Here is a 72089-nt window from a genome sequence, read left to right as displayed (position 1 = left end):
TCCTTAGAGGCTTGCTATATGACTGCCCAGACCATGGTGGGGTTACTGCTCATGGCCCAGGAGAGTGCAGGGGTCAAAGTCCACAGAGCTGGCCGGCTTCCCCAGCCTTTCAAACAGTCTCTCCTGGTATGTGATCCCTGACACCACTTAACTCTTTGGAGATGGAGCAATTCCAGGGTGTGTTTGACTGAGGTGCAGTCTTGGCACCCTTTTCCTGAAGCCCAGGCCCACCTGGCAAGGTGTTCTCCCCTATAAATGAATTCTCTGATACCTGAAGCATGAAAGACTCTTTTTTTTTTTTTTAAAGATTTTATTTATTTATTTGTCAGAGAGAGAGAGAGAGAGAGCGCACAGGCTGACAGAGTGGCAGAGGGAGAAGCAGGCTCCCTGCAGAGCAAGGAACCCGATGTGGGACTCGATCCCAGGACACTGGGATCATGACCTGAACTGAAGGCAGCTGCTTAACCAACTGAGCCACCCAGGCGTCCCAGCATGAAAGACTCTTAAAAGATTTATTTATGGGGCACCTGGGTGGCTCAGTCGGTTAAGCAGCTGCCTTCGGCTCAGGTCATGATACCAGGGTCCTGGGATCGAGTTCCGCATCAGGCTCCTTACTCAGTAGGAGGCCTGCTTTTCCCTCTCCCTCTGCCTGCGGCTCCCCGTTTGTGCTTGCGCTTGCGCGCTCTCTCTCTCTGTCAAATAAATAAATAAAATCTTTAAAAAAGATTTATTTACATTTTAATCTTTGAAAGTAGGAATGTTTCTAGGTTGCATTATAAACTTCCCTTCTCTTTCAAGACAGACAATGAATCTGAAAACTGGTAAGGGATCCCATTCAGTGTAAGGCTTTGCAAACATGTAACATGGACCTCTAACCCCCAACCAACCCCAGACAAAGCAGTGAGAAGAATTAGTAATGACAGAAAGCTACCTACTTGCTTTTTCTATTTTTTAAAAAAATATTTTATTTATTTATTTCAAGAGAGAAAGAAAGAGTGCAAACGTGAGTGAGCATGAGCAGGGGGAAGGGCAAAGGTAGAGGGAGAGAGAGAATTTTTTTTTTTTTTTAGATTTTATTTATTTATTTGACTGAGAGAGAGAGAGAGAGATCACAAGTAGGCAGAGAGGCAGGCAGAGACAAAGAGGGAAGCAGGCTCCCTGCTGAACAGAGAGCCTGATGTGGGGCGCAATCCCAGGATGCTGAGATCATGACCTGAGTGGAAGGCAGAGGCTTTAACCCAGTGAGCCACCCCGGCACCCCGAGAGAGGATATCCTTTTTTAAAAATTTTTAAATTTTTTAATAATCTTTCATTTTTTAATTAACATATAATGTATTATTAGCCCCAGGGGTACAGGTCTGTGAATCGCCAGGTTTACACACTTCACAGCACTCACCATAGCACATACCTTCCCCAGTGTCCATAACCCCCACACCCTCTCCCCCACCCCGCCCCCGCAACCCTCAGTTTGTTTTGTGAGATTAAGGGTCTATTATGGTTTGTCTCCCTCCCGATGCCATCTTGTTTCATTTCTTCTTTTTCTACCCCCAAGACCCCCATGTTGCCTCTCAACTTCAAATATCAGGGAGATCATATGATAATTGTCTTTCTCTGATTGACTTATTTCGCTTAGCATAATACCCTCTAGTTCCATCCATGTCATCGCAAATGGCAAGATTTCATTTCTTTTGATGGCTGCATAGAATTCCATTGTATACATATACCTCCTCTTCTTTATCCATTCATCTGTTGATGGACATCTAGATTCTTTCCATAGTTTGGCTATTGTGGACATTGCTGCTATAAACATTCGGGTGCATGTGCCCCTTTGGATCACTACATTTGTATCTTTAGGGTAAATACCCAGTAGTGCAATTGCTGAGTCGTAGGGTAGCTATATTTTCAACTTTTTGAGGAACTTCCATGCTGTTTTCCAGAGTGGTTGCACCAGCTTGCATTCCCACCAGAACTGTAGGAGGGTTCCCCTTCCAAGGGAGGGAGTCTTAAACAGAACCCATGCTGAGCAGGGCGCCTGAAGTGGGGCTTGATCTCAAGACCCCAAGATCATGACCTGAGACAAAATCAAGAGTTGGATGCCCAACCAACTGAGCCACCTGGGAGCTGCTATTTTTTTTTTAACTCATTAAATATTGATTATCATTGTCAGTGAAATTAATTTGTTTGGTGCATATCTGTATTTCCAGCTTAGAATCACAGCACTTAATCCAGCTGTTTTATGTATAGTTAAGGAAATACAACACCAAGCAGAGAGAGGGAGTTGTTCGAGGCCATTCAGCTACCGGTGAAAAAGTTGAGACTAAAACTGAGGTCTTTTGGCTCCCAGACCAGTGTCTTTTTCATGGTGACATACTACGTTCTTTGGGCAATGTTAAGTCCTCTGTGAATCTCTGAAGTTTTTCAGTAGTAGAAGGCCAGGGAAGGAAGGAAAGTGTAGCACGCCAGCATTGCAAGGGGAGGAGCCGGAGGAGAGCCCTGCAGGAGGGATAGGGGAGAGTTCTCTGATAAGATGATTTACAGTGTCTCCCAGACTGCACTGTAGTTCCACTTGTTGGTAGAACTTGCAAACACTAATTTTTTGAGCTTCCTTTTCCTCATCTCTAAAGTGAGCATATTGTAATAGTTACCTTAAAGGTTGTGGTGACCATGAACTGGGAGAAGCTGTGAAGCTCATGGACCGAGTCTGGCCTCCAGCAGCTCTGCAATGGTGATGGGGACATGATAGCAGGAGGGGGGATCCCTTACACTCTCCATCATCCTGATTCATATCCTCACCAACTACGAGGTCCAAGGGTATGTTGATGGTTTAAGGATGGCATGAGGGTATGAGAGAGGAGTAATTTAGTAAGTATGTAAGTAAATAAGATACGTATGAGAGAGAAGGAAACAAGGACAGAAATGGGTATAAACTTGGGCAAATTACTTAATCTCTCTAAGCCTCACTTTCCTTATTTGTAAAATGGGGCTAAGAATGGTAAATACATAAGAATGTTTTGAGGATGAAATAACATAAGCCATATATTATTTTATTATTGTATAATGCAAATCATGAAAGTGAAGCACAGATGATGATGAAGATTTTCCCTGGGAAAATCTAGGTCAGAATAGAATCTCTTGAATGGAAGGAAAGGGAGGATAAGTCATGTTGTGGAGAAGCATGTTGTTTGCTCTTTAAACTTGGAGGGATTGGTTTTAAGAATCAGTGGCTGAGCACCTTACCTTGTCCATTAGGTATCCCTAGTTTTATGATTCTTTGTATTTGATATTTAATAAAAAAAGTTTTGAAATAAATGGAAATTGGCAAGAACCTTGGAAATAAATCCTATGGCATTGCCCTTGTAAACCAGTCCTCTACCAGAGTCTGACCAGCGGCCTTTGAGATCTAGTAATGCTTGATATATAGTGAGCACCTGTTAAGTGCCGGGCACTGTGCTATTTCTACCTTATCTCACAGTATTTACCCTAGGTGATCTGTATTACTATCTGCACCTGACATATGAGGGAATTATCTTTCTGAGAGGTCAGGTGACTTGCCCAATGTCATTTGCCTATGCATTCACTTACTTATTCACGTATTTCTTTGCTCAACATGCTTTCATGATTTTTCCAGGTCTGCCTCTGGTCTATCCCAGCTGGGGTAGACATTTACATGGAACCTCACAGTTTCTATATAACTAAATGCTTTCTATAGACAGTATTTTAACTATGGCAGAAAGAGGGTGTTATGGGTATTGGTTATGACAATGCATGACCTTGAGAAAATAACTGTATTTTAGATCCTGCCTATGTAAAATGAAGGAATAAATAAAGTGCATTTTTTTAAAGGTAATTGTGTTGATTTAAAATAATATATGCAAGGAACCAAGTCTGTCTGGAACGTTAGTATCAGTTAACATGAGCTCAATGAAATAAGATTACTAGCAGTGTGAAATCCTGTATATGTATAGGTTGTTACCCTTATTTTCTACTTCTATAGCTATTATTTATTCATTCATTTAATGAAAAAATATGAATTTAGAACTATTATGTGCCAGGCATATTCTAAACACTTGAGATATATTAGATAACCAAACAGACAGTAAGCCCTGCTTCATGCAACTCATGTTCTAGTAGAGGATGAAGACAATAAAATAAATATAATAAGTAAATTGATTATATAATATGTGCAATGGAAGCAATATGTGCAATGGAAGGAAGAAAAAGTGGAGCAGAATAAGGAACATTGGGAGTGCTGAGATGTTGCAGTTTTGAACAGGGTGATCAAATAGGTGTCTTGAGAAAGTGTGATTTGCACAAAGACTTCAGGGATGTAAGAGAGTTAGCCAATGAATATTTTTTTTAAAGATTTTATTTATTTATTTGACAGCCAGAGATCACAAGTAGGCAGAGAGGCAGGCAGAGAGAGGAGGAAGCAGGCTCCTGCTGAGCAGAGAGCCCGATGCGGGGCTCGATCCCAGGATCCTGGGATCATGACCTGAGCCGAAGGCAGAGGCTTTAACCCACTGAGCCACCCAGGCGCCCCGCCAATGAATATTTAAGGGAAGAATGTCCTGGGTAGAAGGAACAACCAGAGCAAAGATTCCAAGGTGACAGCATGCCTGGTGTGTTTAATGAATATTATGGAGGCCAGTGTGCTTGAAACGAGGGAACGGAAGGGAGAGCCGGAGGAGATGAGATCAGAGAGGCAGTGGGGATGGGCCCATGTAGGGCACTGTGCATCGTGGTGGAGGTCCTGGATTTTACTCTGAATGGAAGGGCACCCATGGAGGGGCTTGGAGGGAGTGCTCCAGCTGTCATGAGGAGAGCAGACTTGGGGAGCAGAATGTGGTAGAGGACAATTAAGGGAACCAACTAGGAAGGAAGGGAGAGGTGGTTGTGGCTCAGAGCAGGGAGGAAGCTGTGGACATGGTAGAAGGAGATTCTCATTACATTGTGAAGGCAAAGACAAAATGAGTCTTAACTGAATAGATGTGAGATGTGAGAAAAGAGGAAACAAGGATGACTCCCAGATTTTTAGGCTGACCATTCAGAAAGGCATGGTCACATCAATGGAGATAGAAGTCTGTCAGAAGAATATGTTTTCTGGGAGAGTGCAGATGTTCCTTTTGGACATGTTGAGGTACACAGGGCAGGTATTTATTCATTAGTTTATTTTACAAACACACCTGAACTCACTATGTGAGTGCATATTGTGTGCAGACATTGAACATTATCTATACACAAGTGGTCAGAAGCCTTGTTATCAAGCAACTGAGAGTCTGGTGGGGGCACATAAATCAACAATTAGAGCAAAACATCATCATGACAGTGTGCCCCAGAAGCAGTGGAACACAGAGGAATTGACGGGTATCTTTATCTTTTTAAACCTTTTTTTTTTTCTTTTTGGAAATTTCACCACTTTTATTTCTTTAAATTTGAACCATCTTTCATGCATTCTGTTCTTCCTTCTGGGACTTCTTTTGTATTGAAGAATAGTGGACAGACATACAGTGTTACATTAGTTTTAGGTGTACAACTCAGTAAATCAAGAATTCTGTGTATTACATAATGCACACCATAATCATAGTCACCAGGTGGAAACATACAACCTTGTTACACTATCAACTAATTAATTAATTTTTATTTGAGTATAGTTGACACATGATGTTACATTAGTTTCTGGTGTACAACTTAGTGATTTGACAAGTTTATACATTAAGCTATGTTTGCTACAAATACAGCTAACCATTTATCCCATTATATCACTACTACAATATCATTTGCTGTTTTCTTTATTCTCTGCTTTTTATTCCTGTGACTTACTCATTCCATAACTGAGGCCTGTGTCTCCTCTCCTCTTCACCCATTTTACCGAAATCTCTATCACCTTCCTCTTTGACAACGATTAGTTTGTTCTCTGTATTTATATTTCTGATTCTGCTTTTTGTTCAATTATTTTGTTTTAGATTCCATATATGAGCACAGTCTTATGGTTTTTGTCATTCTCAGTCTAATTTCACTTAGCATAATATCCTCTAGGTCCATCCATGTTGTCTCAAATGGCATGATCTCATCCTTTTTTATGGCTGTGTAACAGTACGTGTGTGTGTGTGTGTGTGTGTGTGTTTCACATTTTTCTTATCCATTCATCTTCTGATGGGCACTTAAGTATCCTCTGTGTTTTGGGTTTTGTAAATAAACTGAAATAAACATAGGGGTGCATGTATCTTTTTGAGTTAGAGTTTTCATTTTCCCTGGGTAAATACCCAATAGTGGAATTTTTGGATCAAATGGTATTTCTATTTTTAATTTTTGGAGGAAACTCTATACTGTTTTTCACAGTGGTTGTACTATTTTACATTTCCACCAAAAGTGCAGGAAGGTTCCTTTTTCTCCACATCCTTGCCAAAACTTGCTGTTTCTTATCTTTCTTGATTTTAGCCATTCTAACAGATGTGAGGTGATATCTCATGGTTGTGATTTGCATTTCCCTGATGATTAGTGATATTGAGCATCTTTTCATGTGTTTATTGGCCATCTTGCATATCTTCTTTGGAAAAATGTCTGTTCAGGTTCTCTGCCCACTTTATTTATTTATTTATTTATTTATTATTTATTTTTGGTGTTGAGTTGTAGAAGTTCTTTATATATTTTGCACATTAACCCTTTATGGATATATCACTTGCAAATACCTTATCCTATTCAGTAGGTTGTCTTTTTGTTTTGTTGATGGTTTCTTTCACTGTTCAAATGCCTTTTATTTTCATTGTAGTCCCACTAGGTTACTTTTACTTCATTCTCCCTTCCCTTAGGAGATGTAGCTAGAAAAATGTCACTCTGGTCAATGTCAGAGAAATTATTGCCTGTGTTCTCTTGTAGGATTTATATGGTTTTGGGTCTCATGTTTAGGTCTTTAATCCGTTTAGACTTTATTTTTTGTGTATGGTGTTAGAAAGTAGTCCAATTTTATTCTTTTATGTGTAGCTGTCCAGTTTTCCCAGCACCATTTTTTGAAAAGTCTGTCTTTATTGTGTATATTTGTCTCTCCTTTGTCATAGATTAATTGACCACATTAATGTGGGTTTACTTCTGAACTCTCTGCTCTGTTCCATTGATCTATGTGTCTGTATTTGTATCAGTACCATACTGTTTTGATTACTACAGCTTTGCAGTACTTATTGAAATCTGGAAGTGTGATGCCTCCAGCTTCTTTCTCAGGATTGCTTTGGCTATTTGAGCTCTTTTGTGGTTCCATACAAATTTTAGTTTTATTTGTTCTAGCTTTGTGAAAAATGCTGTTGGTATTTTGATAAGGGTTGCATTGAATCTGTAGATTGCTTTGTGTACTTCGGGCATTTTACCAATATTAATTCTTCCAACCCATGAGTATGGAATATCTTTCCATCTGTTTGTGTCATCTTCAATTTCTTTCATCGGTGTTTTATAGTTTTTGGAATACAGGTCTTTCTCCTCTTTAAGTTTATTTCCAGTATTTTATTCTTTTTGGTGTATAATTGTAAATGGTATTTTTAAAATTTCTCTTTCTGCAACTTCGTTGTTAGTGTACAGAAATGCTACTGGTTTCTGGGTATTAATTTTTTATCTTGCCACCTTGCTGACTTTATTTATTATTTAGAGTAGTTTTTTGGTGGTGTCTTTACAATTTTCTATGTATAGTATCATGTTATCTACAGATAGTGACAGTTTAACTTTTTTTTTTACTGATATGGATGCCCCTTCCCCCCTCACTCCCTCCCTCCATTCCTTTCCTTCCTTCTTCTTCCTTCCCTCTCTTTCCTTCTTCCTCCCTCCCACCCTCTCTCCCTTCCTCCCTCCCTCCCTTCCTCTCTTTCCCCCTTCCTTCCTTCCTTCTTCCCTTTTCCCTCCCTTCCTCCTCCACCTCCCTCCCTCCTTCCTCCCTTCCTCCCTTCCTTCCTTCTTTCCTTCCTTCATCTGATTGCTGTGGCTAGGACTTCTAGTACTGTAGTCAATAAATGTGGCAAGAGTGGACGTCCTTGTTCTTGTTCCTGACCTTAGAGGGAAAACACTCAGTTTTTCACCATTGAGTATGATGTTAATTGTGAGTTTTTCATATTTGCCCTTTATTATGTTGAGGTGTGTGGTATGTTCTCTCTCTTCCTATTTTGTTTTGAGGTTTTCTTTTTTATTTTGTTTTGTTTTTTTTGGTTATTGTCATGAATGGATGTTGAATCTTGTCAAATGCGTTTTCTGTGTCTTTTGGGATGATCATCTGATTTTTATCCTTTGTTTTATTGATGCAGTGTATGATGTTGACAGTTTTGTGAATATTAAACCATCTTTGCATCCTTGGAATAAATCCCACCTGACTGTGGCAAATGATCTTTCTTTTTACTGTATTGTCAGATTTGGTTTGCTAATATTTTCCATCTATATTCATCAGGGATATTGGCCTATAGTTTTCTTTTTGGATGGTGTCTTTGGTTTTGTTATCAGGGTAATGCTGGCCTCATAGCATGTATTTGGAAGCTTTCTTTCCTCTTCTATTTTTTGAAATAGTTTGAGGAGAATAGAGATTAACTCCTCCTTATTTATTTATTTTTCGAGAGAGAGAGAGAGAAAATGAGTGGTGGGGAGGGGAAGAGGGAGAGAGAAAATCCAAAGCAGGCTCCATGCCCAGTGTGGAACTCCATGCAGGGCTTGATCTCACGACCCTGAGATCATGACACGAGTCAAAATCAAGAGTAAGACACTTTAACTGAGCCACCCAGGTGCCCCTAAATCTCCTTTAAATGTTTGGTAGAAATTCACTGTGAACCCATATTACCCCACACTTTTATTTTTTGTTTTTGTTTTTGTTTTTTTTTTTAGTAGTTTTTTGATTACCAATTCAATTTTGTTACTTGTAATTGGTCTATTCAGATTTTCTATTTCTTCCTGGTTCAGTTTTGGAAGATTGTGTATTTCTAGGAATTTATCCATTTCTTCTAGGTTGTCCAGTTTTTTTGGCATATAATTTTTTACAGTATTCTCTTATAATCATTTGTATTTCTGTGGTGTCATTTTTACTTCTCTCTCATTTCTGGTTTTACTTATTTGGGTCCTTTCCCTTTTTTCTTGATAAGTCTGGCTAGGGGTTGGCAATTGTGGTTATCTTTTCAAAGAACCAGCTCTTGGTTTCATTGTTTGTTTTTTGTTTTTGTCTCTATGTCATTTATTTCTGCTCTTCTCTTTATTATTTCCTTTGTTCTGCTCACTTTGGGTTTTGTTTGTTCTTTTTCTAGTTCCTTTAGGTATAAGATTAGATTGTTCATTTGTTTTTTTTTCTTGTTTCTTGAGGTAGACCTGTATTGCTATATATTTCCCTCTTAGAACTGCTTTCACTGTGTCCTAGAGATTTTGGACTGTTGTGTTTTCTTCTTCATTTCTCTCCATTTTTTAAAAAATTTCTCCTTTGACACCTTCAGTGACCCATTGGTTGTTTAGTATCATTTTGTTTAGTCTCTAGGTTTTTTTTGTGTGTGTGTGTATATTTTTCCAGTTTTTCTTTTCCTTGTGATTTATTCTAGTTTCATAGTGTTATGGTCATAAAAGATGCATGCTATTATTTAATCTTCTTAAATTTATTGAGGCTTGTTTTGTGGCTGAATATGTGATCTATTCTGAAGAATGTTCCCTGTGCACTTCAACATAGTGTGTATGCTGTGCACCCGAATGTTTATAGCAGCAATATCCACAATAGCCAAACTATGGAAAGAACTGAGATGTCCATCAACAGATGAATGGATAAAGAAGAGGTGGTATATATATACAATGGAATACTATGCAGCCATCAAAAGAAATGAAATCTTGCCATTTGCGATGACGTGGATGGAACTAGAGGGTATTATGCTTAGTGAAATAAGTCAATCAGAGAAAGACAACTATCATATGATCTCCCTGATATGAGGAAGTTGAGAGGCAATGTGGGGGGTTTAGGGGGTAGGAAAGGAATAAATGAAACAAGATGGGATTGGGAGGGAGACAAACCATAAGAGACTCTTGATTCACAAAACAAACAGGGTTGCCAGGGGGAGGGGAGTAGGGAGAGGATGGTGGAATTATGGACATTGGGGAGGGTATGTGCTATGGTGAGTGCTGTGAAGTGTGTTAACCTGGCGATGCGCAGACCTGTACCCCTGGGGCTAATAATACATTATATGTTAGTAAAAAAATAAAAAATTAAAAAAAATAGTGTGTATGCTATTGTTTTTGGATGAAATGTTCTGTATATATCTGTTAAGTACATCTGGTCCAGTGTATCATTCAAAGACATTGTTTCCTTATTGATTGTCTGTGTGGATGATCGTCTATTGATGTAAGTGGAGTATTGAGGTCCCCTACTATTATTGTATTACCATCATTTTCTCTCCTTACATCCATTAATATTTGCTTCATGTGCTTAGCTGCTTCAGTGATGGGTGTGTATATATTTACAATTGTATCCTCCTGTTGGATTGATCCCTTTATCATGATGTAATGCCTTTCTTTGTCTCTTGTTACCACCTTTGTTTTGATGTATTTTGTCTGATATAAGTATTGCCTCATGGCTTTTTTTTTTCACTTCCATTTGCATGATGAATATTTTCCCATCCCTTCATTTTCAGTTTGTATGTGTCTTTAGGTCTGAGGGGAGTTTCTTGTTGGCAGCATATAGATGTATCTTGTTTTTTTAATCCATCCCACCACTCTATGTCTTTTGATCGGTGCATTTAGCCATTTACATTCAAAGTAATTATTGATAGCTATGTAATTATTGCTATTTTTAAAATTTGTTTTCATAGTTCTTTGTTGCTTTCATTTTCTCTTGCTTTTTCTTTGTGATTGATGAATAGCTATAGTGTTTTGTTTGGCTTTCTTTTTATTTTTTGTGTCTGTGTCATCGGTTTTGGGTTTGTGGTTATCATGAAATTCATATATCACATCCTATATATCATAGTAAATAGCAGTGCATATTAATTTGAAAGTCATTTAAATTCAAACACATTTTATATTTATTTAATTTATTTCACTTTATTTTATTTTTTAACTTAAATTCAATTAGCCAACAGAGAGTACATCATTAATTTCAGATGTAGAGTTCAGTAATTCATCAGTTCACATTCTATATTAAAAAAAAACCCAGAAAAAGGATAAATCTTTTTCTTTTTCACATTTCTTCCCTTTTCACTTCCTTCTCCACATTTTTTTAAAAAGGGATTTTATTTATTTATTTGACAGCGAGAGACACAGCAACGAGGGAACACAAGCAGGGGGAGTGGGAGAGGAAGAAGCAGGCTTCCCTCTGAGCAGGGAGCCTGATGCAGGGTTCCATCCCAGGAACCTGGGATCATAACCTGAGCAGAAAGCAGACATTTAATGACTGAGCCACGCAGCCTCCCCCTTCTCCACATTTTATACAGAGCTGTCATATGTTACATCTTTTTATTCATAGTCTTTAAATATCTAATATGGCCATTTTTTTCCCCTTAAAAAAAAAGAAAAAGAAGCCGCTTTAACATTTCTTGAAAGGCTACTTTAGTGATGATAAACTCCTTTATCTTTTGTTCCTTGAGAAAGTTTTGGGTCAATCTGGTTTGATCTGGCTTATTGTGGCTTTGTTTTGGAATGATGCCAGGACTGGCCTCTGACTTTCCCAGTACCTGATGTACTTTACTGGCGATGATTTCTTTACCAGCCTCCAGGTGTTTTTTCTAACCTAATTAACTGCCTCTAACACTAACTGTTCTTTTATTTATTTATTTTACTTATTATTATTATCTTTTATGATGTTATGTTAGTCACCATACAGTACATCATTAGTTTTTTAAACCATGGAATTTTTTTCTGTGCCCAAGGACAGAAGGATCTGTTCTCAGGCCTTTAGAACTATTCCTCTCCTCTCCTGCTTAGAGCATCAGGGGTGGGGTTCTCTTTGTAACCACATCTCCATCTCTCTTGCTGTCCTCTTGCCAATCTACCTTTGGTTGTTTAGTAGCTGTTCAGTCAGCCCCCAGCTCTTCTGGAATAGTTCTATTAATAGGTATAATTTGGTGCAATTGGTGGAGGATGTGGGTTCCGTCTTCCTAGGTCACCATGGAAGTCTGCTTTTTTTTTAAACTTTGAAACAGAGGTCCTGAAAAGTTAATTGATTTGCCAAAGTTCACAGTTAGTATATAGCACAGCTGGGACCTTGTGATAGTGTGGTTTGTAATTAGAACTGTGTCTTTGGTCTTTGTCTCCATTTGTATAGCACACAGCTTCTAAAACTCTTGAATTTCCTGACTGGTGAGAGGTAAGGGTGTCTTTCATTATGCTAATGAGGTGACCTTTGGAATGCCCTTAGGTCATCTAAGGATCAGGGCTGGTTGCCTGGGGAACCAACTCTGTGACAGCAAGGTTGGTACTTTCAATTCCCTCCCTGGAAGGGGGGGGTGGCGGGAAGGAAGGGGGACTAATGTTTGAATGATGGCTGATGGCCAATGAATCACTCATGCCTAAGTAAGGAAGCCTTCATAAAAAAACCCAAAGGATGGGGTTTGGAGAGCTTCCAGGTTGGTGAACAGGTGGAGATTTGGGGACAGTGAACTCAGAGAGCATGGAAGCTCCATGCCCTTACCACAAACCTTGCCTTATGGATCTCTCATCTGGCAATTCCTGAGTTATATCCTTTTATAATACATCTTTTTCTGAATTCTGTGAGCTTCTCTAGCAAATTAACCTAACCCAAGGAATGTGGTCATTGGAGTCTTTGATCTAGAGCCATTAGGTCAGAAGCCCAGGTGATAACTTAGGTTGCAACTGGCATTTGCAGTGCGGGGCAGGGTCGGATCTTTTCGGCCTGAATTCTTAACCTGTGGGATTTGAAGCTATCTCCAGATACATAGTGTCAGAATTGAATTGAATTGTAGGACAGCCAGATGGTTTCTGAGAATTGCTTGTAGGTGTGGGAACTCTTCTCCCTGCATTGCAGTTTGGTATCAGAGTCATTATTAGACCTGAATACAGTTTTCTGATTCTCTAGATTTGGGAAACTTTCTTATGTCACACAATTTGTGTCTTTGCAGAGCTAAGTACTTTGTCGGCGCTCAGGGCAGAGAAGCCATGGGAATCAAGAACAACGTGACTGAATTTGTGTTGTTCGGCCTTTTCCAGAGTAGGGAAATGCAGCACGTGTGCTTTGTGGTCTTCTCCCTCTTCCACGTGCTCACTGTCCTGGGGAACATTCTGGTCATCATCACCATCAATGCCAGCAAGACCCTCAACGCTCCCATGTATTTCTTCCTCACCCACCTGTCTTTTGCCGACATGTGCTATCCATCTGCTACCACACCCAAGATGATTGCTGACACTTTCGTGGTGCGCAAGACCATCTCCTTCAATGGCTGCATGACCCAGCTCTTTTCTGCTCACTTCTTTGGTGGCACTGAGATCTTCCTCCTCACAGCTATGGCCTATGACCGCTACGTGGCCATCTGTAGGCCCCTGCACTACACGACCATCATGGATCGGTGGAAGTGTGGCCTGCTGGCTGGGGCCTCCTGGGTGGCTGGCTTTGGGCATTCCATTTTACAGACCCTTCTCACAGTCCAGCTGCCCTTTTGTGGGCCCAATGAGATCGACAACTTCTTCTGTGATGTTCATCCCTTGCTGAAGCTGGCCTGTGCAGACACTTACGTGGTGGGGCTCATTGTGGTGGCCAACAGTGGCATGATCTCCTTGGTGTCCTTTATCATCCTTATTATCTCCTATGTGGTCATCTTATTGAACCTGAGAAGCCGGTCATCTGAGGGCCGGCGCAAGGCTCTGTCCACATGTGGCTCACACATCATCACTGTCCTTTTGGTCCTTGTGCCCCCCATGTTCATGTACATTCGTCCCTCCACCACCCTGGCTGCTGACAAGCTTGTCATCCTCTTTAACATTGTCATGCCACCTTTGCTGAACCCTCTGATCTACACGTTGAGGAACAATGAAGTGAAAAATGCCATGAGGAAGCTGTTTAGAGTAGAGGGGAGCATGGGGGAGAATTGATAGTCCAAGGAATCTAATCCATCCTGGAACCTGGGAAACTTCCCATTTTGTAGTGTTAGGGTATGGAGTCGACCACCCCTCAATTAGACAGAGAACACTCTAGATAATGCAAGTCACACAGCGAGGTTTATTTCCAGCTAGCTGGGGTCCAGGTATCTGCCCGGCACAGTGGGTTTCAACAAGGACCCTGAGCACTCAAAGCCAAGGGTTTATGTAGCATTTTCAAGGCACTTTTTCATAGCTACATACATATCTTGTGCCCCACTTTGACAGTTTAACTTTGTTTAACTTTTTGCCACCCCAGCGTCACCCTGGGCGGTTAAGTGAGATTTAGGTTTAGAAGAAATTTAACTTTATTTACATTTCCTTCTGCCTTAGCCTCCTTCAGTTTTATGGTGGGGAGGGCGCCCTTAGGCCTCAAGGAACTGAGCTATTTGTCTCTGGAAATTGGGCTATTGAGAAGATAGCTTCTTTGCTGTAAATCACTAGGACATTTGTAAACCAAGGGAGACTCTTGTCTTGCAGGATTGTGATCTCTGCAAGTTAACTATTTGTTTTTTTATTAACATCTGGTCCCTGTGGCACCACCGCCTAACCGCCCTGGTGGTATATGATTTTTTCAGGTTTTAACTAGGTCCTCTTGTCTAAAGTCACATACACAGTGTCGCGGGTTAGGGACGCTCAGTAAAATGGCTTCCCGGCCTTCAGGACGGCCATTCTTATGCTAACCCACTCTTTACAGTGCAAGGTGCCAGCTTTTGCTTTGCCAAGATGGCTGTACTTATGTCAGGGCTAGACTCAGGTGGGAACAGCCTTGTTTTTCTTGGCCTCCACACCTGGAGCTGGTTTCCAGGACTTGTTTTTAAGTCCCCTGGGGGAAGGGGAGTAGGGACAGTTTAAAGGTTAAACAACAAAGTTATTGTTTAACCTCAATGGAAGCCTCTGGCTAAAATAGAAATATAAAATAGGTCCTTACAGTAGCATCTCCAATGTAATGCTTGTAATGACAACTGTATAATAATAATGATAATCCCACATACTCCTTTAATCATTCATTAAATATTAATTGATTGTCTGCAATGAGTTAGGCACTGGGGATACAAATAAGAGCAACATGTAATCTTTACCCTCAAGGGGGTCACAGTCCAGGATGTTCTTAGGGTGATACTTAAGGGCTCATGCAGGAAGCCCGTGAGGTTTACCAGTGAGGGAATGTCTAGGAAGGGTGAGTATCTCATCTACGCCATGGACAACAGTACTAGATAATTCCTTTATTGTGGCTAACATAGTGCTCAATGACATTTATTCTCTTTGCTCATGATACTCAAGGCTTTTGACTCAAAGTCCTGCATTTCAAGCTCTCAGCAGGCAGGTGAATAAGTAAGTGTAAAGAGGTTACAGGATTTAAGTCATGAAACAATTCCCGAGCCAGGTGGAGGCCAGAATCCAGGTCCCCTAAGTCGGCTTTCAGGGCTCTCCCTGTTGGGTCCATGGTCAAAGGAGCAAGACTGATACAAAGTGAAGGTCAAGAAAAGCTTTATTTCGTGCCAAGCACTGAGAATCAAACTGACCGGCCAGGGCCATCTCTTGCAAAGAGGCGACCCCTCCCAGCCTCACAGACTAACTTTTATAGAGTAAAGGCCATGTGGTTGAGCCTGGCCACACACAGCTGACCAATTGAATTACAATTCACTATAGAAGCTATTTGAACTAGCCTATCACTCTGGTCAGAACTGGTGCCCAAAAGGCGCCCAAAAGGCAGGGCCCACATTCTTGGGTGGTTAGGGAGGTGCTTTCCTGATTGGATGTATCCACCTGGCTTGACTCATCCTTGTATTCTGGGCTCTGTTACCTCCCCCTGACCTGACACGTCCTGGTATATGGGCTCTGTTATCAGGGGCTGGTCAGTCATATTTTACTGGTTTCTCAGACTTGTTTCTAAGTAAGTTCCTCTGGGGGCGGGGGGCAGGGTCAATCTAAGTTTACTTCATAAACAACAAAATGGCTCGCTCTGGCTAAGTAAGCCCTTACACTCCCCACCCCAACTCCTCCACAAAGATTGCGTGAAAATTAATAAGGGGAGACCTCACTGTAATGGAGTCAGGAGGGCAGCCGGGGGCAGGGCGTTCATGCCGTACCTACCTCTGTCCTCAAATGCAGAGCCCACAGGAAAAGACCAGCTCCTGTGCTACCCTGATGTGGGAAACAAAGGCAGAAAGAAACATGGATAAGGTAACTGTCCTTACAACCTGCAACTCATCGACAAATACTGGAGGGAGGCAGGACTGTAGTTCCTCCAGGAAGCTCCCAACTGTTTTAATGCCTTGCTAGAGGGAAAAATAACCTTGGTGGAAAGGTAGAAGGTCTCTGGTATTCTTGGAGTCTTCTTTAGCATATGAAAATACTTTTGGAACTTCCCTTATCTTTACTTCCCCCAATGCCAAAGTGTATATTCAATTGCCCCTCACAATCCTGGGCAGAAACTGGCTGCAGCTCTTGCTGCCCATGGGTCCTGTTCCCTCCTTTACTAACATCACTTTTTTTTTGCACGGAAGACCTCTCAAGAATTCCTTCTTGGGTAGTGGCTGCAGACCCCAACAACACTACTCCAAAAACACATCAATACTACTTCACTCTCCCCCAAGGAGGAAGACAGACTTTCCTTCTCCCAGGGCAGCAGCCCAGCCAATGAACGAGGTCACAGCTCAGCCAATGAAAGGACACTATACTTAGAACTCTCAATTTACTCTAATGAACTTTCTGTTTACAGAAGCCACCCCATCCCTTCCTCTATGAAAGAGTTTTCAAGTGCTGGTTGCAATTCTCTGCTCTGTAGGCATAAACCCACTCTTGCTGGTACAGTGATAACTGGCAGTTTTATTTTCAAGGTTAACGGTGAATGGACACTGTGTGGGAGGGATCAGGAAATTCTGAAGGACAGAGTATTGGTGGTGACATGTGGGAACGGAGAGCAGAGCCAGGGAATGCTAAGTTCTCAGCACTTCTCTCTCTCTCCAGCAGAGCAGGGACTGTGGACTCCATTCATCCCCCTCTGTCTTCCTTCATTTTTGCTGCTAGAAGGAGCCAGGCTTATGCAGGGTGGAATTAGGAGAGCTGCATGGGATGTCTTGCTTAATTATTGTTGGTTTGCAAACGAGCCCTTGTAGACGGAGGGAGGGAGAGACGGAAGAAAGAGACAGGCTGCTCCAGATCAGTGGATGGCAGGTTTGACGAGCCAGGGAAGTTATGTGTGAGGCAGGCTTCAGTGGTACCCAGGCCAGTAGATCTCTACACCCACTGCCAGAATCTTAAAAGTTTATACAGAAGCTGTACCCTGGTTCAGTCCAGATGGTCTCACTAACTCCTTATTCTTCAAGGTGAGTGCTTGGAAGTGGCTGCGGCTGTGGGAAGGTGGGCAGAGCCAACATTCCAAGGAGGGGGGTGGTGGGGAGACTCCACTCCCCTGGCTCTAGCCTGAGGGTCAACCAGTGACCATGACCTCTCAGTGATCTTCTCCACTGACCATTAACCTCAATGACCTCCTCCATTGACCATTAACCATTGATGGTTAATGACCCCGTTGGGTGTCAATTTCCATGTTTACCAGTGAAGACAGTAAGACTACCAGCTTGGGAAGGTTGTCACGTCCTGGGTCAGAGTCTGTTGTGCAGGTGGCTGCCACACTCTTTCTTTAGGCTCTTGTCTTCTCTTCCTTCTTGTCTTCCTATTCCCGTGTTCCTGCCTTTTCTCCTAAAACCCAGAATACCTTAATACTCTTCTAAATACTAGATGGATACACTCACTCCTCTAATGTTTACCGATCACCTAGCATGTGGGAAGTGTGCTCTTTTGTTTTTTTTCCATCTGGGTTTTATGTTTAGCCAATGCAGGCCACTCAGCCCCTCCTCACAGAGGTGGCTGAACTTGGGGAACGAAAAAAAGCCACTGAGGTGGGAGTGTGGACTAGGATGGAACCCGGGGCAGAGTGAAGGTGTACGTGAGACACTGGCCCCTAGCCTTGGCTGCCCACGTCTGACCCCGTTTTCAGCAGTCTGCAGGGTGGGAGGAGGCAGTGAAGGTGTCCACGAGGAATAGGTCCTGGGCTTGCTTCCACCTCCAGCCCCTCTTCCTTTCTCCCCTGTGTCCTTCCTATGGGAGTCCAGGAACGAAACTCTCTGCCTGACTGGGAAGGTGAGGGAGGGAGGGAGGATGGAAGGAAGGAAGGATGCCTTGCACTCCTGAAGCTTATGTGCATGATAAAGGTGACTGAATCATCCTAGTATGTAAGACACTATTGTAAGTGTGTTTAGTGAGTCTTTGTCTCTGGACTGTGAACTTAGCAAGAATTTCTCAGTTTCTCCAGAACAGGGGCAAAGTGGCAACTGTTGGCAGTGAAAGTACATAAAGGTTATGGGTTAAAAATAAAAAGGGATAGAAAGAGATATGGACAAGGATATGGACAGACCTTGACATCCTTTGCCATGTTCTTCTTTATTTTGGTGTTCTTTAATGTTTTAAATCAAGCTGATAAATTTCTGTACCTTCCTCGGATTAGATGTATTCTTAGGACACTTATGGCTTTGCTGCTATTGTAAATAAAGAACATCTTTATTTTTCCAGCTTTATTTATATATAGCTTAATACAACATTGTGTAAATTTAAGGTGTACAAGGTGTTGGTAAGACATTTATAAGCAAATAGATTACTGTCATAGCGTTAGCCAAAACCTCCATCCTGTCATATAGTTAAATTCCTTTTTGTGTAAGAACATTTAAGATTTACTCTTAGAAACTTTCAAGTATATCAAACAGTATTAAGTGTATCGACATACTCTGCATTCAGTCTATAGAGTTTGTTAATCTTCTAACTGAAAGTTTGTACACTTTCACAAATATCTTCCCATTTCCTTTATCTCCCAGCCCCTCATACCCACTGCTCTGCGGTTTCTGAGCTTTTTTTTTTTTTAGATTTACATGTAAGTGATACGACACATTATTTGTCTTCCACTCTCTGACTTATTTCACTTAGCATAATGTCCTTAAGAACAACCCACATTGATGAAATGACAAGATTTCATTCTTTTTCATGGCCGAGTAATATTCCATTGTGTATTATATTATCACATCTTCTCCATCCATTCATCTGTTAACAGCCACTAGATTGTTTCCATATCTTGGCTATTAGGAATAATGCTGCAATAAACACGGGAGTGCAGATATCTCCCTGATACGCTGTTTTCCTTTCTTTGGATGAATACCCAGAAGGAAGATTGCTGGTTCATATAGTAATTCTGTTTTTAATTTTTTTTTAAAGGATTGTTCATACTGTTTTGCATAGTGGCATGTACCATTTTACAGTCCTGCCAACAGCACATAAAGATTTCCTTTACATCCTTGCCAACACTTGTTATCTCTTGTCTTTTTGGTAATAGGTGTGAGGCCATAGCTCTTTGTGGTTTTGATTTGCCTTTCTCCAATGATCAGTGAAGTTGAACACCTCTTCTCGTACCTGCTGACTATTTGTATGTTTTCTTTGAAAAACTGTCTATTCATTTCTCTGCTCAACATTTATTTATGTATTTATTTATTTGTGTGTTTGTTTATTTATTGAGCTATTGAGTTGAATGAGTTCTTTATATATTTTGGATACTAACCGTTTATCAGGTGTAGGATTTATAAATGTTTTCTCTCATTCTGTTGCTTGCTTTTTCATTTTGTTAGTTTCCCTTACTGTGCATAAGATTTTAGTTTCATGTAGTCCCACTTGTTTATTTTTGCTTTTTTGTCTTTGCTTGCTTCTTTTGTTTGTTTGTTTTTTGTTTTTTGGTGTCAGATCCAAAAAAACATTGCCAAGACCTAAGTCAAGGAGTAGTCAGTCTCCTATGTTTTCCTTTAGGATTTTTATGGTTGCAGGTCTTATGTTTAAGTTTTTAATCCGTTTGAGTTGATATCTTTGTATTATAGGAAGGGGCCCAGTTTCATTTTTTTCTAGGTGGCTATCCAGATTTCCAAACATTGTTTATTGAGGGAGACTTTCCTTTCTTCATTGTTTATTCTTGGTGACTTGTCATAAATTAAATACCGTGTATGCATGAGTTTATTCCTGGGTTCTCTACTCTGTTCCATTGTCCTATGTGTCTGTAATAAAGTTTGAAATAAAAATGATGCTTCTGGCTTTGTTCTTTCTGATGATTATTTTGGCTGTAGAGGGTTTGTTTCCATACAAATTTTAGGACCAATTTTTATATTTTTTTGTGCAAAATGTCATTGGAATTATGATGGGGATTGCATTCAATTTGTAGATTGCTTTGAGTAGTATGGATGTTTTAGTAATATTTATTGTTTCAGTAAATGAGAATGGAATATCTTCTCATTTTTGTGTGTCCTCAGTGTTTTTCATCAATGTCTTATAGTTTTCAGTGCACAGATTTTCACCAACTTGGTAAAAATTATTCCTAAGTATTATTTTCTTTTGGATGCTTTCATACAGGGGATTTTTTCCTTGATTTCTCTTTCAGATAGTTCCATTATTTAGTGTATAGATGCACAATTGAGTTTTGTATATTTTTTTTATCTTGCAACTTTACTGAATTCATTTTTCTGTTCTAACAGTTGGTTGTTATTTATTTCCATCCAAATTTGGGGACCTTTTTTTTAAATATTTCTGTGCAAAATGCCATTGGAATTATGATAGGGAGTGCATTGAATCAGTAAATTGCTTTGGGTAGTATGGACTAAGTCAGCAAGACTTAATGAGTATGTATTATATGCCAGACATTGATAGAGGGTGAGGTACTAGGATCTAAGTGACTTATACATAAATCTGTTAGAATTGGAAGGTACAATGGGGATAATCCAGCTGAACTCTATCATTTTATATAGAAGCAGAACCAGGGGCACATGGGTGGCTCAGTGGGTAAAGCCGCTGCCTTCGGCTCAGGTCATGATCTCAGGGGTCCTGGGATCGAGTCCCACATCAGGATCTCTGCTTGGCAGGGAGACTGCTTCTCTCTCTCTCTCTCTGCCTGCCTCTCTGCCTACTTGTGATCTCTCTCTCTCGCTGTCAAATAAATAAATAAATCTTAAAAAAAATCTTAAAAAATCTTAAAAAAAAACAAAACCAGAACCAGTTAAGAGTGAGAAGTGGAGAGGTGAATAATGCACTCAAGTTAGGTTATCAGTTAGTTAATGAGTTATGACCAGAGCTAGTGCCCAGCTGTCCTGGCCCCATCTAGTCCTTGCTTTCCTCTCTCTTCATTCTCTTTCCATTCTTAGTAGTTCAGTCTGGAAAAAAGTTCCCTTTATGTCCTTCCTTCAACGTTTTTCTCCTTATTATTATTTATATTCTCTTTTATGCCCAATTATTTGGTACAAAAACTTTACAGAAATCTCACTAAACTAATTGAAACAGATTTTGAAACTTTCTTAATCATAGTTTATTTGGCAGTGTTTCACCCAAGAGAAAAGAAATTCCATGGGGGGAGTTTTTCCCTTGATTATAGTGGTGGCTTAATTTATTTTCAATAGTTCAAGGATCTAAGCATTTAACAGAACCTTTGGACTCTCGGTGGGTAGCTTTGTTTTCTACATGAAAAACAGCATCTTAAATTCTCTGAGCTTGCTGATTTATGTGGCTTTTGTTTACTACTTAGATATTATCCAAATATCAACCCAGACCAAGATCTTCTAAACTTTCCTCTTTTGTGATTCATCTTAGGTGCCATCTATTTATTTTCTAAAAGCTCCCTGGAACATGGTGTTTTCTTACTGGGAGCAAGATCTGATTCTTGAATCACGGTAACAGCCACCTGGCATGTTCAGATGGTAGCTTAGAGTTATTAAAAGAGCACTGATTTGTGAGTTAGAAGCTTGGGAAATATCTAGTGTGTGGCTTTGGGAAGCAATGAACCTCTCAGCCTCTGTCACTTCACTATGAATCAAGGAAGTTAGAGTAAAAGGTCTCTAAATATTTTCGGCACCACTCTCAGGGGCTTCGTTGAGTGTGACCTGGACTTTGTTCATTGGGCCTATCAGTGAAAAATCAGCTGGGGGTGGGGACTATTAGCCAAAGCACCTTACTTGTCCAGGGACCAGGATTCCCAGAGAGGAATCCAATGCTCCAACCTATTTTAGTTTTCCCAACCAGATCATCACCTTGAGAATGAGCTATTCCAACGGAGTGACTCCTTTCATGCTTGCACTTGAGTATTTTGAGATCCATCTGATCTAATTCCCTGTTCTAAGGTGGAACAAAATCACACCAGATGTTCTGATCTAAAGGTAGGTGATATGGCTGGAAAGAAGGTACAAAGTCAGCTGTCGGATGTTGGGGGAGGACAGTTCCTTTTTTTAAGCCACGAGTTTTCATTTGTAAATGAGGTGGTTTGGTTAGAAGAAATTTTGGGAAATGTGAGTAGAGGATAAGGCTAAGAATCACATTTATTCATTTTTTAAATTTAAATTCAATTAGCCAACATAGAGTACATCATTAGTTTTTGATGCAGCGTTCAGTGATTCATTAGTTCCGTATGACACTCAGTGCTCATCACATCACATGCCCTCCTTCATGCCCATCACCCAGTTATCCCATCCCCTCACCTACCTTCCTTTCCACAACCTTCAGTTTGTTTCCTGGAGCCAAGACTCTCCCAAAATTTGTCTCCTTCTCTGATTTCTTCCCATTCAGTTTTCCCTCCCTTCCTCTGTGAGCCTTTGCACTATTTCTTATATTCCACATATAAATGAAACCATTTAATTGTCTTTCTCTGATTGACTTATTTCACGTGGTATAACACTCTCCAGTTCCGTCCATTTTGATGTGAGTGGTAGGTATTTATCCTTTCTGATAGCTGAGTAATATTCCATGGTATATATGAACCACATCTTTTTAAAAAATTTTTTTATTTATTTATTTTTTCAGCATAACAGTATTTATTGTTTTTGCACAACACCGAGTGCTCCATGCAATACGTGCCCTCCCCATTACCCACCACCTGGTTCCCCCAACCTCCCACCCCCCGCCCCTTCAAAACCCTCAGGTTCTTTTTCAGAGTCCATATTCTCTCATAGAACCACATCTCTATCCATTCATCTGTTGAAGGGCATCTCTGCTCCTTCCACCATTTGGCTATTGTGGACATTGCTGCTATGAACTTTGGGGTACAGGTGCCTCTTCTTTTCACTGCACCTGTATCTTTGGGGTATTCATTCATTTTTATTATTAAATATACATAACATAAAATTTGATGATTTTAAAGTCCTTTACAGTTTTGTGGTTCTGTGAGGTACCATTTTGGAATGATGAAGTGGGAAGTAGGAATGTGTGATTGGGAAGGAGGTTTCATGAAATCATCTGAGATCAGTCACATTGGGTACCTCAAGCTCTCTCTTGCGTTTATCAGTGAATGTTGTCTGCATTCTGTCATTCTGCTCTGGTCTGGATTCCAGTAGGTTGCCTGATGTGGAGTCTGGATGCTCACCTGCTGATTTAAGCTTTCACATGCTCATCACATTTTCTTTCCATGCCCCTCAGTGAGGCAGCATTGTGGGGAGAGAGAAAGTATTTCTCACCAGCTCTGTGGGAGAGGTGGTGGGAATGGCTGGTGGCATATAGCAGAGAGAGGAATAGATGCAGAAAAGACAGAGATGATAGGAAAAGGTAGTTAAAAAAAAAAAAAAGACTATCAGATATTCTATCCCCTCAGGATAAATCTAGGAAAACTCGACCTGGCATTATTTCATTTTTGCTTTTGAGTGATCTCTCAGATTGGTCCCGTTTTATTTTCCTTAATTACAGCAGTGGATAATAAAATAAATAGTTATGTTCATGCTCAGATAAAAGGTATATGTTTGTGTATGCAAATATACCTCAGACCTCTAATGAAATATTTAATTTTAACTCTTAGGTGTTACATACTTAGAAATTATACATGGCTGTGGTTATAGAGCTTGGGATCTATGGTTAGGCTGCTTGGATTGGAATCTTGGATCCACTCCTGTGTAACCTCTGGCCAGGTGATTCACTTATCTTTGATTCTGTTTTCTCTTACGTATAAAAAGGGGTGATAATAATAATACCCACATCACAGGTTTGTTGTGAGAGTTAAATCTATTAATGTACATAGAGCACTTGTAAATACATGGCACAAGGACTATTGCAATGCTAGCTATCATTATTCATGAAAAATGAAGTTAATAATAAAGATTAAAAATATTAAACAGATAATTTTTGATTATAATGGTATATTTCTTAGTAGAAATCTCACAGTCCCAGAAGCTACAATTATAAAACCGTCTGTTAATTTCTATAAAATTATGTAGTGTGATAATGTACCATAGGAGCACAAAGGAGAGAATATATTATTCCTGCTGTAGTGAGGTCCTTTGTGCAATTAGAAAGGAGGAAAACTAAACTCAGAGAAGGGAGAAAGGACACTTTGAAGTAGGAAATCGCTGGATAACCATCATTTGGGAATATACACGGGTGCAAAAATAGGCAAGCTGGACCTGGAATCCATGAAAAGAATATTATAACTTAGGCTGTAGACAATAGGGAGATATTGATAGACTTTAGATATTGATAGATTGATAGATTTTAGAGATGTAACAGGACCAGATTTACATTGAAGGATAATCACCAGAGTATTTTCCAATACTCAGGGAATGGGGTGGAGTATTAAAGGCCAGCTTCGCTGGACACACAAGACTGGAAATGGGGAATGGGTTGGAAGGTGGGTGGTGTTGGAAGGACAAGGCGAGAATATTTCCGGCTAAGTGAGGCTTTGTGGTTGTAATGAGCAGTGTAGGCTGTGGGGCAGGGAGAGTACATGAACAGAGGGGAGTTGAATCTTAGTGGGTAAGAGGGTGATTGCTGAGGTGGCTCAGTCTGTGAAAGTCTTTAAATGTGACTCCAAGGAATTCAGGTTCCCCCCTGGCTATTTCCATACAGGGGAAAATCTGAGGAAAAAAGGGTCCAGGACACAATTTTCTGGCTGCAGTGCATGGGGTGGATGGTCAGGAGCATCTGGAGATGAAGAGGCATTGGTATTTTGGGCATCTGTGGATAGCATTTGAGAAGGGGTGGTAGGAAGAGTGGAGAGAAAAGGCACACAGGGCTGGGGTATAGTTTAATGAGAAATTAATGGGGTGTGGTGATGACTGGTGTGTACATGAAGGGGAGGCATGGATCAAAGGTGATATCAGACCTACAGTCTGGGCAGCTTGGAGAGTTTTAAGAGCATTTGATTGTTAGTGAGTCTTAAAATCTTTTAATATATATACTGATCTTTTTACTTATTCTTTTGTGAATCACCTGTTTATATATTTTTCCCATTTTCTGTTGGGATACAGTTATATTTCTTACAGAAAGTCATTTTCAGGTTGGGTCATTAAGCCTTTCTCTAGTATTTTTCTCACTCTAGAATGCTAATTTCTTTATTGTTTTTAAGGTTCAGTGACTTTATTTAGTTTTAAACTTCAGCATGTGTGCTTGTCTGAGGAATTCTGACACACACAGATCTTATTTTGATCTGTATCACTGAATTTGTTTTCTCTGTTAATTCTGGTCTTTGCTGTTCAGCTGTGTTTTTAATTCTTCTTAAGTATTTTTTTTTTTTTTTGCAAATTTCAGTATGAAATCAGAGTTAAGGGAAAGAACAATGAGGATAACATTTAGAGCTGGGGATCAATGTGCTCATGCTTTTCATCCCTGTTTTTCATGGGTCATATGTGGTGGACAAAATTCCCACCATGGCATCTTAATCTAGAGCTACTGTTTTCAATCACATGACTTTTTACCTTGAAGTGTGTATCAGTTCTGTATTTATTCTGTATAGTCTAGTGTGTTTATACATATATGAGAGGTGCTCAGTAATTATCTGTTCCAGGGGAGTAACTCATGGAGACATGTTAAGTCTTGTATAATTTGAGGTTCACTACCAACATGGAACCAGAGCCGGCAGGCTGGCCAGTCATAACAAGGCTCTTGGAAGACAAACTCTCAGAGTTCAGGCTCTCTCAGTAGTTTGCTTAGTGGGGCAAGAGATAGGAAAGTAATAGTGAAATGGAGATAAACTAGTAAGTTGAAGTCTCTCCAGAGGATTTGAACACTTGTTCTACAAACAAAGTTACGGAAGTTGCAGCCTGCAAAATAATCTGACTTGAGTAAGTTGAAGACTGATATAATTGAGTTGAGAAAACCATACTCAGGTTTTCCCTTTTGGAAAGGGAAGAATTATTAGTAAGAAGATGTTTCCTGAGGCAGAGATGAGGAAACAAGGGATTTAGGAGTAGAAGTATCTCATGAGATTTTCCCAATAAAAGAGGTATCAAAATACAATGAAGATAATAAATGCTATGAAGATAATAAATGCTATGAAGATAATAAAGGCTATGAACTTGAACAGCCCCCAAATTCAGAATGCCTTACAGTGAACTGGAAAGAATCGTGGATGAAGTCAGAAAGCCTCGTTCTGAGACCCAGAATTCACCACTTTCTGTGAGACCCTGGGTGCATAGCCAATCTCCTTGAGCCTTACTTTTCTAATATACAAACTCATTAGATTGCTAATATTTTGTGCTGAATGAGTACATATGGGCCAAATGAATGAGTTGGTGATTAGTTTATTGTAAAGTGAGTTACAGAGTCTAACATATTATAAGTGAGGTGAATCAGTTGCAATCAGTGTTTGTTTTATTGCAGGTCTCTCATGACCTTGTGTCCAGAACACCTAATTGGATTCCATGGCGAATACAAATAATGTGACTGAATTAATTATCATCGGTCTTTTCCAGGATCCAGAGGTACAGAGAGTGTGCTTTGTGGTGTTTCTTCTTGTGTACTTGGCCACAATGATGGGCAATGGTCTCATTGTCCTGACAGTCAATGTCAGTAAGAGTCTGCATTCCCCCATGTTCTTCTTCCTTAGCTACCTGTCCCTGGTGGAGATCACTTACTCCTCTACTGTTGTCCCTAAATTCATCACAGACTTACTTGCCAAGATTAAAACCATTTCCCTGGAGGGCTGTGTGGCTCAGATATTCTTCTTCCACTTCTTTGGGGTCACTGAGATCTTCCTGCTCACGGTAATGGCCTACGACCGGTATGTGGCCATCTGCAAACCCCTTCACTACAGAAACATCATGAGCCGGTCTGTGTGTCGCCTTCTGGTGGCTGGCTCCTGGTTTGGGGGCATAATTCACTCTATGGTCCAGATCCTTGTTGCTGTTCAGCTGCCCTTCTGTGGCCCCAATGTGATTGACCACTACTTCTGTGATCTCCATCCCTTATTCAAGCTTGCCTGTACTGACACTTCTGTAGAGGGAGTTATTGTGTTGGCCAACAGTGGCTTAATCTCTGTTTTCTCCTTCCTCATCTTGGTATCCTCCTATATTGTCATCCTGTTCAACTTGAGGAATCATTCTGCAGAGGGGAGGCGCAAAGCCCTCTCCACCTGTGCTTCTCACATCACAGTGGTCCTCTTGTTCTTTGGACCTGCCATCTTCCTCTACATGCGACCATCTTCCACCTTCACTGAGGACAAACTGGTGGCTGTGTTCTACACGGTTGTCACCCCCATGCTGAACCCCATCATCTACACACTCAGAAATGCAGAGGTGAAAAATGCAATGAGGAAGCTTTGGGAGAAGAAAGTGAACTCAGGAGTGGAATAAAAATGAGAACATGCACAAGGTTATTAAGAACAGGACCAAATACACATTCTATTTTTGGTCAATTGTGAAGAATAGAAAAAAGTTAACTTATTCATATTTTTTGTGATAGTTAGATGACCCCTTACCCTCCATGTTATCATTCATAACTCTTCATTGTTTTATTTTGGAGACTTTAAAACTGAGCTGCATTCTTTTTTCTTCTTTTGTTGTCTGTAGTTCATAGTGCACAGACTTCAGGAGGGGTCATCTAGACTGGAATTCCCATCCTATCATCTTCTACTGGTACAACCTTGGGTTCATGCCTTTTACCTCTTGGTGTTAGCATGCTGTGGCACGTGGAAAGTCTTTGGTACTTGGAGACAGCAGTTTATATTTTGCTTTGTCTTTTCCTACCAGTGTGATCTTATGGGAGTCTCAGAAAAGCATATCTACTTCGTTTGGGGTCCCAACCCCATTAATCTAATCCTAATGCCTGAAATTCCATAGTAGGAGCTTTATTTCATGACAGTAGGGCATTGTTAGAATGGCCATGTCTCTTGGAGATGAAAAACAAATATTTATATTTGTCATATCTTCTTGATGAATTGATTTCTTTATCATTATAGAATTATCTTTTTTGTCTTTTGTTACTATTTTTGGTTTAAAATCTATTGTGTCTGATATAAGAATCAGACACAGTATATTTGTCTGATAGCTACCCCTGCTTTTGTTTTCCAAGGCATGGGATTTCTTTTCTTTTCTTTTTTAATATTTAATTTATTTATTTGACAGAGAGAGAGATCACAAGTAGGCAGAGAGGCAGACAGAGAGAGAGGAGGAAGCAGGCTCTCCACTGAGCAGAGAGCCGGATTTGAGCACTTGTTCTACAAACAAAGTTCCGGCTCGATCCCAGGACCCTGGGATCATGACCTGAGCCAAAGGCAGAGGCTCAACCCACCGAGCCACCCAGGTGCCCCAGAATTTCTTTTCTATTGGTTTATTTTGAGCCTGACTTGCCCCTAAATTTGAAGTGTATCTCCTATTGACACATAGTTGGGTCTTTTTTTTTTCCTTATTCAAATCAGTCACTATGTGCTTTTTGATTGGATTGAATCCATTAATATTTAGAGTGAATTACTGATATGTAAAACTAATGTCTATCTGTTGATTTCTGGCTTTTTTTAATTTCCATTTTTTCTTTCTCCTTCTGTTTCTGCCTACCTTTGTAAAATGGTGATTTTCTCTGGTGGTATGCTTTTGAGAATCTACTCTGGGTTTTTGCTTTGCTTTTACTATGAGGCTTACATAAGATATCTTATAGATAAAATAATCCATTTTAAGTTAATAGCAACTTAACTTTGATTGCACACAAGATATCCATCCTTTACTTCACTTATGTATTTTTTTTTAAAGATTGTATTTATTTATTGACAGACAAAGATCACAAGTAGGCAGAGTTGGGGGGGGGGAAGCAGGCTCTCCACTGAGTAGAGAGCCCGATGTGGGGCTTGATCCAGGATACTGAGATCATGACCCGAGCCGAAGGCAGAGGCTTTAACCACTGAGCCACCCAGGCGCCCCAGTTATGTATTTTTGATGTCACAGTTTACCTCTTTTTACATTGTATATTTATTAACAAATTACTGTACATATTGTTAACTTAATACTTTTTCCTTCAACTGTTATGATATAGTTAAGTGGTTGTCACATCAGCCTATTATAGAATTTGAGTTTTCTAAATCTGATTGTATATTTACATTTACCACTGTGTTGTATAATTTGGTGAGTTTTTGTGTCACTAATTTGCATCTGTTCCTTCAGCTTGATGACTCCTTCAAGCATTTCTTGCAAGGCAGGTCTAGTAACAATGAATTCCCTCACCTTTTGTTTGCGGAAGTATTCCTCTCTTTATTTGTGAAGGACAACTTTGTGAGTTGGAATATACTTTGCCTTTTTTTTCTTTGTCTTTTAAAACTTTGAATGTGTCCTGTCATACTCTCTTGGTCTGCAAGGTTGCTGATAGCCTAATGGGTATTATTTTGTAGGTTACAATGGCCACCCCCCCTTTTATGATTCTCTCTTTATCTTTGTTTTTTTTTTTTGTGTGTGTGTGTGTTTATTTTATTTTATTTATTTATTTTTTTTGGTAAAGGTTTTATTTATTTATTTGTCAGAGAGAGAGAGAGAGAGAGAGAGAGAGCACAAAACAGATAGAGTGGCAGGCAGAGGGAGAGGGAAAAGCAGACTCCCCACTGAGCAGGGAGCCTGATGCAGAGTTCCATCCCTGGACCCTGGGATCATGACCTGAGTCAAAGGCAGACGTTTAACTGACTGAGCCACCCAGGCATTCCATCTCCCTTTATCTTTGGTTTGACGTTTTCATGTAATGTGTCTTGGAGAAAATCTTTTTACATTGAGTTAGCTTCTTGTACTTGGGTGTCTAAGTGTGCTGAGGTTTGGGAAGCTAGTTTTCTATCTACAAAATATGCAGAAAATAAAGTTAAGAATCAAGGCAACAAGGTAGGTTCATTCACTTAATCTCTATGAAGCATGCTTTGGAATTATTTTCCAAATTATTTTCTGCAAAAAGAAGAGCTTACTTTTTTGGTGCTAGATACCTGCTCCCCTTATCCTTTAGCCTCTGTGCTGTTTACAAGACACCCGCAGTGATACCTTGATTTTGAAATAGATTTAGTCACAGATGGAGGATTCAGGGGTCAAATAAAAAAACTCATATACATCCGAGTTCCCCGCTCTGAAGAAGGTCTGACACAGGGCATAAGAGACACTTCAAAAACCTTCAAAGCTTATAGCCTTTATCATGTTGGAGAGATGTGATGGGAGCATGTGAAATTGCTAGAGAATAATATAATCCTTGGTGACAAAGTGCTGGAGTCAAGATTTCCTGTCACCAAGGCATGTCTGGCATGCACAGGCTTCTTTCCCTGGCAGCTCAGTTTGGCTGACTCTGGAAACATCCTCTCCCCACTGGGATCTCTGAGCTCTACTCAGGCTGTCTGTACAGAAATTACACCTCAGGAAGGAGGAGAACTGAGCTGGAACACATTACTGCTCATTTTCTTGCCTGTGCATGATTTTAGATACTTCTCTAGCTTTGCTTTGCTGTTGTTATAAGTAGTAATCTCTCTCTTTGACCACTGCTACTGTTCTAGAAGTTGGTTGTGAATGGGCAGCAGGGGAGGAGCCAGTGGGTAAGAGGAGAGCGAAGTGGGTCTAGTCCAGCCTCCACCCTCCATTCCCCTTCTGTGGGAGGAGGAATCCATGAGCTTCCTTCCAAATCTAGCAGCTTGTGATGGCTCAGTGAGGGAACCCTGCTTGACTCCTCTGGTGTGGGATGTGATTGGAGGACAACATGCAAGCAAAGGATGTTGGACAAAGCTGGTCTGAGCAGTTTTGTTTGTCAGAATCCACAGGACAAGGAGTTCTGTGACAGTAAAGCTATAATGAGAAAACATAAGATAGGGCAGATTTATTGTGAAGATTTGAAAAATGCTCAAAGAAGTCATATATTGAGGCCACTCTGTCTTGGACTTCTAAGTGCATCCCAGTTTAGTTCTTCTTAACCACAAAACCTGGAAGCTTGCAATTATTTGCTGGTTGAGAAGAACACGTGCTTATCTTTCAGGGTCTCTTCCTTGGCTCTGCCAGTTAAAGTAGGAATTGAAGTCACTGCACAGGTGACATGTCTCTGCATGGTTGGTGTTTACCACTCTGATGATCTCATTATGAGCTATCTCTCAAATGTTTTCCATTTTGATACACAGTTTCATTTTTTAAAAAGACTTATTTATTTTAGAGACAGAGTGGGAGTGGAGGGTAGTGTAGAGGGAGAAGGAGAAACTCCATGTAGACTCCCTGCTGAGCATGGAGCCCAACTTGGGGCTCGATCCCAGGACCCCAAGATACGACTTGAGCTGAAATAAAGAGTTGGTCACTTAACGGACTGAGACACCCAGGTGCCCCTGGAGTTTCATTTTTTAAGTTTTTATTTAAATTCCAGTTAACATACAGTGTAATATTAGTTTCAGGTGTACAATGAAGTGATTCAGCACTTCCATACACCACCTGGTACTCATCAAGAGTGTGCTCCTTAATCCCCATCACCAACCCCCCCCCCCCCCCGCCCCCGGTAACCATCAGCTTGTTCTCTAGAGTTAGGAGTCTGTTTCTTGGTTTGCCTCTTTCTCTCTTTTTTTCCCTTCCCCTATGTTTATCTGTTTCATTTCTTAAGTTCCACATATGAGTGAAATCATATGGTATTTGTCTTTCTCTGACTTAATTTTGCTTAGCATAATGCACTCTAGCTCCAACCATATCATTTAACATATATATGCATATATATGAGTATATGTAATGATATATATGATATTATATATATGAAATATATATATTATCTATATGTATGTATGTATTTAGCCATTCTTCCATTGATGGACATTTGGGCTCTTTCCATAATTCAGCTATTGTAGATAATGCTGTTATAAACATCGAGGTACATGTGTCCCTTTGAATGAGTATTTTTGTATTCTTTGGGCAAATACCCAGTAGTGCAATTGCCAGATTGTAGGATAGTTCTATTTTTAACTTTTTGAGGAACATCCATGTTGTTTTCCTGAGTGATTGCACTCGGAATTAACTCGGAAGTTAATAGTTTTACATGGCCCATTTTCATTAGTGCTTTTGGCAACTGTTTAAGACATAACTTTCTAGGGTCAAGGTCAAGATATTAATTGATATTTTATTCCAAACCTGTAAAGTTGTGCATTTGCCACTTAAGTTCTTATTCCACTTAAACTTAATTATTGGGTATTAAGAGGAGAGGCTTTGGTTTTATTTATTTTTTTCTTATATGGAAAACCAAGTGTTCTGTCATCACTCATTGAATGAATAGACCTTCTTTTCTCTATTTATCTACAGTACCACTTCTGACAATATATCAGATTTCTGTATTTGAATGAGTCTGTTTCAACCCTATACTCTCTTAATTACTGTAGTTTATGTCTTATTATCTGGTAGGGCAAGTTCCTCTAATTTTTTTTTTTTTTAGGACTAACTTGTCTGTTTTGAGTCTTATAATCTTCTAGACAATTTTAAATCTAAATTGTCAAGTTCCACAAAATAACTTACTGAGATTTTGTTTGGAATTGTATCTATCTATAGATCACTTTGAAGAAGTGAAGAACTTACATTATATTCACAAGTATGGGATAACTCTGATTTGGTTACATGTGACTGTAAACAAAGTCCTCTGAAAAATCTAAAAGCATAGAGTTCTGTGACTAATAAGTGACATATTAAACATTTGTTCCCAGAGAAACTGTAAAGTGAGTAGAGGAAACAGGAGAGGGGAGAGAAATATAAACAAGGATGCATTTTCCAGGTGAATTCCAACAGAGGATTACTTTAGACTGATTTTGCAGGAGGAACTCTGGAGTATGAATTATGCCTGGAGTTTGATGAGAAGCAAGTGACTGGAGTTTTAGACTTTTTTTTTTTTTAAATGTTTATTTTTTTATTTTATTTTATTTTATTTTATTTTATTATTTTTTTCTTGTTCTGGCTGTTTCTTTTTTTTTTTTTAAATTAATTTATTTTTATTTGCTTATTTACAGCATAACAGTGTTCATTGTTTTGGCATCACACCCAGTGCTCCATGCAGTACGTGCCCTCCCTATTACCCACCACCTGGTTCCTCAACCTCCCACCCCACCCCACCCCCTCCCGCCGCCCCTTCATAACCCTCTGGTTGTTTTTCAGAGTCCATAGTCTTTTGCTAAGGGCTTCTGTGGGGTTGGTTGGGGCATAAATTTCCAGGCACTTTGGTCTTTCTATTATATAGAGAAAATAAACTCCAGCACAAGGGCAATATGGTCAACCGTTGGCAGTGAAAGTACATATATGTTGCGGGGTAAAAAAAAAAAAGGATTAGAAAGATATGCAGTCAAATGCTCTATCACTGAGCTATACCCCCGGATTAGAAAGATATGGATGGGTATGGACAGACCTTGACATTCTCCTTTATTTTGGTACTCTTTATTTTTATTTTCTCACTTTGGTGTTTAATGTTTTAAATCAAATTGATGTATTTCTGTACCTAGCTCCTTGGATTAAATTTATTTGAGGGACATTAGGGCTTTGCTGATATTGTAAACAGTGTCCTTAAGAAGTGCATCTTGTGGGGGGGGGGTTGGGTGGTTCAGTTGGTTAAGCATCTGACTCTTGATTTTGGCTCAGGTCATGATCTCAGGGTGGTGAGACTGAACTCTGAATCAGGCTCCACACTCAGCCCGGAGACAACTGGCCCTCTCTCTCTGCTCATGCGTTCTCTCTCTCTCTCTCTTTCAAATGAATAAATAAATAAGTAAAATCTTAAAAAAAAAAGAATTACATCTTTTAACTTGTGTCATATAGAGTGTAACAATTTTTTTATTGTATAGCCATCTATGGTACTAAATTCTTACTATTGCTAATAATTTTTCTGTAACTACTTTTGGGTTTTCTAGTAGACAGTCATACCATCTGGGAATGCTGTTGGTGTTCTTTCTTCCTCTCCTTTTTTCAAAAAAACATCTCTGGGTAGGAATTCTAGCACAATGTCAGATGTAATCAGTGATAATAAGATTCTTGTTCCTATTTTTTAAAGGGAGTATTTCTAACTTTTATCATTATGAATGATGTTTGATACAGATTTTGGGTAGACACATTTTCTCAGATTAAGAAAGTACTTTCTATTTTTGATTTATTATAAATTCTTATGGAAATTGAGTGTTACCAATTTTCTTTAAAATAATGCCTGAATCAATTTTATGAGACGTGTTAATCCATTAGTGAGAAATTAAACATAAAGCAACAATGAGAGGTGACTTTCATCTAGCACAGTAGAAAAAAATTTATTTCTGTGAATATTTTATTTTTTCTTATTTTAAACATTTTGGGGAATATTTTAGATTACTGTGTCAATTACTTTAGTAGTAGGTATAAGACTATTAGGGCTTTAGAGTGCCTGGGTGGCTCAGCGGGTTAAGGCTCTGCCTTCAGCTCAGGTCATGGTCTCAGGGTCCTGGGATCAAGTCCCATATCTGGCTCTCTGCTCAGCGGGGAGCCTGCTTCCCCCCTCTTTCTGCTTGCCTCTCTGTGTACTTGTGATCTCTCTCTCTCTGTCAAATAAAATCTTGAAAAAAAAGACTAATACGGCTTTATTTATACTTTTGAGTCAGTTTTAGTAAAAGAGTATATATGTGCATATACAGTCCATTTGATCAAGACTTTAAAATTTATGAAATATATTCATAATTTAATTTCAGTGGTAGGAGGAGCATCCTTGGGGATCTTCCTTTATACTTGAGAGGTCCGCACTGGATCTGTTTGTTCTACATTGAGATTACTTGGGGGAACCTAGTCCCCTGTAATGCTTCTTTGTAAGCCTCCTATAGTACCATGTTTAATTTATAGGTTGATAGTGAGACCCGAGGTGATCTGCATCCTAGAACTGCCATATACAATGTAAGGTATTTGAGATCTTGTAAAAGAAGAGTGGGAGTTCCACATTGTGAAGAAAGTTAATGATGAATTTCTTTCTTTGGTAAATTTGCGCCTGTTTTAGTGAGCTGTAGTTTAACATGAATCTCATTTAGTGGATTCCATTATATTATCTAGCTTAACCATCTTGAAATGGATATTGTTGAAAAGCTTCTTAAGTTCCTCATATCAGAGGAGTTGAGAGGCAAGGAGGGGGCTCGTAGGGGGAAGGGAGGGAAAAAATGAAACAAGATGGGACCAGGGAGGGAGACAAGCCATAAGCGACTCTGAATCTCAGGAAACAAACTGAGGGTTGCTGGAGGAGGATGGGGTGGCTGGGTTATGGACGTTGGAGAGGGAATGTGCTATGTTGAGTGCCGTGAATTGTGTAAGACTGATGATTCACAGACCTGTACCCCTGAAGCAAATAATACATTATATGTTAATTAAAAAAATTCCACAAAGGAAAAAAAAACTTCTTGCATGGGTGCATGTGTGGCTCAGTCAGTTAAGCGTCTGCCTTTGGCTTAGGTTATGAACCCAGACTTCGGGGATTGAGTCCTGCATTGGGTTCCTTGCTCAGTAGGGAGTCTGCTTCTTCCTCTGCCTCTCCCCACTATTCGTGCTCACTCTTTCTCTCTCTGCCTCTTGCAAAAAATAAATAAAATCTTAAAAAAATAAAAGCTTCTTGCAAATAAATCTTGTATTGAAAATAATACCAATAATACAAATGCACACACACACACACACACACACAGAGAATCCCTTCTGGATGTTGATAAAGCTCATTCAAAATGTACGTTTTGCATTATAGTATAAAATATAAAGCCATTAAGGTTAACAACATGTTTTAAAATATTAATTTCAACTTCTCATTCTTTACATTATTTGATATATTTAAAGTATATCAAATAACTGTTAAACAGCATGTGTAGGTGATTTATAAATGTATTATAGATCAGAATTTTTAGTAATAGAGGTAGATTAAGAAGTTAAAAGATTACTTACTACTTTCTTAATCCACTATTGTTTTTCACCCTCACACTATTGTAATATGTAATTATTTCTTTACTTGTTTACGCTCTTTCCTCTACCAGACTAAGTGCCTCTCGGCAGGAACCCTTTTGGCCTTGTCAGCTATAGTATTCTCAGCACCTACTACAGTGTCTATCACATAGTAGGAATTGCTAATATTTACTGAGTGTATGGTAAATGTAAGGCAGTGTTCAATGTTTTTTACATCATCTCCTTTTCTTTAAGATAAAATCTGCATTAACATAAAATTGACCACTGAAAAATGTAGAGTGACAGTATATTCAAATTGTTGTGCAAACACCACCTTTATTTAGTTCCAAAATAGTTCAAACCCACCCCCACCAAAAGGAAACCCATACTTCTTTTTTTTTTAGTTTCTTTTTTTTAATTAATTAATTTATTTTTCAGCGTAACAGTATTCATTGTTTTTGCACAACACCCAGTGCTCCATGCAATACGTGCCCTCCCACCATCATACGTATGGGACCCACCACCTGCTTCCCCCAACCTCCCACCCCCGCCCTTTCAAAACCCTCAGGCTGTTTTTCAGAGTCCATAGTCTCTTATGGTTCGCCTCCCCTTCCAATTTCCCTCAATCTCCTCTCCATCTCCCAATGTCCTCCATGTCATTTGTTATGCTCCACAAATAAGTGAAACCATATGATACCTTTTTTTTTATATATTTGTTTTTATTTGTTTATTTACAGCATAACAGTGTTTATTGTTTTGGCATCACACCCAGTGCTCCATGCAGTACGTGCCCTCCCTATTACCCACCACCTGGTTCCTCAACCTCCCACCCCCCCCACCCCCCTGCCGCCCCTTCATAACCCTCTGGTTGTTTTTCAGAGTCCATAGTCTCTCATGGTTCATCTCCCCTTCCAGTTTCCCTCAACTCCCTCTCCTCTCCATCTCCCCATGTCCTCCATGTTATTTGTTATGCTCCACAAATAAGTGAGACCATATGATACTTGACTCTCTCTGCTTGACTTATTTCGCTCAGCATAATTTCTTCCAGTCCCGTCCATGTTGCTACAAAAGTTGGGTATTCGTCCTTTCTGATGGAGGCATAATACTCCATTGTGTATATGGACCACATCTTCCTTATCCATTCATCCGTTGAAGGGCATCTTGGTTCTTTCCACAGTTTGGCGACCATAGCCATTGCTGCAATAAACATTGGGGTACAGATGGCCCTTCTTTTCACTACATCTGTATCTTTGGGGTAAATACCCAGCAGTGCAATTGCAGGGTCATAGGGAAGCTCTATTCTTAATTTCTTGAGGAATCTCCACACTGTTCTCCAAAGTGGCTGCACTAACTTGCATTCCCACCAACAGTGTAAGAGGGTTCCCCTTTCTCCACATCCTCTCCAACACACGTTGTTTCCTGCCTTGCTAATTTTGGCCATTCTAACTGGTGTCAGGTGGTATCTCAATGTGGTTTTAATTTGAATCTCCCTGATGGCTAGTGATGATGAACATTTTTTCATGTGTCTGATAGCCATTTGTATGTCTTCATTGGAGAAGTGTCTGTTCATATCTTCTGCCCATTTTTTGATATGATTATCTGTTTTGTGTGTGTTGAGTTTGAGAAGTTCTTTATAGATCCTGGATATCAACCTTTTGTCTGTACTGTCATTTGCAAATATCTTCTCCCATTCCGTGGGTTGCCTCTTTGTTTTGTTGACTGTTTCCTTTGCTGTGCAGAAGCTTTTGATCTTGATGAAGTCCCAAAAGTTCATTTTTGCTTTTGTTTCCTTGGCCTTTGGAGACATATCTTGAAAGAAGTTGCTGTGGCTGATATCGAAGAGGTTACTGCCTATGTTCTCCTCTAGGATTCTGATAGATTCCTGTCTCACGTTGAGGTCTTTTATCCATTTCGAGTTTATCTTTGTGTACGGTGTAAGAGAATGGTCGAGTTTCATTCTTCTACATATATTTGTCCAGTTTTCCCAGCACCATTTATTGAAGAGACTGTCTTTTTTCCATTGGATATTTTTTCCTGTTTTGTCGAAGATTATTTGACCATAGAGTTGAGGGTCCATATCTGGGCTCTCCACTCTGTTCCACTGGTCTATGTGTCTGTTTTTATGCCAGTACCACGCTGTCTTTGTGATCACAGCTTTGTAGTAAAGCTTGAAATCGGGTAATGTGATGCCGCCAGTTTTGTTTTTGTTTTTCAACATTTCCTTAGCAATTCGGGGTCTCTTCTGGCTCCATACAAATTTTAGGATTATTTGCTCCAGCTCTTTGAAAAATATCGGTGGAATTTTGATCGGAATGGCATTAAAAGTATAGATTGCTCTAGGCAGTATAGACATTTTAACAATGTTTATTCTTCCAATCCAAGAGCATGGAACAGTCTTCCATCTTTTTGTGTCTTCTTCAATTTCTTTCATGAGTGTTCTGTAGTTCCTTGAGTACAGGTCCTTTACTTCTTTGGTTAGGTTTATGCCCAGGTATCTTATGGTTCTTGGTGCTATAGTAAATGGAATCGATTCTCTAATTTCCCTTTCTGTATTTTCATTGACTCTCTCTGCTTGACTTATTTCACTCAGCATAATCACTTCCAGTCCCGTCCATGTTGCTACAAAAGTTGGGTATTCATCCTTTCTTTTTGAAACCCATACTTCTTTAACAGTAAGTATCATTCTTTACTTACTTTAAGCCCTGATAACCACTAATCCACTTTCTTTTCTGGCTTTACTTATTCTGGATATCTGATGTAAAAGGAATCATATGTGATCATATGTGGCTTCTTCCACTTACTGTAATGTTTTCAAGATTCATTGCATTGTATCATGTATCATTACTTCATTTCTTTCTATGGATGAATAATACCCCATTGTATAAATAGACCATATTTATTTATTCAATCACCAGTTGATGGATATTTGGAAAGTTTCTATTTTTTGACTATTGTGAATAGTGCTCTATAAACATATGTGTATAAGTACTTGCTTAAATATCTGTTTTCAATTTTTTTTTGGATATATATCCAGGAGTAGAGTTTCTGTGTCATATGGTAATTCTGTATTTAACATAAAAATATTTTTTAATTGAATAAATTTATATGTAATATTGTATAAGTTTAAAGTGTACAGTGTGTTCTTGATACATTTATATATTGTAATATGATTATTGATGTAGATCTATTTAGCACGTTATATAATTATACGATATTGTCTATATTCATTATACTTTGCATTAGATCTTTATGGCTTATTTACTATTTATTATATGTTTGTACCCTTAAACAGCATCATTCTTATCCCAACACCCCCACATCCCCTGAAAACTACCATTTCACTAATTGTTTTTTACAAGTTTAACTTTTGTAGATTCCACAAACAAGTGATATCATATAGTACTTTTTCTGTCTCACTTATGTTGCTTAACATGCTCAAGGTCTTTCCATGTTGTCACAAATGGCAGGATTTCTTTCTTTCTCATGGATTAATAATATTCCATTGTATATATGTACCATATTCATCCGCTGATGGGCACTTGGGTTGTTTCCATGTCTTGGCTATTGTGACTAATGCTATGATAAACATGGGAGGGCAGATATCTCATTGTAATCCTGTCTTCATTTCCTTTGGGTGTATACACAGAAGTGGAATTGCTGGATTGCATGGTAGATCAATCTTTAATTTAAAGTACCTCCATATTGTTTTCAATAATGATTGGACCAACTTGCATGCTCACTAATAATATATATAAGGGTTCTTTTTTCAGCACATCCTCACCAGCACCTGTTGTCACTTCTTTTCTTTCTTCTTCTTCTTCTTTTTTTTTTTTTTTAAGATTTTGTTTATTTATTTGACAGAGAGATCACAAGTAGGCAGAGAGGCAGGCAGAGAGAGAGTGGGTGAAGCAGGCTCCCTGCTGAGCAGAGAGCCTGATGTGGGACTCAATCCCAGGACCCTAAGACCATGACCTGAGCCAAAGGCAGAGGCTTAACCCACTGAGCCACCCAGGTGCCCCTGTTACTTGTTTTCTTGAGGAAAGCCATTCTAACAGGTGTGAGGTGATAGCCCACTGTGATTTTGATTCATGATTAGTGATGTAGAGCATCTTCTGATCTGTGTCTGTTGGCCATTTTGATGTCCCCTTTGGAAAAATGTCTGTTTAATTCTTATGCTCATTAAATTTTGTTGTTGTTGTTGTTGAGCTGATATATATTTTGGATATTAACGCTCTATCTGATACATGGTTTGCAGAAAATTTTTACCATTTTCAGGTTATCTTCATTTTGTTTCTTTTGCCGTGCAAAAGCTTTTGAGTTTGATGTCCCACTTGTTGATTTTTACTTTTTGTTGTTCGTGATTTTGGCTGAGAAAGATTTCTGATCCCAAATTATATCCACAAAATGAGTTATTATATCTACTAGCTTGACTGTGCTATGAGGTTAGGAGATATGTTATGTGTGTATTTTCTATTTAATCCTCCTGAATCCTAAATTCCATTCTGTATAATGTCAGCTCAAAGATGTTGCTTCCTCTTAGATTGAAGGATGAACAGACTGAAGGCCAGAGACGTGAAGTGGTTTTGACAACGCTGTAGATTTTCTGAGCTGGATCCTAGCTTTTGATTTCCCCATTCCCCCACCCTTTTCTGAATAAAAATGTGGTTAGAGAACAGTAACTGATTATGATGATGGTGATGGTGTTGGTAATGGTAGTAGTGATAGCAGTGCTTACACAGCAAAGGCTTGTGTAGTATGTGCCAGGCATTGTTCTAAGCATTTTATGTAAATGATCTCATTTTATTCTCATATTGAGCATGTGAGGTAGGCACCCTTTTTCCCAGCTTCACTGAGAGATTATTGACAAATAACATATGTAAGTTTAAGGTGAACAATGTGATGATTTGATATATGTATGTGTTGAGAAATGATTACCACAGTAAGTTTAGTTAACGCCTCCATGCCCTCACATACTTACCATTTTTTTTTTGTGTGATAACATTTAAGATTTACACTCTTAACAACTTTAAAATATATAATACAGTATTGGTAATCATAGTCACCCTGCTGTGCATCAGATACCACACTAGACGCAATTTTTAGCACCATTTTTCAGATGGGGAAACTGAGGCACAGGAGGTTTAAGGTTAAATAATTTGCCCAAAGGGAAAAACCTGGAACAGAATCCCTGAGGGGTGTGACTTCCTGCTGGCACCCAAGATAGTATGGTAAGCTATTTTATTTGGTTAGTTACATGAAGTACTTCTGTGGAAGATTGGAAAATCTGGGGCCCTGGTTCAGCATTTGTGACAAACTTTGTCCACTTTTCTGTATCTTCACACCTTGGCCTTGAGCCACATCAGGAGACTTGGTAGCCTCTGAGGCAGGGTCTCACGGGACTAGGGTGTTTAAATTCCTGGTCCAGTGCCAGCTTCTTCCAGCTGGCTGGGAGAAGGGAGATTGTCTCTTTCAGGAACTGACTCTCCAGCTCAGACACTCAGGGAAGTCGCTTTCAACTTGTTCCAGTTCTCAGGGCAAGAAAGACAATAGGATTCCCAGTCGGATCAGGTCATGTAGTTAGTGATTTCATCCAAAAGGCCTGACATTAGAGCATTAGAGCTGGGGTCATTTAGGTGATGGAGCAGCCATCTCTCCCTGTCATACTCCTCCCTGCTCTGACCCCAGAGAGCCAACAGAGACTTAGGACCAACTGTAGGTGAGTTCAGTCTTATGGTCATTACAAAATGTGGCATGTTGGGATCTCTTCTTAGAGGTAGAATGTGAAATTTCAACTGGTATTTCAGAAATTTTCGGTCCTTTTTCTAGAGAAAATGTCTAAGTAAAAGAATAAATTGTACATTATTTAAGTATTTCAACTTGGCTGTACAAGTAAGTTTTCTCTCAGTGTTGATATCTTTTCTGTTAAATTCAGATTTTCTATTTTTCATGCAAAAAGACAAAGGAATAACCCATTTGCTTCTTGGTAATGATCCTGATTTTATCCCTCTCTTTTCTGAATTTTGATGAAAGTTACCAAAATCCTATATTTTACTTGGTATTAGGGTTTGAATCAAGAAAAGAAAACACAAATAATAATAATAATCAACAACTTACATCTTTTTTTCTTAGAACTTTAAAGTGTCCACAGTCTACTTATTTACTTTCTTATCCGATCTTAGCAGCACCCTGCTAAGATGAGGTAGACTGAGTAGGGACATCACTATTTTACAAATGAGGAAACTGAGGCTCAAATTGGCTGATTGGAGCTGCTGAGACCTCCATGATTTTATGGCTATTTTGAACTCTCAGGATCCAGTAGCGTTAAGAACATGCCATCCGACCCAGACTTGGAATGTCCCAGTCTCATATAGTGAGTCCTCCACCCATTTGGAATTGAGAAAACTTCTTTTACATAATTTCTTCACCTGTCCTGTGCCAGCCTTTTTTATTTCATAAGGATATAAGAAGACAGATAATACAGAGTGTTCTCAAGCTCTTTCCTAAAAAGACTGAGCTTCTTTTTTTTTTTTTTTTTTTTTTTTTTGTGGTTTGGTGTAAGGTATTAGCTGGGGGACATTCAGAGTCTGTGCCTTTCTTTCTTCGCCTCTGATGGTCCCACTCTGTGGGTTACACCTTTTCTTTTTTTTTTTTTCACATTTTTTCCCCCATTTTATTTATTTTTTCAGCGTAACAGTATTCATTCTTTTTGCACAACACCCAGTGCTCCATGCAAAACGTGCCCTCCCCATTACCCACCACCTGTTCCCCCAACCTCCCACCCCTGACCCTTCAAAACCCTCAGGTTGTTTTTCAGAGTCCATAGTCTCTTATGGTTCGCCTCCCCTTCCAAATTTTTTTTTTTTAATAAACATATAATGTATTTTTATCCCCAGGGGTACAGGTCTGTGAATCGCCAGGTTTACATACTTCACAGCACTCATGATAGCACTTACCCTCCCCAATGTCCATAGCCCCCTCCCCCTCTCCCAATCCCACCTCCCCCCGGCAACCCACAAGACTGAGCTTCTTTTTAATCAGAAACATATTCTCAGCCATGTTTCTCCGTGAGGATCATTGGATTTACCTGGCAGTTGCCCAGCACCATCTTCTGAGATTCTGCAGCATTCTGTAAAAGCAATTCTTGTGATTCATTTGACTTTCTCTGCTTATGAATCTCACAATTATGGCTGAGGACTGGAAGCATCAACACTGGTCAGTGCAATGAAATTTATAAGCCCAATCCACAATTTGGATATCAGGGTTGGAGCTTAGATAGTAAGAAGGGCATGGTAGAACTTGAAATAAAGGGGATCTAAGGTCAGGAGGGCTTGGATAGGGTGGGGGAAATGCTGGAGCAGAGGGAGACCAGTGGTGGGGTAGGATGGGGCAGATGGTGGGGAGGCCTGAGTGCTACCAACCAGGGCCCATGAGGTGGAGGCAGCAAGGGACCCAGGTGAACATTAAGTATATCTGTGTAGTGTGAGACTGACAGTATGTGGTGCTGAGGGAACTGAGGTTAGTATTTGTAAAAGTTAAGGGTAGTTTACATCCTAAATCACATCCACTTTGGGGTAGGACTCTTCTTCATGCTCATCCAATTCTTATTCTATCAGAGTCTGAATACCCTATACTCTGGGAAATGGGGACCAAGCTGACTTCAGCTTCTGCTTCCTCAGCCACCAGCCCAGTATAGCTGCCCATAGTATCTGTTGACTGAATGAATGAGTGGGCATACCTTTAAACCTACTGTGAATCCAGGGACCTGGGGATAAACTCTGCTCCTCACTTGACAGGGAGGAATACTATGGCTCAGGAAGGTGAAGGGAATTTTCATAAGTCTCACAGTTACCTCACAGAAGAATCAGCACTAGAACCCAGACTTCTGACTCCTGTTGTACTGCTTAGGAGAGAAAGAAGCTAGAAACCCTCTGTCAGGGAATGGCATGGTGAATACTGTGTGGGTTTGACATCAGAGGGAGCTGTGGTCAAATTCTGTTCTACCACTTATAACCCTGGGATAGTATGTAGGAGAAAAAAATTATTGATATTTAATTTTATCATCTGCAAAGGAGAAAATAAAACCCACTTTTCTATCTCATTGTAATTATGAAACAGTATGGTGCATAATAAAGCATGGAGTTACACATTCAAAGAGACCCAATTATACAGACTTAAAGTTTTCTCTACCAGTTTCAACAACTGCTTTGACAGAACACTCAAGAGCTGGCATCTAAGGGGCTGAGACTGAGAAACACTGATCATCTATTAGTTATTTCTTATTTCCCTCTAAGTTACTCTTTGTAGCTTTAACAATTTCTAAAAGGGAAAAATATATTTGATAGTAAAACATAGGAAGTTGTTCAACATTCCAGTGGTCAAACAAATACAAATTTTAAAAAGTGAGAAGAAGTTTAGCAAAAAATAAATCCTGATATCCATTATTAGCTGGGGTGAAAGAGGTAATCTGTATTTTGGTGTTAGTTATATAAATTGGGGACTGCCTTTTTTGGTGAGAGATATCAAAAGTCTTTATGATATCTATATCCCTCTGTTTAATCTGTAAATCTGAGAAATTATCCTAGGGACCCAGAGATAATTTAATGCACGATGAGGTTTTTTTGTGGTATTAGGGAAAAAATGACTATTATTATGTACATTTACTTGACAGAATAATGGGCAATCATTAAAACAATGACTTATAATAATAATATAGGAAATGTTTATATTCATCAGGACAATATATTAAACATATGGTGTGATTTCAAAAGTGTCAATGACCTCATATCAGGGAGATCATATGATAGTTGTCTTTCTCCGATTGACTTATTTCACTAAGCATGATACGCTCTAGTTCTATCCATGTCGTCGCAAATGGCATGATTTCCTTTCTTTTGATGGCTGCATAGTATTCCATTGTGTATATATACCACATCTTCTTTATCCATTCATCTGTTGATGGACATCTAGGTTCTTTCCATAGTTTGGCTATTGTAGACATTGCTGCTATAAACATTCGGGTACACGTGCCCTTTCGGATAACTATGTTTGTATCTTTAGGGTAAATACCCAGTAGTGCAATTCCTGGGTCATAGGGTAGTTCTATTTTCAACATTTTGAGGAACCTCCATGCTGTTTTCCAGAGTGGTTGCACCAGCTTGCATTCCCACCAACAGTGGAGGAGGGTTCCCCTTTCTCCACATCCTCGCCAGCATCTGTCATTTCCTGACTTGTTAATTTTAGCCATTCTGACTGGTGTGAGGTGATATCTCATTGTGGTTTTGATTTGTATTTCCCTGAATGAAACAAGATGAGATTGGGAGGGAGACAAACCATAAATGACTCTTAATCTCACAAAACAAACTGGGGGTTGCTGGGGGGAGGTGGGATTGGGAGAGGGGGAGGGGGCTTTGGACATTGGGGAGGGTAAGTGCTATCGTGAGTGCTGTGAAGTGTGTAAACCTGGCGATTCACAGACCTGTACCCCTGGGGATAAAAATACATTATATATTTATTAAAAAAAAATTTGGAAGGGGAGGCGAACCATAAGAGACTATGGACTCTGAAAAACAACCTGAGGGTTTTGAAGGGTCAGGGGTGGGAGGTTGGGGGAACAGGTGGTGGGTAATGGGGAGGGCACGTTTTGCATGGAGCACTGGGTGTTGTGCAAAAAGAATGAATACTGTTATGCTGGAAAAATAAATAAAATGGAAAAAAAAAGTAAAAAAAAAAGTGTCAATGAAAAGTGAACAAAAATATGTAGATAGGAGAAAGAATGGAAGTAAAATATATTAGAAAGTTGGCAAGTTTTTTTTTTGGATGGTGGTACTGAGTAATTTTTTTCTCTTTCTTTAAATATTTTCTAAACTCTCTCTACTCAGCATGAGTTATCTCTGTAATTACTTCCCTCCCTTTTCCTAAGAGGATCTGCTGATACACAGCCTTAGCAAAAACCAGAGCTAGCAGCTTTGTCTTTCCTTGTGCTCCTTTTGTCCACTCTGTGACTGAGCAATCTGGGTTCTGAAGTACATGGTGTTGTAGTAGAGAGGGACAGACTGGGGAGTCAGGAGATATAGGATCTGCGTTTAGTCCCCCACAACCTAACTTCTGTGAGTTGGGTCAGCTATTTAACATCTTTAGATCAAAATGTTAGCACTTGAAAGCCAAAGATATTTACACCAGCTTATCATACCAAAAAACTAACTTTAATGACTTTTTGGAAAAGAAAATGGAAGTGATGTTTTAAGAGGTCTCCTATAGCCCATAAATGGATCAGATCCCTTATTTGTTTTTTGAACCCAGTCACTTAGGATTGTGGGAGTTTTCCAAATAAGAGATTTTGAAACATTTTTTTTCTCCCTGCAGGAACTTTCTTTAATCCTATCCAGGCATTAAACATATGCATTATTCAAAGCAGGGGAAAGAGGATCAGATGATGCAGAAGAACACCCAGATGACTTGTTAAGAATACTGTTGGCTCTATCAATGTACTATGTTAAAAAGTAATTAATTCTGTTAAGAACTTAATCAAACTCCTTAGATCCAGGTATTGTAAGTTTCCTTTAAAAAAAAAATTCATTTAACAAATAGTCATTGACCACTCTTTTAGGTTTGGCGATACAGATATTAAACACAAAAAATCCTCTTTCAAAATACTTTAAGAGTAGGATGAGAAGATAGAGGGAGACCAGTACAATATAGTGTGTGTGCAAAGAGTGTATACAAAGGGCTAGGATAGAGATGTGATCTGGGTGCTGTAGGAATACAGTGCAAGTCCTTATACTCTAGCTTGGGGTGGGGGAAGAGACCATCTTTCTTATAGAGATGATATCTGAGCCTAGTTTTGGAGGATGTATGGGAGTAAGCCAGTAGAATTGGGAAAGATTGGGGGAATAGCATGTGGATGGGCAACGAGGTGTTAGTGAGTGTGACTTGATCACGAAATTTAGGATACTTTAGTATGGCTAAAGTGTGTGGTAGTGGACAAGGATGGATAACACAGGTAGGTCATTAAGTTCCAGGGACTTGTAATGAGATTAAAATGCTTAGATTTTATCTTGAAGCTAAAGAGGAGCTTTTGGAGGATTTTAAGCTGGATGATGACATGATTGAAGGATTGAATTTTACACATATTACCGCCTGTAGTGTGATTGATTGAACAGGTGTCTGGGTGAGATATGAGGCAGGAGAGAACAGCTATGGTGTTATCGGAGCAGCCATCAGATTATTTTGCTAATTGATCTAATTCTAGTGCTGAGAACTATGATTGGGGTTTGTAGGTGCTCAGAATGTTCTGGAATAAATGGATGGATGCATGGATGAAAGTTAAGGAACAAGATTTGACAAGGTGTGGTGATGAATTTTGAAATTATGAGATGGATTAGTAAAGGGAGAAGTCAAGAATGACTTACTCCCATGTTTGTGGTGGGTGTTGGAGGGAATACAGAAGGGGGGAAAGTAGAGTTGGGGTAGAGATGAGGAAGTCAGTTTTTGAGGAGATGTCCATGTGCATTGCAAAGTGCGACTGGGAATTGAAAGTGTGACTCTAAAAAAAGCAACTACAAAAAAAATTTAGGGAAATTATTTTCTCCAAAGTGGTTATTTTTAATAAACTAAAATTTATATATATTACAGTTTTTGTTACCAAAAACCCCATGAAGATATTTTCAATCAGAAAATAGAATTCATTCTCATTGGTTAAAATTCAAGAGATGTAATATTTTAGGAGTTGTTTATTTTTTCTGCTATTTAACTTTGTACTTAGTCAAAATTATTAATTAGAAATGCAGAAAATGATTTGTATTATTAGCAGGTTCCTGCTTTGAGACTCAGGATTTGGGATAATGCTATTCTACAAACACTGATTTCCCCCAACTTTCTGAAATTTCTTGAAAGAGGTAGTAACAAATTATTCTTGGTGAATCTCTTTTCACCCAAGTCCTTGCTGTAGCTCAGGATTCATGGATAGTCCACGAAACATCACGGAATTTTTCATGCTGGGACTCTCACAAAACTCTGTGGTGCAGAGAGTTTTATTTGTATTCTTTTTGATCGTCTACCTTGTCTCTGTTGGAGGCAACCTACTTATCATGACCACCATTATCTTTAGTCCCACCTTGGGCTCCCCTATGTACTTTTTCCTCTCATGCTTGTCTTTTATTGATACTTGTTATTCCTCATGTATGACCCCAAAACTCATTGCTGACTCCTTGTATGAGGGGAGAGCCATCTCTTTTGAGGGCTGCCTGGCTCAATTCTTTGTTGCCCATTTACTGGGAGGAACTGAAATCATCCTGCTCACAGTCATGGCCTATGACCGCTATGTGGCCATCTGCAAGCCCCTGCACTACATGACTATAATGAGGAGGCATCTCTGTGCCCTGCTGGTGGGCGTGGCTTGGCTGGGAGGCTTCCTGCATTCACTGGTTCAGCTCTTTTTGGTCCTTCAGCTGCCCTTCTGTGGACCTAACGTGATCGATCACTTTGTCTGTGACTTGTACCCGTTGCTAGAACTCGCCTGTACCGACACTTATGTCATCGGTGTGCTGGTCGTCGCCAACAGTGGTGTGATCTGCCTGTTGAACTTCCTCATGCTGGCTGCCTCCTACATTGTAATCCTGCATTCCTTGAGGTACCATGGTGCAGAGGGGAGACGCAAAGCCCTGTCTACCTGTGGGGCCCACTTCACTGTTGTTGCCCTGTTCTTTGTGCCTTGTATATTTATTTATATGCGGCCATCCTCTACTTTGTCCATAGACAAAATAGTGGCTGTGTTTTATTGTATTTTGACACCCATGTTCAACCCCCTGATTTATACACTGAGGAATGCAGAGGTAAAAAATGCCATGAAAAATCTATGGAAAAAATGAGCAGTTGTGGATAAAGCTTACAGGTACAGCAGGGAATTAAATAACCAGTCACTCTCAATAAGAATTCATGTTCTCATGAAGAGAGCTGCGAGACTATAAAAATTTTCAGAATAAAACTGATTTGAATGCTTAAAATTATGTTAAATCTATTCATGTCCTATGTTACTGACTGGACAAATTATTATATGCAACTTAAATTTCTTCTTAACAGTTTACACTAAATTGCAGGACATGAAAGCACCATCTCTCTCTCCCTCACCTTTGTCTGAGATGGATCCTTCATTAGCTTGGGGTACTAACGATGAGTAGAATCCCCTTATTGAAATGTTACTAATCTGGTCCTCCAACTCTGCACTAACCAGAATATTGATCAGAGTAGTTACTGATGGTTCACTTATACCTGATTCTGTCTACAATTTTTTTTGAAATTTTACTGAAATATAGTTTAATGTGATCTTATTACACTTAAAAACATTCTGGGAAGAGTCCATCAGCTTCACAAAATTGCCAGGAATCCACAGCAGAGAAAAGGTCAAGACTACCTTTATTGGCATGTTTCAGACAGAGACTGCTGCTCCGGCTGGGTCTTGGACAGAAGAGCACAAGGTGCAGAGAGTGACTGAGTCTGTGGAACATTGGGAGGGGCTCATTGGTCTCCAGTTGCCCTGAGATGGACGTTGTCCTCACAGCATAATCTACACTTCCTCTTCATCTTCCATGTGGATTCTTAGATGGTGATCCAAGGCTTTCCTTCCATGAACAGTTTTGAAGATGCAACCTGGATCCAACAGTTGAATGTCCTTTCTGCAGGCATGCCTCTTTGTTCTCTTGACCCTAGGGAAGAACAAAGGCAGAGGCTTTTTGGGCATTGTCGCTGTCTGTGGAGGGACAAGTTGGTTTTGGAACAGTAATATCGGAAAGAATCTATAGCTTGGGACTCTGAGAATACAGCAAATAAAATTAGGGATTGCTGAACTTAAATCATGAAAATGCACAGAATAGGTTTATACTAAAGTTAATATAACTATCATATGTTGTGTAATTCTGCAATTAATGTCTAAACATTATGTCTATGTGACCACACACATACACATACACAGAAATGATTGAGCATTGACTTGGTACATCAGTTTACAAATGGGGTCTCATATTGTCCTCATAAGAAGTTGACATGGTTTTCTTTTAAAAATAAAGAAAATGTATTCACAGAGGTTGATTTACTTAGCCAAGTTTGAGCTGGAATTTAAATCCAGATCTTTCTGTCTGCCTTCAATTATGATCTTGCCAAAATGCACAGTGCTTTACTATCCACAGATCTTCCTCTGAATGTATAATTTTGTGTTTCCTGCTTGTAAATTTCCTGTTATCAATCTTCTTATTGTAATCTTTGATATGCCCTTGCCCAGATTTATTTCAAGTCCAGAGTCACTATTCAGTATAACATCCAGGAGGCTGTGATTCTTTCTAATCCACTTGGTAAAATGCTTGCTCCTGGTCACTTGTTACTGTGGAAAGGCTTTGCTTTCCATTTGTTTGTCTTATTGTAACTTGAACCTTTTGTGTTCTCTGGTCACTGTCCCAGGTACTCTGCTTGAGGGCTATATTTTATTGATAATACAGTGAAAAGAATTTTGTAAAAGTTTCTTTGGCAGGAAGAAGACTATAGACAAAAGTAAAAAAAACAAACCTCACTAGATGTGATAACATTTCCTATGCAATATTTTTAAGTATTTTTCCTGGTTTCCATAGCTCATAATTTTGCTGTTTCATATCTAATGCCAGTAGCTACACATTCCCCCACAATTTTATGTTCCATGGTACACAGATTATGTTCATTGGTTTAAACAGGTGGCATTTGTCTATATTTGTTGTCATAGAAAGTGCTTACAACTTAAGACAGAGCTTAAAAGTCAGGATATGAAACAACACATGGCCTAGTGATGTAAAATTTTGTACCTTATAATCTGCCTGTGCAGGTCTGGGTAGGGATATGTATTTTGAAGTAGGTTTATCAAAATGGCAACAGTACTTAATTTTGTGGTTTGATTCTATTTTACTTTGAACTCTTACCTATGTATTTTTAGGTGTTTGTTTTTAATGTACAATAAACATACATGATTTCCCCCAAACAACAAAGAGACATTATGAACAAAATTTACTGGAACTCATAAACTCAAGCTGGTTCTTTGGTAAAAAACAGCATCCCAGATGAGGTTCTAGATTCTACAGGCATCACACTGAATAGAATCACACTCAAATCCTATCTTCAAAAAAAGACCTAGTCCCTGTGAATTAAAATTAGAAAGCTCATTAACATAATGGATTTTCCTTTTAATAGGTCAAAGGAGAAAAACTGTATGATTCTCTCAGTATGTTGTGTTGAAGTATTTTATATCAGCTCTCAAAGCTATCCTGACAATGATTGCAATTCTTTTCAGCTCCTGGAGGTGATTTAAAATAAGAATGCTCTGGCAAGTCATGTTTTAGGAACTTTTATTAGCTATTATATCCCTCACCTAATGAGAGTGGGGCAGTGTCCCATTCCAGAACACCCAACTCAGAGTGTCTTTCTTAAGATTTTTACCTCTCTGCCTCAGAGCAGTGAAATGTGTGAATCTGAACTCAAATAGCATTCCAAGGTCTTTGAGAATGGCATTATAGGATAGACCACTACTCAAGTCCCAGACTGGACACAGGGTGGCCCACCTTTGAGAAAGAGCAGAAGAACACTCTGGAAGATTGGCTAACTGAACTGACTTTGGAATCACAGCCCACAGAAGATGGATTGGAAACTGCAACCTGACACTAGCAAGATTAATTGCCTGCTAAAATTAAAAGTTCAATATTCTCAATTTAAAAAAAAAGATCAGGTATTATTACATAATATTCAAAATATCCAAGATACAATCCGCCATTACTCAACATACAGCCAAGGAGGAAATCTCAACCTGCAAGTGGAAAAAACCACCCTCCAGCAGACTCAGTGACAAAGATGGTGGAATTTTCAAAGACTTTAAAGCAACCATTATAATCATGATCCTATAGTAAGGGTGAACATATTTGAAACAAATGGAAAGGTAGAAAGTGTCAGCAAAGCAATAGAGATTATAAAAAAGAATGAAATTGAAAATTGAGAACTGAAAGATTCAGTGGCCAAAATAAAGAATTCGCTGGCTGGGCTCAGCGGCAGAGTAAGAATATAAAAGAAAGGTGAACTTAAAGATAGATCAACAGAAATTATTCAGTCAGATAGATCAATAGCTCTATCAGTAGAAATTATCTACAGAGAGGAAAAATTTACAAATACTGGACAGGGTATAGAGACTTGTGGGACAATACCAAAATGTCTAATATTTATGTCATTAGAGTCTCAGAAAAAGGAGGAGAAAGAATGTGGCTTAGAAAGAAATGTTAAAAAAAATAATGGCTGAAAACTTCCCAAATTTGGTGAAATATATAAACTTAGAGGTTTGGGAAGCTCAGTAAATCTCAAACTGGATGAACTTAAAGAAATCCACAAAAGACACAACATAATCAGATAATTAAAAAATCAAGACAAAAATCTTTGATTCATAAAGTGGGACACCCATAAAACCACAAAGGAGTTCAAGAAGTAGATTTCTAGCCCTCCTGGGATTCCTTATATCTTTCCATTCATATGTCTTTCTCTTCCTTTAAAGGTCAACACTAAGGTGACTTTTTTGATGAAACTTCTTTGCTTTTCTTTATACTTTTATATTTACCACCTATGTACACATCCCTAGGTTGGCTTATTTTACATTTTAAATAATGCAATCATATATGCAGCCATTGACTAACTCTGGATTCTTTGGGTCATATTGTGTTTGTGAGATTCGTTCATGTTGTGATATCTGTCATTCACTTGTTTTCATTCTGTTAGTCAGTTGTATAAATATACCAACACTTTTTACCCATTCTATTAATGATGGATATTTAAGTTACCAGTTTAATGGTATTACAAATAGCTCTGTTAAGAGTCTTGGTGATGTATTTTTCCATGTGACCTGCATCTCTTTCTCTAGGTTTATACCTAGGTGTAGTGTTTCTGGGTCATTGGTTATATGTATATTTATATATATCCCGTGTATACTTAGAAAACATTTATACATTTGTACAAGCAGCATAGAGAGATACCATTCCTCTAGATTGACAATAAACACATAGTATTGATCATCCTTTTAGTTTTAGGCACGTAGGGGAAGCACTGCAGTAGTATTTTGTTGTGGTCCTCTATCTTATTTTCAGATGAGTCCTACCCCCTTAGAAGTTTACTGGCCATTTGTTATCTTCTTTGCTGAAGTGCTGTTCCAATCTCATGTAGTTGTTTTATCTTATTGATTTGTAAGAGTTTTTTTTTTAAATTTTATTTATTTATTTGACAGAGATCACAAGTAGGCAGAGAGGCAGGCAGAGAGAGAGAGGAAGGGAGAAAGACCAGAGAGCCTGATGTGGGGCTCAATTCCAGGACCCTGAGACCATGACCTGAGCTGAAGGCAGAGGCTTTAACCCACTGAGCCACCCAGGTGTCCCTAAGAGTTCTTTTTAAAATGATTTTATTTATTTATTTGACAGAGAGAGAGAGAGAGAGAGAGAGAACACAAGTAGGCTGAGTGCAGGCAAAAGGAGGAAGAGGGAGAAGTAGGCTTTCCGCTGGGCAGGGAGCCTGACGGGCTCAATCCCAGGACCCTGGGATCATGACCTGAGCTGAAGGCAGCGGGTTAGCCGACTGAGCCACCCAGGTGCCCTGAGATTTGTAAGAGTTCTTTGTATTTTCTAGATCAGCCCTAGTTCTTAGAAGCAGAAGGTAAGGCAGAGTAGATGTGCAAGAGATTTACTGGGGAAACACTGGTGAGGGAAGGTGGGAGGAACCATCCAGAATGGCACAGATCCCACTCTGTAATGGAGAGCTGAGAAAACGAAGAAAGAAGCTTGTGAGCTGCATTGCAGTTCTAAGAAACAAGACTTAGGGAGTTCTTGAACTAAAATGAAGAATAGTGGGGTGCCTGGTGGCTCAGTAGGTTACGTGTCTGACTCTTGATTTCAGCTTGAGTCATGGTCTTGGGGTCCTGAGATTGAGCTCTGCATCAAGCTGGGTCCTCAGTGTGGGACTTGAATGAGATTCTCTCCCTCTGCCCCTCCTGCTTGAAGGACAGTGATCCTCTTCTCTCAGCTTTAAGGGGGAAGATAAAAGACCTGTGCCTAAAGCATAGAAGATGTTCAGTAAATGCTGTTGATTCTTCCTGATGTTCTCCAGTCAGCACTTTTTCTAAGGACACTGACCCTCCAGTATGAGTTCTTTAAATATTCTAACTCCCCTTTTCTCTTGATGATTTATCCTTTCTCAAGACACCAGAAGGACATTGGGCACTTCTAAGAGGTACAGGAGAAGTCACTTCCTTTTGAGACCAAAATTCTATTCAGGGGACTAATTAAATGATGGCGCTGACATTGTTCTGATACATGAAGAAGGCACAACGCTAGCACCGCTTCTGTGAGTGATCCTGTGAGGGAGAATTATTCTCCCTTGGAAAGGCAGAAGCCATGTGACACTGACAGTCCCTGAGCTATCACTCCCAACTCCCTTATGAAAACCCTGTCCAGTGGAAGGAGAAAGCTTTTCCCTGAGACTGTGCTGTGAATCTCCTTAGCAGAAAGCAGAGCTAATGATCCTGCTCCTCCTTCTAGAGAAGGCAGGTAATAGAAGGTGGTAGTTGCATTGGAAAGGGCTCAGGTTGGGGTACCAACCTGGGTTCCAGCTGTCCCTCTGCCATGGGTCACTCATGTGACCTTGAATCAGTGCATCTAATCTCTCTTCGACTGAAATCCACCATCTTTAGAATTGACAATTGAAAAAAATTGATTGTAAAATGCCATCAGGTTCTTAAGCAGATAAAGGGAAATGGGTGACAGAACAAATTCCCAGCTGCTTGTAAATGAATGACCATCTTTTGGGTTCTCACCTTGTAATAGTCTAAGAAACCTTCAGCTCAGATGAGTTTTGGTAATCAATAGCAACTGCCCAGTCTGTGCTTTATCTCAATGGATAAAACAATTCTAATTCTAACCTATCTCTTCGATCTAATGTATCTAATTCTAATTCTAATCTAATCATGTGAACAGTGAAATTTGGGATGATATGCTTGGAGCTGGTCTGATGATCCTCTAAGAACTCTTTCACATCCACCTTTCCATGGTTTTAGGGTGTAAAAACAAAGCACAACACAAAACCTGGAGACTTGTTGTCCTCAGATCCAGTCAATGTAAGTTTTTCATAATCTGTTTTTAAAATTAAATAAAAGAAGGGGTGCCTGGGTGGCTCAGTCAGTTAAGTAGCTGTCTTTTTCTTTCTTTCTTTTTTTTTTTTAAGTGGCTGTCTTTGACTCAGTTCATGATCCCAGGGTCCTAGCCTTGAGCCTGCTTTGGGCTCTCTGCTCCGGGGAGCCTGCTTCTCCCTCTCCCTCTGCCTGTGTTCTGCCTACTTGTGCTCTCTTTGTGTCAAATAAATAAATAAATAAATAAATCTATCTTAAGGAAAAAAAAAAGAAAAAATGCACTCAAAACCTCAGTAGAATAATTTTACTAAAATTCTCATTACTTTCCACAACATAATTTTGTTTCTCATGGGTAACTCAAGGAGATGATGACTTCTTTTTCTTCTGGCTAGCTTTTAACAAATAATTTGCTTAATAGATGGCAGAGATGAATCAGCTTAACATTTTAATTTTGGGGCATATAAATTCATTATTTGGATCAATTCTGTGCTATTCATATCTGTTTGCATTTTCTCTGTGTTTTTTATGAGGGTCACTATTAGGGCGTTTTCTGTATTTATGATATTACAGTGTTGAATATAATTAGTTATGCTCAATATTACTAAGTTAGTTTTGAATTCATTCACTTAGGTCCTTGAGTCCTTAAGTTACATGAAGAGTTTGTTGCCCACTGAGTTGATGATGGTGATTTCAGAGAAGCCATTTATTGGATTTTTATCCCATCCAGGCTCCATAGAAACACTCAGCATGCCCTGTTCTCATCTACTGTTCTCTGCAACCACAGGGTGTAGCAGTTCTTTTATTTTCATTTTTTATAGATAAGAACATTGAAGCTTTGAGAAGTTGTTCTCAGTTAAATGGCCAACAAATGGCAGAGGAAGGAGTCAAACCTGGATAAGTTGAAGTGATAGTGTAGTGCCAGGAAGCCCACAGAATCTGTAACAAGATTCCCTGGCTGCAAGCCCCAGCCCTGCCACTTACTAGCTGAGTATGCTTCTGTGAGTTGCTAATGTGTGTCCCACTTTCTTGCTCTGCAAAAGGAGGTTGAAAACAGCGATCTACATCATGGGGATAACGAGAAGCTTAAAAGAGCTGATATACAAAAAGCAGTTAGGGTAGTGCTTGGCAAAAACTACATGCTACCCAGGTGTTTGCACTTATCACTACTGTCTGTCCTCTTGGCCATAATGTTCTGCTCTGAAAAGGCTCCCATCAGACATGCCACTAGCAGAAGCTACATTTGCCTTCTTGAACTAAAACTGAGAGAGAGAAAAAGCAGGCAGCTTCTTGATGAACACGGGAATCTTCTCCCCAGTGTTTCTTATATCTGGGTGTCTCTTCCTCTGACACCTAATGATTCTACCTTCTTATTATATAGAGCATCAGATCTTCAGCAGTTTGGATGATTCAGCTACTTTAAAGAGACCTATATTTCCAGGAAACCATAGGTTGGTGGTGGGTGGGGTTGGAGTCAGTTTTTTGTTTAAAACTAAGGTAGGCACAAGAATTTCCTTACTATCATTCGGAGAAAAAAGGTGAGTAGGAATATTCTGCCAGGTGAATTTATAGCTGGTTATGATGGGGTATCTGCTCTCCCTACCGTGCCTGGTAGCTTCCTTTAAGGAATAGGCAGGTACTCATTACTTAATAGGGTCTTTCATTGATGATCACTGAACTTATACTTTGAGTCCTTCCCATAAATGCAGAGTGACTAGTAGCTTTTAGCTAGAATGATTGCTATAATGTCCTGGACATTATTTTGCCCCCGGCATGGGCTCAGAGTGGGAGGAGACCGGCAGGGAGAGAAATGGGAGGTTGGGGAGGTCTCCATTTGTCGGCAGTCAGATTTTTAGTTCTGTCAGTTCTGTGAGTTCTGAAGCAAGATTGTGAAAGTTTTGCTTCAGTTTGTTTTACATCAGTTTGTGCTGCCATCAGAAACACTGACAGAAAGCATAATGAACCTCACTGAAAAGTTCAAGAAGAAAGATTTAATTCAAAGGGTGTGGACTCTACGTTCAGAGATTTTAGGAGATCCTAATATACTTGGTTTTCTCGAGTGCTGTTGTATCTATGTGGAAACTTCCTGTAAATTGTCAGATGAATTAGAAAACTGCTAGCTGAATTAGAAAATCAAGGTCTGCCAAATGTTCGGTTTCTGTAGTAACAAAACTAATTTAAAATTTAGGCAATTCAATTATTATTTTCGTGTAATAACTTAGGTACCTACTGCCCATTGATGCTAAAGTTAACAAGAGACATGCTCACATTTAGAGATTAACAAAGTGAATTAGTACAAGAACTTTGGAACAGAAAGTGTTTGGAGAGACAAAGGGAAGTGGGGCATCCCAGGAAAACCTTGCAACACCTCTTCCCCCTTGTAATTCTGTTAAAATTGTGTTTCTCTCTTGACTTTATAGACAGGAGCATACGTGCATTCTCCTTGGACTCTGTGGAAATGCCGCACAATATCACAGAATTTTTCATACTGGGACTCTCACAGAATGCACAGATACAGAGGGTCCTCTTTGTGGTTTTTTTGATCATCTATGTGGTCACGGTGTGTGGCAACATGCTCATTGTGGTTACGGTTACCTTCAGTCCCACACTGGCTTCCCCCATGTATTTTTTCCTGGCCAATCTATCCTTAATTGACACCTGTTATTCTTCCTCTATGGCCCCTAAACTCATTGCTGACTCGTTGTGTGAGGGGAGTGCCATCTCTTTTGAGGGCTGCCTGGCTCAGCTCTTTGGATCCCATTTTTTGGGAGGTGTTGAGATCATCCTGCTCACAGTCATGGCCTATGACCACTACGTGGCCATCTGCAAGCCCCTGTACTACATGACCATCATGACCAGGCATCTCTGTGCCCTGCTAGTGGGCGTGGCTTGGCTGGGAGGCTTCCTGCATTCACTGGTTCAGCTCTTTTTGGTCCTTCAGCTGCCCTTCTGTGGGCCTAACGTCATCGATCACTTTGTCTGTGACTTGTACCCGTTGCTAGAACTCGCCTGTACCGACACTTATGTCATCGGTGTGCTGGTTGTCGCCAACAGTGGTGTGATCTGCCTGTTGAACTTCCTCATGCTGGCTGCCTCCTACATTGTAATCCTGCATTCCTTGAGGTTCCACGGTGCGGAGGGGAGACACAAAGCCCTGTCTACCTGCGGGGCCCACTTCACTGTTGTTGCCCTGTTCTTTGTGCCTTGTATATTTACTTATGTGCGACCGTCATTTACTTTGTCCATAGACAAAAACATAGCAGTATTTTATGGTCTTCTGACACCTATGTTGAATCCAGTCATTTATACCCTGAGAAATGAAGATGTAAAAAAAGCCATGAGAAAGCTCTTCACTCAGTAAGAAGGTGAGAAGTAAGAAGTGTGAAGTGTGTAATGAGTGGTAAAGCAGGAAACAGAAATGACTTTATTTCTGTAAGTGGTATAAACCTAAACTTGTTTTTATTATGGAATATCACCTTATTCCATGTTATTTGTTCATCTTTATAGACTTCTATGGTTTAGTCTTTTCACTATAATTGAATAATTTTGAGACATATATGGCAGGAATGATTATTTTCTCTGTTTTAGAAATGAAATTTTGTCTCCTGATGTGATTAATTGATTAGTTAAGGTTATCTGGCTTTAAAGTACCTAAGCTAGAACTCAAAATCAGTTATTTTTAATCCATCATCCAGATCTTTCAAAAGCAACCATGTTATATCATTCCAGTCTGTGTGGTAATTGAGCTGTAGAAATGTGAGACAAAATACAACTTAAGGTAAATCATTTCATGCTTAGCCTTGTACAGCAGACTGTGTCCACCTGGGCAAGGCTTCTGTTCCTTCTCATCACCCTGTATGACATCCCTGGCATAGGTGCTGTTTTATAAGATCTTAGCTCGGGAGACAGATAAACCTGAGTTTCTTATTTCCCATGCTTACTTGTGACATGATCTTGAATAAGTGACCAAACTTCCTCTTTTAAAAAAAGATGTCATTTATTTGAGAGAGAGAGAGCATGAGAGTGATTTTTTAGAGTGCGTGAGCCAGGGAGGTGGGCAGATGGAGAGGGAGAGACTCTCGTGTAGGCTCTATGCTGGATGTGGAGCCCTACACAGGGCTCAATCACACGACCCTGAGATCATGACCTGAGCTGAAACCAGAAGTCAGATGCCTAACTGACTGTGCCACCAAGGCACCCCTAAGTGACCAAACTTCTATCAGCCTCTGGTGCCTGTCTTTAAATGAAAAGAGAAGATAATATATATCTAAAGTGTTACTGTGAGAATTAAATTAGAAAATCTATGTAAAATTCGGAATCCAGGTTCTGGGACATATACACACAACATGATTTATTTGTTAGGCTCCTCAACCTTTTCCTAACCTTCCATACAGAGATTGCCTTCTTTCACTTTTTTTAAAATCTCTGCTAGGTGTGAAATATATTCTGTGCTTAGAGTAGAATGGCTTGGTTTTTGGTCAGTGATGCAAAGTAGCATTTCCTCTTTTTTTCTAACTCCCTCTATTTCAGATTCCAAGGGATGACAGTGTTCTGGAATCTGAAACATGAGCCCATGTGTGCTCCATTCTTTTCCCGGTTTTATGAACTCTGACCCCATCCCTTATCAGGTTTCATTCAAGTGAAAGCTGCCATAATTTATAATAAACTTCTCTTTTGTTTCCCAAATAATCTGTAATTCATGATGTTGCAACATATCCACTTTTTGCACTAAGAGAAAACAAACTAGAAATTAATATGAAAAACAGTTTGACAACAATAAGTATTCACAATTAGTCTCCAAGAACCAAAACATTCAGGAGCTCATCAGGAAGTAGTTATTGTTGTGCCCCTAAATTTCTATGTCTAACAAAAACAACAGTTTCAATGTTCCTAGGAAAAATAAACATTTTCATTTTATCACATTCTGATAGTCTAGTTAATAAAACTAGGTATAACAGAGATCTTGAATTCTGAGACCTTGAATCTGAATAGGAGACCTTTCATTTCTGTTATTAGATAATAAAATTATGATTGAGCCAATTTTCTAATCAGCTAATAAATATGAAGTCATGGTGAGGCTTACTAAAAAATAGCCAATCTTCCCCATAATGTGCCACAATTTTATCTCAGGAGGTGTTCTAGAAAAGCATACTTACTTCAATTGAAATTTGACAAGCACTTTCTAGTCCAGTTATGATATCAACCAGCATAATAGAGTGATTGTAGTGCTCGCTTGTTTTTTTGCCTGAATCATCATTCACAACAGCCCAACTAATTTATGAATGCTCCTTATTTTTGAAAAACTTCAACTTGGTAGAATAAACACATAAGTAAATATCACCAGAAGTTTTCCATAGGATTTAAAAATTGTTACTAATTATCTTTTTTCTTTTCTTTTTCTTTCTTTCTTTTCTTTTTTTTTTTTTTTTTACAAAAGTAGCGGTGTCTCCATTTTGGAGTATATGGTAAAACACCTTTCTCCCCAAATACATATTTATTTTAAAATTCTGAATCTAGGAAAACAAAGGTGGGCAATACACATGCACACACACTTGAGCATATGTTAATCCACATATAAGACATTACCCAGAGATAGTCACCATCAGTGTTTTGGTAGATACCCTGGTTATCTTTTCAGCCTCTCCTCATCCCTCACATCCTCTCTCTTCTCATCCCTCCACTGCTCCTCCCATTTCTTCTATGAATATGAATAGGCCTCTGCCATCCTTAAAAAGTACCTTTGGGGCTAAATGATTTCTTTGTTCAGCTTACTAGACAGCTTAAGTAAACTTTTATGATCCTTGGTTACCATGTCTAAAAATGGGTTATTTATTTATTTATTTATTTATTTATTTACAGCGTAACAGTGTTCATTGTTTTGGCTTCACACCCAGTGCTCCATGCAGTACATGCCCTCCCTATTATCCACCACCTGGTTCCTCAACCTCCCACCCCCCCCGCCCCTTCAAAACCCTCTGGTTGTTTTTCAGAGTCCATAGTCTCTTTTTTTTTTTTTTTTGAGCTGTCAGTGTGCTTTTTTTTTTTAATTTTTATTTTTATTTGTTTATTTACAGCATAACAGTGTTCATTGTTTTGGCATCACACCCAGTGCTCCATGCAGTACGTGCCCTCCTCATTACCCACCACCTGGTCCCTCAACCTCCCAACCCCCCCACTCCCCCGCCACCCCTTCATAACCCTCTAGTTGTTTTTCAGAGTCCATAGTCTCTCATGGTTCATCTCCCCTTCCAGTTTCCCTCAACTCCCTCTCCTCTCCATCTCCCCATGTCCTCCATGTTATTTGTTATGCTCCACAAATAAGTGAGACCATATGATACTTGCAGAGTCCATAGTCTCTTATGGTTCATCTCCCCTTCCAGTTTCCCTCTACTCCCTCTCCTCTCCATCTCCCCATGTCCTCCATGTTATTTGTTATGCTCCACAAATAAGTGAGACCATATGATACTTGACTCTCTCTGCTTGACTTATTTCGCTCAGCATAATCTCTTCCAGTCCCGTCCATGTTGCTACAAAAGTTGGGTATTCATCCTTTCTGATGGAGGCATAATACTCCATTGTGTATATGGACCACATCTTCCTTATCCATTCATCCGTTGAAGGGCATCTTGGTTCTTTCCACAGTTTGGCGACCGTAGCCATTGCTGCAATAAACATTGGGGTACAGATGGCCCTTCTTTTCACTACATCTGTATCTTTGGGGTAAATACCCAGCAGTGCAATTGCAGAGTCATAGGGAAGCTCTATTCTTAATTTCTTGAGGAATCTCCACATTGTTCTCCAAAGTGGCTGCACTAACTTGCATTCCCACCAACAGTGTAAGAGGGTTCCCCTTTCTCCACATCCTCTCCAACACACGTTGTTTCCTGTCTTGCTAATTTTGGCCATTCTAACTGGTGTCAGGTGGTATCTCAATGTGGTTTTAATTTGAATCTCCCTGATGGCTAGTGATGATGAACATTTTTTCATGTGTCTGATAGCCATTTGTATGTCTTCGTTGGAGAAGTGTCTGTTCATATCTTCTACCCATTAAAAATGGGCATTTTTAATCCTTAGTGCTTGCCCTTATGAAAGGCAAATGTGCTCTAAGAGCACTGCCTCCTCTAAGACATCAACCTCTAGGTTGATGGCATCTGATAAATGTTGGTGCCCTCTCCTGTCAGTGGGCAACAGAATAAGAAAGGCTGGAAATAGTACAAACTTCTAAACTCTAAGTGCTGTTGAGAATATGCTTGTGGTGGAAAAACACCAAGCTGCATTGGAGAATTTTATTCAACAACTTATTGTTATGGGGCTACCAGCAAGGTACTTAGAAACATAGTTTTCACCTGTCTTGAATTTTTTTTCCCTTAGTGAAGTATTTTTCTTTATTTTTTAATGGATACAGCAGGATGAGCACATATTCATATCAAAAATATTTGTTACTTACTTATCAGGGGAAAATACTACCATATAAGCCAAAGGTCATTCCTTATGTACAAATTATTGCTGATGGAGGAGAAAATAATTTCAAAGAAATTTCTTGTTACAGGGCATCAAAACATTCATGGAGTAACACATTACTGACTAGTCATAAGCTGGTTCTTTGCATACTTGTACATTTTCAGCCTGGCCTATCTATTAAGGCAAGTCTATCTATAGATTGGTTCAAACAATGAAGGTGAATTTCAGACCAATATCCCTGATGAATATGGATGCCAAGATTCTCAACAAGATCCAAGCTAATAGGATCCAACAGTACATTGAAAACATTATCCACCATGACCAGGTGGGATTTATCCATGGGATGCAAGTATGGTTCAACATTCACAAATCAATTAATGTGATAGAACAAACCAATAGGAGAAGAGAGAAGAACCACATGGTCCTCTCAATTAATGCAGAAAAAGCATTTGACAAAATACAGCATCCGTTCCTGATTAGAACTCTTTAAAGTATAGGGATAGAGGGAACACTCCTCAACTTCATAAAATATATCTATGAAAAACCCACAGTGAATATCATCCTTAATGGGGAAAGGCTGAGAGCCTTCCCTTTGAGATCAGGAATAGGACAAGGATGTCCACTCTCACCACTGTTGTTCAACATAGTACTAGAAGTCCTAGCAACAGCAATCAGACAACAAAAAGAAATAAAATGTATTCAAATTGGCAATGAAGAAGTCAAACTCTCTCTCTTCACAGATGACATGATACTTTATATGAAAAACCCAAAAGACTCCACCTCCAAACTACTAGAATTCATACAGCAATTCAATAATGTGGCAGGATACAAAATCAATGTACAGAAATTAGTTGATTTCTTATATACTAACAATAAAAATATAGAAAGGGAAATTAGAGAATCGATTCCATTTACTATAGCACAGCACCAAGAACCATAAGATATCTGGGAATAAAACTAACAAAGAGGTAAAGGATCTGTACTCAAGGAACTACAGAACAGTCATGAACGAAATGGAAGAAGACACCAAAAGATGGAAGAGCATTCCATGCTCATGAATTGGAAGGATAAACTTTGTTAAAATGTCTATACTGCCTAGAGCCACCTATATGTTCTTTCTTTCTTTCTTTTTTTTTTTCAGTGAGGGGGGTGTTATGGTCCTCTATTATTATTGTATTATTGTTGATGTGTTTCTTTGATTTTGTTATTAATTGGTTTATATAGTTGGCTGCTCCCACATTAGGGGCATAAATATTTAAAATTGTTAGATCTTACTTTTTAAAAAATTTTTTATTTTTTAAAATTTCTTTTCAGTGTACCAGAATTCATTGTTTATGTACCACACCCAGTGCTCCATGCACTATGTACCCTCCAAAATACCCACCACCAGGCTCACCCAACCTCCCACCCCCCGCCCCTTCAAAACCCTCAGATTGTTTTTCAGAGACCATAGTCTCTCATGGTTCATCTCCCCCTCCAATTTCCCTCAACTTCCTTTTCCTCTTCATCGCCCCATGTCTTCCATGTTATTTCTTATGCTCCACAAATAAGTGAAACCATATGATGATTGACTCTTTCTGCTTGACTTATTTCATTCAGTATAATCTCTTCCAGTCCCATCCATGTTGCTACAAAAGTTGGGTATTCATCCTTTCTAATGGAGGCATAATACTCTATAGTGTGCATGGACCACATCTTCCTTATCCATTCGTCCCTTGAAGGGCATCTTGGTTCTTTCCACAGTTTGGTGACCGTGACCATTGCTGCTATGAACTTTGGGGTTCAAGTGGCCCTTCTTTTCACTACCTCTGTATCTTTGGGGTAAATACCCAATAGTGCAATTGTAGGGTCATAGGGAAGCTCTATTTTTAATTTCTTAAGGAATTTCCACATTGTTCTCTGAAGTGGCTGCACCAACTTGCATTCCCACCAACAGTGTAAGAGGGTTCCCCTTTCTTCACATCCTCTCCAATGCATGTTGTTTACTGTCTTGTTAATTTTGGCCATCCTAACTGGTATAAGATGGTATCTCACTGTAGTTTTAATTTGAACCTCCCTGATGGCTAGTGATGATGAACATTTTTTCATGTGTCTGATAGCTATTTGTATGTCTTCATTGGAGAAGTGTCTGCTCATGTGTTCTGCCCATTTTTTGACATGATTATCTGTTTTGTGTGTGTTGAGTTTGAGGAGTTCTTTATAGATCCTGGATATCAGCCTTTTGTCTGTACTGTCATTTGCGAATATCTCCTCCCATTCTGTGGGTTGCCTCTTAGTTTTGCTGACTTTTCCTTTGGTGTGAGGAGCCACCTATACTTTCAATGCCATCCCAATCAAAATTCCACCAGCATTTTTCAAAGAGCTGGAACAAACAATCCTAAAATTTGTATGGAACTAGAAGAAATCCCCAAATAGCTAAGGAAATGTTGATAAAGAAAAACAAAACTGGGGGCATCATGTTGCCCAATTTCAAGCTTTACTACAAAGCTGTGATCACCAAGACAGCATAGTACTGGCACAAGAACAGACACATAGACCAGTGGAACAGAGTTGAGAGCCCAGATATGGACTCTCAACTCTATGGTCAAATAATCTTCAACAAAGCAGGAAAAAATATCCAGTGGAAAAAAGACAGTCTCTTCAATAAATAGTGCTGGGAAAATTGGACAGCTATGTGTAGAAGAATGAAACTCAACCATTCTCTTAGACCATACACAAAGATAATCTCAAAATGGATAAAAGACTTCAATGTGAGGCAGAAATCTGTCACAATCCTAGAGGAGAATACAGGCAGTAACCTCTTTGACATCGGTCACAGCAACTTCTTTCAAGATATGTCTCCAAAGACAAAGGAAACAGAAGCAAAAATGAACTTTTGGGACTTCATCAAGATCAAAAGCCTCTGTGTAGCAAAGGAAACAGTCAGCAAAACAAAGATGCAACCCATGGAATGGGAGAAGATATTTGCAAATGACACTACAGACAAAGCGTTGATATCTAAGATCTATAAAGAACTCCTCAAACTCAATACACACAAAACAGATAATTGTGTCAAAAAATGGGCAGAACACATGAATAGACACTTTTCCAAAGAAGACATATGAATGTGCTAACAGACACATGAAAAAATGTTCATCATCATTAGCCATCAAGGAGATTCAAATCAAAACCACATTGAGATACCATCCTACACCAGTTAGGATGGCCAAAATTAACAAGACAGTAAACAGCAAGTGTTGGAAAGGATGTGGAGAAAGGGGAACCTTCTTTCACTGGTGGTGGGAATGCAAGTTGGTGCAGCTGCTTTGGAAAACAGTGGATATTCCTTAAGAAATTAAAAACAGAGCTTCCCTATGACCCTACAATTGCACTATTGGGTATTTACCCCAAAGATACAGAGGTAGTGAAAAGAAGGGTCACCTGTACCCCAATGTTCATAGCAGCAATGGTCACAGTTGCCAAACTGTGGAAAGACCCAAGAAACCCTTCAACAGATGAATGGATAAAGAAGATATGGTCCATATATACAATGGAGTATTATGCCTCCATCAGAAAGGATGAATACCCAACATTTGTATCAACATGGACAGGACTGGAGGAGATTATGCTGAGTGAAATAAGTCAAGCAGAGAGAGTCAATCATCATATGGTTTCACTTACTTGTGGAGCATAAGGAATAACATGGAGGACATTGGGAGAAGGAGTGAAGAATGGAGTTGGGGGATATTGGAGGGGGAGATGAAGCATGAGAGACTGTGGACTCTGAGAAACAAACTGAAGGTTTTGGAGGGGAGGAGGGGTTGGGGGATGGGTGACCTGGTGATAGGTATTAAGGAGGGCACATATTGCATGGAACACTGGGTGTGGTGCATAAACAATGAGTTTTGGATCACTGAAAATAAGTAAAATAAAAAACAAACAAACAAAAAAACAATGAAGGTGAAAGGGTTTCAAAAAGAAAATTCCAAAGATTAGAGAGAAATGTAAAAATTTCAATTTGTTGTTTCATTGTAGTAAGCAGCTAGAACATGGGTTTGATAATGTGCAAAGCCTTTGAGTGAGACAGGCTTAAATTTGAATTCTGGTTCAGGCAAATTTTTTGCATATTGATCTCGAGCTATATAATAAACCACTCCAGTCCACTGTTTTCTAATTCGTGAAATGGGGAAATCAGTATCCTTGGAGTTACTGGGCTTTGATAAGAATTGAATAACAAAAAAATGTGACTACAAAGTACTTTGCACCTAGAAATACTCAAAACAACCTGTCACAATTACTGATATTAGCATTGCTTTATTGATGGTCACAGGATCCTGTGGGCATGTTCACCATTATATTCAAAAAAGGAAATGTTTTAAACAGAGGTAAGTTCCTCAGTTTGAGACTTACATTAATGAAAGAAATATGGACAGAAATTACTTCCCCCAGAACATATAAATGAGTGGGTAGCTCAGGACATTGTTCACAGAAGGTGTTCTAGAAACATTAGCTGTCTTCATCAGCATCATGATCATCATCATCCTTATTTTTAAAATCTTATTTAAATAAAAAAAATCTGATTTGAATTCAATTAATTAACATATAGTGTATCATCAGTGTCAGGTGTAGAGTTCAGTTATTAATCAGTTGCATATATAACACCCAGTGCTCATTATGTCACACATTACATCACATTATTCCCATCACCCAGGGACTCCATCCCCTACCCACCTCCCCTCCAGCAGCCCTCAGTTTGTTTCCTATAGTTAAGAGTCTCCAAGGGGGACGCCTCTGTGGCTCAGTCGGTTAAGCATCTGCCTTTGGCTCGGGTCATGATCTTGGGGTCCTGGGATTGAGTCCTGGATCAAATCCTGGATTGAGTCCTGCATTGGGCTCCTTACTCAGTGGAGAGCCTGCTTCTCCCTCTGCCTGCCCCTCCCTCTGCTTGTGCTCTGTTTTTTGCTCCTGTGACTTATGAATAAATAAAAAAGAATCTCTTAAGGTTTGTCTCCCTCTCTGATTTTGTCTTATTTTATTTTTCCCTCCCTTCCTCTATGATCCTCTGTTTTATTTCTTAAATTCCACATATGTGTGAAACCATATGGTAATATTCTTTCTTTGATCATCATCCTTATTTTTACATTATACTATTTCATCACATCTTTCTTGGAAACTACAGAGATCTTCAAAAGATAAGTTTGATATTTTAAACATACTGTTGCATATATTTATAAGATGGCTACTCACAGGAAATTATGTCAAACATCTAAATTTTAGAATTTATATTGAAGTGTAATTGATGTACAATGTTACATTAGTTTAAGGTGTTCAAAATAGTGATGCAACAGTTCTGTACATTATTCAGTGCTCACCAAGATAAATGGAGTCAGCCATCTGTCACCATGCAACAGTATTATATTATTATTTTCCTTATGCTGTCCTTTTCATCCACTTGATGTATTTATTTTATAACGAAGTTTGTACCTTTTATTCCTCTTTACCTATTTCACCCTTCCCCCAACACCCATCACTGGCAACCACCACTTTGTTCTTACTTAAGAGTCTGTTGGTTTGTTTTGGCAAAATATTTATTTTTAAAAGGCCTTCATAGAGAGTTAGCTCTAACCAGATCTAAAATCCTGAGAACATGAGAAATGTAAGCATCACATGATATTTAATCCCTGGTTATGAAATCACCCTCTGAAGACAAGTTTCTGAGCTCTTCCTCAGGAATCCCAAGCTCTGTACAGAGATAGGTCTGTTGGTCTCTGGCACTGCAGTGGCTCTCCCTTTTCCTCCTTTGAGAGCAGCAGAAGGGGGTCCAACATCAGTGAGAGCTTTTGAAATGAGTTGTGCTCAGACATGTCACAGTTGCTCCAGCCAGCTCCCCCATTTGTTACTGCAGAGATGATTAAGGGCGTTGTATCCCAGACTAGGGAGTTGGTGGGGGGATAGCTTTTAGTGTCCAGAGATCTGCGCACAGGTCCCATTAGTTTCCTTGCCATGATAGTAACTCTCTGCTCTGCTCTCCCTACTCATATCCAGATGCATTTTATGACTTCTTTTAAGGTGAAATGAGGCTGGCACAGATGTTTGTTCCTCCTGTGATCATGGTTAGTGAATGGTCATTGGTAGTGGTGTTCTTGGGATCTTCTTGTCAGCAACTGTTGACCCTGGCTTACTTTCTGTGCTGGTGACATCTCTGAAGGCCATAACCATGTCTGAGCAATTTAACTCATTTTAAGCTGATTCATTTTTTGAATCTAAATCATTTAATTCCCAGAATTTAAGAGAGTATGCACTGTTATTTCCATCATACAGGTTAAAATAATCAGTAGAGAGATGAAGCAAAATGCTTACATTAAAAGGTTAATTGATGCCAGAAAGAAGATGAGAAATCAAGCCTATTTGATCCAAAGCTCTTAATCTCTGACTTCAAAGCATCTGTTTCTGAATCTCTCCTAGCATTTCATTATGTACCTGTTATGAATTATTTTCTGTAATCCAGATCTGCGGTCATTGTTGTTCAGTTTGTGACACAGACTTGTTCCTACATTACTGGTAATTTCCCTTGTCCATGTCTAAAACACATCTTTAACATACAGTTATTTTCTGCCTTAAGTCTACGGACTTGATCACTTCTATCTCTTTTGCATCAGCAGTTCTGCCTCTAATATTTCCATACACAATCGCATACTACAGGAAATGGAGGTGATGTAATTTTTAGAAGTACCTTTGTGTGTAAATGTTCTTTTCTTGGGCTTATGGGAAGTAAAGAGCTTTTATTGCTGTGGTGCAGGAGCATCTATAAATATCTAAAATTTAGGAAGAGCAGAAAAAGTATATTTGGATGAAAGTACTTCTTGAAGACTCCCTGGTGTTCTATATGTTTTTGCATATATAGTTTTACTCTTTTGAAATAAAACTTCATTCTAGCTGTAGTGTGGGGTGTAAAGAGTGCTCAGAAATATTGCTGCTTCCTTGTTTCATACCCACAATCAGAGCAACATTATGACTTCTGTGGCCCCTTCTTATTTTGTCCTCATGAGCATCAGTCCTTCTCCTCCATTAAAAATATTAAAATTATATTTTATGACAGCATTGGTATAAAGATGACTATACTGAAAGTTGGATTTGCATTACATTCATTTTTTCCTCTTATTTTAAAAGAAATTAACCATTTCCAGGGCTCCTAGGATTATTGTGGGCTCTAGGCACCATGCCTACTTTGCCTTAATGGGTATATTGATCTTGCCCACAATACATATACTTCTGGAGAAAAGTGGTCCAGACAGGATAATTGACTGTCCCATGTTTAATCCACTAAGAAGGGGAATAAATTTCTCTAAATTTTCACTAGATATTTTCAAGTAATTACTCTAATATGAGGTTTCATTGCCACTAATTTTCATTATTTGCCCCCAGAGTTTCTTCATGACATTTTTCACTTCTGCATTTCTGAGGGTGTAGATTAAAGGGTTCAACATGGGAGTTACTATGGTGTAAAACACAGTCACAGCTTTGTCAGCCGGGAAGGAGGTCATGGGTCTCAGGTACAGGAATGAGCAAGGTACAAAGAATAAGATGACAACAGTGACATGAGAAACACAGGTAGACAGGGCTTTGCGACGCCCTTCAGAGCTTTTAGTCCTCAGGGAGCGCAGGATGACAATATAAGAAGCAACCAGCATAGAAAAAATGAGCAGACATAGTGACCCACTGTTGGCAGCAATCATGGGCCCCAAAGTGTGAGTGTCTGTACAGACTAGTTCCAGGAGAGGTATCAAATCACACATAAAATGGTCGATGGCATTGGGGCCACAGAATGGCAACTGGACCATGAACAATACCTGGATCCCTGCATGAATAAAGCCTAAAATCACAGCCATTCCCAGCAAGAAAGAACAGACAGGTTGGCTCATGATGGTCATGTAATGCAAGGGCCTACAGATGGCTACATAGCGGTCATAGGCCATGACAGCTAACAGGATGATTTCTGCTCCAGCAAAGAAATGTTCAGCAAAGAGCTGAGTCATGCAGCCATTGAAGGATATGGCGTTCTTGCCAGAGATCAAGTCAAAGATCATTTTGGGTGCTATGGAAGAAGAGTAGAAAGCATCTAAAATGGACAAGTAGGACAGAAAAAAGTACATGGGTGATCCCAGGGCTGGGCTGATGAATACAGTGACGGAGATGAGGACGTTACCTGCCAGTGTGATCAAGTAGGTAATTAAAAACACAGCAAATAAGAATTTCTGCAGTTCTGGATTCGGAGTCAGGCCCAGCAGAATGAATTCTGTTACATTGCTCGTCCTTCCCATGGAGTCACCTTGGGTCATGAGCCTATGGCCCATCTGGAAAGATCAGAGAATTTCTGAGTAGCATTTTGAATTCAACACTGAAATCTTCCACCACCTCTCCCATCACCTCCATCACCATCCATTCGACACGAAATCTTCCATCATGACTGAAGAGGTGTGACTAAAGAAGAAACCACACCTTTCACTTTCAACCACCTTGGAGATATTTGTAAAAAAGAATGGAAATACACTAAATTTCTCTTATTCATATAAATTGAATAGTGACAGTATGTTACAAGCGTGGGAAAATGGTGCCTGTGTGGCTCAGTCAGTGAAGTGTTTGCCTTTGGATCAGGACCTGATCCCAGGGTCCTGAGATTGAGTCTAGGTTCAGGCTCTCTGCTCGGGGGGAGTCTGCTTCTACCTCTGCTTCTCGGTCTGCTTCTGCCTCTGCTCCTCTGTCTGTTGTGCGTGCTGTCTCTATTCAATCAGTCAGTCTTTAAATAAAAAGAATACTGCTCCAGAATAGATCTATTATCCTAGTCACATTTTACAAATGGAATTAAATGAGTCATGAAGTTTCCTTGAATCTCCTATTGTTGAGACAGAAATGATATCTAAGATAATATCAGTTTTTCCTTTGACATAGTTTTATCAATTAAGATGAACTTGAAGACTTCATTGCTAATTAGTGGAAAAATTAAATATATACAAGAATTTATTCTTTTTTTGAATGATCTAGGCATGGATTTTCCATAGTGAGTCCTTGTTACAGATGATCATAAGACATTTTATTCCTTCTCCCCCTCTTTTTCTCCTTTCTCTATCCCTGCTAAGGAATATAACAACATATTTTTCCTCTAAAGTTTATGGACACAGAAGTCAGCATCATGGCCTTTCATCTTCAATAAAGGTGAGGATACTATCTTTTGTTTTTCAGAAAGCTATGTCTCTTTATATGTTTTTTCTCTA

At 39.4% G+C, this 72089-nt stretch overlaps 5 protein-coding genes across 5 annotated transcripts; 4 read left to right on the top strand and 1 right to left on the bottom strand.

Moving 5' to 3' along the window:
* The first annotated feature begins 13098 nt into the window (after positions 1-13098).
* On the top strand, positions 13099-14028 carry LOC123948663 (olfactory receptor 4S1). Its single transcript, XM_046015850.1, has one exon. It carries the CDS (start codon positions 13099-13101, stop codon positions 14026-14028), a length of 930 nt encoding a protein of 309 aa, XP_045871806.1.
* Positions 14029-26768: 12740 nt separating this feature from the next.
* LOC123949296 (olfactory receptor 4B1-like) lies at positions 26769-27698 on the top strand. Its single transcript, XM_046016698.1, has one exon. The coding sequence runs from the start codon at positions 26769-26771 to the stop codon at positions 27696-27698; it is 930 nt and encodes a 309-aa protein (XP_045872654.1).
* A 20480-nt stretch (positions 27699-48178) lies between these two features.
* LOC123949269 (olfactory receptor 140) lies at positions 48179-49087 on the top strand. Its single transcript, XM_046016648.1, has one exon. The coding sequence runs from the start codon at positions 48179-48181 to the stop codon at positions 49085-49087; it is 909 nt and encodes a 302-aa protein (XP_045872604.1).
* Positions 49088-57835: 8748 nt separating this feature from the next.
* LOC123949480 (olfactory receptor 4C3-like) lies at positions 57836-58738 on the top strand. Its single transcript, XM_046016968.1, has one exon. It carries the CDS (start codon positions 57836-57838, stop codon positions 58736-58738), a length of 903 nt encoding a protein of 300 aa, XP_045872924.1.
* An 11458-nt stretch (positions 58739-70196) lies between these two features.
* LOC123948662 (olfactory receptor 4C45-like) lies at positions 70197-71138 on the bottom strand. Its single transcript, XM_046015849.1, has one exon. It carries the CDS (start codon positions 71136-71138, stop codon positions 70197-70199), a length of 942 nt encoding a protein of 313 aa, XP_045871805.1.
* Positions 71139-72089: the final 951 nt, after the last annotated feature.

This window comes from Meles meles, chromosome 8, assembly GCF_922984935.1.
Source record: "Meles meles chromosome 8, mMelMel3.1 paternal haplotype, whole genome shotgun sequence".
Classification (NCBI taxonomy): domain Eukaryota; kingdom Metazoa; phylum Chordata; class Mammalia; order Carnivora; family Mustelidae; genus Meles; species Meles meles.
The sequence above is the reverse complement of the archived record's forward strand: the minus strand, read 5'-3'. Positions and strand labels throughout refer to the sequence as shown.

Coding starts and splice junctions, on each gene's coding strand:
- LOC123948663 (XM_046015850.1), top strand. CDS start 13,099: ATGGGAATCAAGAACAACGTGACTGAATTTGTGTTGTTCGGCCTTTTC.
- LOC123949296 (XM_046016698.1), top strand. CDS start 26,769: ATGGCGAATACAAATAATGTGACTGAATTAATTATCATCGGTCTTTTC.
- LOC123949269 (XM_046016648.1), top strand. CDS start 48,179: ATGGATAGTCCACGAAACATCACGGAATTTTTCATGCTGGGACTCTCA.
- LOC123949480 (XM_046016968.1), top strand. CDS start 57,836: ATGCCGCACAATATCACAGAATTTTTCATACTGGGACTCTCACAGAAT.
- LOC123948662 (XM_046015849.1), bottom strand. CDS start 71,138: ATGGGAAGGACGAGCAATGTAACAGAATTCATTCTGCTGGGCCTGACT.